The 72089-nt window shown below is 30.9% G+C and overlaps 1 protein-coding gene, 1 non-coding gene and 1 pseudogene across 5 annotated transcripts; all 3 read left to right on the forward strand.

Moving 5' to 3' along the window:
- Positions 1-7337: 7337 nt before the first annotated feature.
- Positions 7338-13179, forward strand: LOC108346275 (uncharacterized). 2 transcript variants are annotated; one of them, XR_008247263.1, is made up of 7 exons: positions 7344-8138; positions 8244-8358; positions 8787-9207; positions 9316-9411; positions 9495-9616; positions 11011-11187; positions 12845-13179. It is a non-coding gene; the product is annotated as an uncharacterized LOC108346275 (transcript). The 2 variants fall into 2 exon arrangements; XR_008247262.1 differs by lacking the exon at positions 9495-9616 and having other exon boundaries at positions 7338-8138.
- A 37-nt stretch (positions 13180-13216) lies between these two features.
- LOC108346444 (uncharacterized) lies at positions 13217-14168 on the forward strand (annotated as a pseudogene).
- Positions 14169-33550: 19382 nt separating this feature from the next.
- On the forward strand, positions 33551-37420 carry LOC108347614 (uncharacterized). 3 transcript variants are annotated; one of them, XR_001833909.2, is made up of 3 exons: positions 33554-35618; positions 36040-36136; positions 36948-37420. XR_001833909.2 is itself a non-coding variant. In XM_052872250.1 (2 exons), exons 1-2 carry the CDS (start codon positions 34075-34077, stop codon positions 35599-35601), a joined length of 1449 nt encoding a protein of 482 aa, XP_052728210.1. In that variant the 5' UTR covers positions 33551-34074; the 3' UTR covers positions 35602-35793. The 3 variants fall into 3 exon arrangements, 2 of the variants coding, with proteins under 2 accessions (XP_052728210.1, XP_017442472.1); XM_052872250.1 differs by lacking the exons at positions 36040-36136; positions 36948-37420 and having other exon boundaries at positions 33551-34649; positions 34728-35793; XM_017586983.2 differs by lacking the exon at positions 36948-37420 and having other exon boundaries at positions 36040-36188.
- The last annotated feature ends 34669 nt before the right edge of the window (positions 37421-72089 follow it).

Below are 72089 nucleotides of genomic sequence, written 5' to 3' on the forward strand. Positions count from 1 at the left end.
CTGCAAACTAACCACTTGAACAAGTTCTAATTGGCTCAATAACAGATCACAAATCAGCACCTACAACCCAGAACATCTAATTCAAAATATCACTTGTCAAAACCCCTAAAACTAGCCCAAAATCAATCTAAATTAGACATATCAACTACCAAAGAACCTAACTTCAGTTTTCTACCATTTTCAATGTTCAAACCAGTTTTGAATCACTCAACATCAAGCTTAAAATGTCAGGTTTATATCAGATTTACATTCTTTAGGTTTGCACCTATCAATACCCCTAAAATACCTTTGAATCCACATGGAAAACACACTATGACAACTACCAATTAATCCTTCACCACATATTAACTATCTTCCATCATAAATAAGTCATTAAACATTCAACCAATTGATACTCATTTCCGATTCTCACTTAAAACCAATACTTTATTAAGTCAATTCTTAAACCCCCATAACTTTTATCTCAAAAATCAACTCAAAACACCATCAAAACAATACCATTCCACGTTATTTTGGGTTTCAATAAATTAGTCATTCACACCACACCACTCTTTCCATAACATCAATTTATCCATTCAAATTTCATCAATCATCCAAAACAAACCACTTTTGCACTTGATGAAAAAGTGTAAACTATCATGTTTTCCATCTCATTTCACATCCAAATCCACCAAAAACTTCATATACATATAGATCAACATGCTAGAACGAACATCCAGCATCAATCCATCATATATATTCAACAATTTTGCATCATAAAGTTCATACCAAAATTTTATAGATCAAAACCATGGTAACAACCTACTTGAATCATTTTCCTAAAATCATACTACCCATTTGACCAAAATCAATTTCCATACAGCTCCCCAATTCAAAATCAAGCAACTGGACTCATACTCACATCCAAAGAAATTCAAGAAATCAAGTTGAGTTAGCTCCCCTTACCTCTTGAAGACCTCCTTGGAACACCTTGAATCTTTCACCACAAATCTGGACAGCACCTTGCTCCAAGGACCTCTAAAACACTCTCTTACGGATCACTCTCTTCTCTAACACTCAGCACCTCACGCCCAACTGCAGAACCCCATCCCCTCTCTTAAGTCAAACTGCTCAAGGGACAACCATGGTCCCTCTACACACAAAAAATTCACTCAAAACTGAAAAGGAGGGTCACTCATGCTCCTTTCTGACCCAAGGGACCGAAATGTTGGATCTAGAACAGATTCCCCAACTTTCCACACAAGTCCCACATGTTTTAGATCTAAAATGTAAAGTCTGACACCACTCGTGCTGGGGCGCCCCTTAGAAAGGGCACTAAGGCGCAACTGGATTTATCTTCGCGCGCTTGGATGCCCTTGAGATGGGGCACTGGAGCGCCATCCCCCAACAACTCAACGAACACAACTTCGATAGTCTGGTTGAACCCCTTCCTAAAGTTTAAAATAGGCGTATGAGTACTCGAATCGAAGCTATTTGAGTCTACTTTCTAATGGAAAAAGAATCAACCCAAAATCTTAAATTTACAAAAAGTTATAAGTAAAATACTAAACCATGTCAAAGTTGACACCACTATATTTTACACTATAACTTGAAATTTTTACAACTTGGTAAAATTTGAGTTTACAAGGGTCTTACAGGCGGCCTGTCTACTGTCATCACCAAGCCCAATGGCTATGGCGGCGAGTTCTTCTCCTCCTCCCTCGTCGCCGCCAAAGGATGGCGGATCTGGTTTGCATTCTGACTTTCTAGTGGTGGTGCAACGTCGGAGTTTCTCGTGGGCGAATGTCGTTTAGTTATAGGGGTTTGTCGTTTTGGGGCTTGAGGTATTGGTGGAAAAGGTTGGAGAGGGTGATGCGGATGCGGACGTCGCAGGATTTGCATTGGGGTTCGAAGGAGGTAGAGAAAAGTTCGTTTTTGGAGGCGGAAAAGGACTTTGTGCGGCGTAGCTCCAGGTGAGCGGGTGGGCGGAAGAGGGCTTTAAGAGCGTCGATGGCGGTGGATGGAGATTTGCGGGTAGTGGCGGGGCTGTTGTTGTTGTTGTTGGGATCGAGGAGGGCAAGGCGTTCTAAGAGGTGGAGGTGGAGGTGAATCTTCGTCGGGGTGGCGGGGGTAGGAGGTGGAGGTGAATCTTCATCGGGGCCTACGGCAGCTGAATTTGTCCCGCACCTCAAAACTGAGAGCCTGGTCTCTGAAAATTTTCAGTTAAAGAAAAATAATTATCATGTTTTGTAATTTTAAATCTAAGGAGCTCGTTGAAGCTTGTAGGTTGACTTTTTAATTATTTATTAATTAATTTGTTCACATGCTACTTGGTGATTGTTTTTTTCGTGAAAGGGAGTATCGTAGAGCCATTATAAGAGATTGTGCTAACTTTTTCTCCGTTTTGGTTATGCAGTTGAAAACAATTGCATATTTGTGATTCTGTTATTTCAAAACTTTAGTTTAATAGTTTAATGGGTACTTCAAAAGTTGTTCATTTGGGTGGAGAGGTGATGACTCTCTCGTCATTCTTTTTTTAATCTTTTTTCTTGATGGACAACACACCTATAAACAAGCATTGCAATACTACAAGATGATTCCAAAACAGAACATGACTTCTTGAGGTTCAGTAATGTTGAACCGATGTTCATCTCCAAATTCTTGCAATGGATCAATAATCAATGAGGATGAGGTAAATTGGTGTTAGCGTTTCTTTGGTCAATGATGGTTGAGGTTGATTTGATGTTAACTTGTAAGGTTTTGCAAGTTCAGGTTTTTATATAGTGTTTTTCTTTTTCTCTCTTTAACAGGTGAAGTTCAAAATTGCATCATCTCACTATTTTTTGAATGAGAATAAAGCAGCTCTAGTTGACAAAGCTAGTTATTGTCAAATGTCGAAGACCACACACCTTTAACAAAAATTTTCTCATGTTTATTTCATTTTTTGTCTCGTTACTGTTTTAGGTTACCAAAGAGCAATTGATAATTGGTTGTTGTTTGATTGCAATTCTAGCAAGTTTGCAGAAAAGGGCAAAAAAGCTGGAAAGTGCAAGCCCGAAATAAATAGCCTTCAAATTTCAGCCAAAAAATTGCATGGAGCGCTTAGTACAGTTAGTTTATCCATCCGTTTAATTTTGTTTATAAAAATGTAGTCATAGTCTCTTTTTCCCTTTTCCACTATAATTCTACGTCTTCTACCTAAATTATCAAGAGTAATGCTTTGGCTAGCTTCCTCTTTCTTAGCATTCTAGAACTGTTGAGTCTTTATTCTCATAGAGTATGGATAATTCACGGTCATTTTTCTTCCTACCTTGTTTTTTTAATATAAGTAAAATTCATACTCTAGATTTAACAAAACATTAGAAACTATTAGAATATTTCAACAGAACAGACTCATAAGAGTGCATGCTCGTTGATGTCTTTTTAACGTGTTGGTGTAAATTAAAAAAATAAACCCTTCTACTGCCTCGGTATCACATTGTGTTGTGCTTGTTAACCTTGATCTGTACCAAAACCTTCAATGAAGATGTATGTCATACAATGACTATGTAAAATAATCAGAAAGTAAAAGATATGTAAACTGAGAGTGGCAAACCTTGGAGGAATAGCTATCAAGTGTCGAAAAGCGCCTTGGTTCACCTCTTTGATACTTCTCATCTCCTTCTCCCATTTCTGTGGGTAGGTTGTTGTAGCTGCCCTCAACATAAGCTTCTTAAGATTCTTTCCAGGGAATTTCTTCCTGAAGTTGGCATATAAATGGCTTACACAAAATCTGTGTGCAACTCTAGGAACAACATCTTGTACAGCTGGTAACAGACCTTGTGAATCAATGAGCAATAAGTTAGCTAATATTGATTTAAAATCATTTGTATAAGATAAAAGACAATGAATATAATGTAATTTACCTTCTGCTGATCTGATGGCATAACTTTTGATGGCATCCAAGATGTCTTCTTTATGCACAAAATATGTTCTCACTTCCCAGTTGAAATCAAGCATATTTTTTGGCATACTAAATGTAGCAAACTTTCTCATAACCCTCTTCACCATCACTTTCTTCATCACTTATGTCAGGAGAAGTTAAGTCCTCAGATTGTCATTCATCATTGAACAAACTGGCATCACTAATCTCATCTTCTTCCATATCTGACTCAAACCCAAGTAAAACAGATTCAACCTCAACCATCATATTACTAGAACTTTCACTAAAGTCACACTGCACATTTATGTTTACTAACACATCCTTACTATTCACCTCACCATAATCATCATCATTTGATGTACTCCAAGCACAGACTTCTACTTTTATATCCTCCAAGTCTTCTACTTTTAACCTATCACCCTCACCATCTTGTACTTCTAACCTATCACCCTCACCATCATGTGCTTCTATCCTCTTAGCCTCACCATCACCTATCTCAACTTGTATCCTCTCAGCCTCAACATGACCTTCATCAACTTCTATCCTTAAACCCCGTTAAGCCAATTTAACGGCAGGGGCCCAATTGACTCAAATTAGCATTCTTTAGGACTCAATTAGGGATTCTTATAAAACGAGGATCGAACTGGGAAAAACCCACAAAAATAGGGACAACTAAAGGGATTTAACCTATATCAAATAAATATAAATGTGTGTAACTAAAACCGTATTAGTGTTTCACTTAGACATTTGATCATTCAAAATAGCCTTTTCTTCTCATAGATGGCATCAAATGGATTTTCTATAGCTTTGTTATGCATTTTTTTTTATAAATTTTTGTGATTTTCTTACCAGCTTCTATTTTGAAAAACCAAATCCACGTAACCATCTTTAACAACTGAGAGTAATTTCATATTTAAAGTTCATATATTTCAGATATTAAATAATTATGGTCAAAAAAAGCATAAACCATATATAAATATAAACATATATTATAGACTCTTTAGTTAGTCTTTCATAAGAAGTCAGTGTTAAACAACTTGACACTAAAATCGAGACTATTACTACACTATGTAAGATACATTTATACATCAAGCAACTATTGAAGTCTTCCTCTTAAACCCACACCTATCATCTAGCCTCATTCCTACTTATAGGTTCATTTCCTCATGTCATAATAGTGATTAAAAAAGAAACGCAATAACTATAAAAAGTTTCAACATTCTTAAATCCAATTCTACAATACAATTTTATGATCCACAATCACTTAAACTAGACATAGATTGATCATCGCATCCAAACTACTTGTAATAAAAAAAATTAATTTAAATATATTTTGGTTTCCATTTTTGTGAGAAAATTTCAAATGGTTCATTTAATTGTTTCTTTTTTTTCGATTAGGTTTCGATTTTTGAAAAATTGATAGTTTGTTAATACTATATCAATAACGTTAAAGATATGTCACATGTCAATACGTGTTTTTTTTTGTTCTTACAGAACCGAGTGTGTATCCTACAAAGATTTGACGCTTCAAACACTTACAACCTCCAATCTCTAGGGTACTTGTCCTTATCTTAAGTACTTGTTTTTCTTGAATTAGGTAAGCGATTGTGTCTGCATTCAATTCATCTTAATGTTTCGATAAACAATAAATACAATAATTAATAAAAGTTATTAGCATACCTCGTAAGATGTGTTATGTATACTTTATATTTATGAGCTTTTTATTGTGTGGACTTGGGTCCCAAATACCTATTAGCTTCGGGGGTTTCACCCTACACCTGTAACCCCTTCATCCTATACATCCAAATTTTTAAACAATTCCCAAATCACCCCTATTTAAAACTATTTAATATTTAATAAAACAAAGAATAGCAATGGTCAAAGATTCCTTTGAAAACAACTTTTTTCGTGTGTAAGTGCACACATCTTTCTTTTTATATCTATTGTTTTCTTCATTCTCGCTTCACTCTTCCTCTCCTCTTGCATTTCTAGCATACAAGAACTTTCATATAAATTTAAATTCCAAACTTGTTTTTAATATACCGTTATCTATTATATAATTTTGATATTAAAACAACTCTTTTTGACTTAGAAGCTTGCTTGAACTCATGTTTTCAGCTTATTTGTGTGAATAAGAGAGTTTAGGGTATACTTAAGGATTTTATCACTAAATTCCCTTGATTTTGTAGGAAATTTGAATGAATTTGAAGAGGATTAAAATATCAAGGAGTTGGAACTTAGAAAGGACAGAAAGAGCACCAGAAGAGAAGGTTGCAAAAGTCGTAGGACGCCTGAGCGCCAGTTCTCGAGAATCGTGCCATGCCTGGGCGCCCTTCTTGGGGCGCTGAGCTTCATTTCTCTCGCAAGCTCGCCTAGGCACCCTAAGTGGGGGCACTGAGCGCTGACGACGTTGGCCCATGATCCAATTCAGCTGTATATAAGGACTTGGACGTCTTAGAGGGAGTATCTTTTGACAGAACGGACGCAAACTCAGACTCTCTCAGCTCTCTAGAGGTAGAATTGGATGCGGAACTCTCCTTTTCGGTTTTTAGGGTTTATCTTTCATTCTGATTCCATTTTTCATCTAGTTTCTCCATGACAAGGGGGAACTAAATTCAATTTGTTGTTGGGGAAGATGTAACTTCTAAACTCTCATGTATTTGATTGATTCCAATTTATTTATGCTTCTTTCATTAATTTTTAGGATTATTCTCCTTTGCTCTATGCTTGTTATGTTTAACTCATTCATGGCATGATTATTGGTTTTCTTTGATATGTTCACATACGGAGAAACCTAGAAGTGGGGAATTTCTCACATGGGAATTATTGCCTAGACATAGGGATAGAACGCTTGGTCGCTTGGTTGTCTTAAGCTTCTGTTCGTAATGCAAAATTAATTATTATGGAGACAAGACATTGTAAACTAGTAATTAAGGATAGGCTTTATTCGCCGAGACATCGGATTTTAAGTACTTTAGAAAGTGACATTAACAATTAATAAAAAAGAAGAATTCATATATGCATGAGAGTGATTAGGTGAAATCTAAACCCCAACAACATATTCATCTCATAGTTTAAACATCATTCACTTTTGCATTTCTCTTCAATTGATCAAAATTGCATTCATATTTACTTTCTTGTTTTTGCATTCAAAACCCTAAATTGTTCTTCAAAGTTTTAATTAGTTGAGTAATCCCATGATTGTCTAGTGTCGTAAGTCTCTTAAAAAACGATACTTGGTCTTACCATTTATTATTATTTGATACGATTCGGTACACTTACCAAGGTCTTAACACTCTCCCACTAGTACAAAATCCACTTTTTATAACGATTTTTTATACCGGTTGAAATCTATCAGGTATAAAAAGGCATGCAGTGATAATATCGTAGATAAATTAAGTTTTTTTATACCTGTTATATTTAAAATAGGTATAGAAAATGATAGGATGGTAAAATTGTAATAAATGACAAAAAATTTACACCAATTATATTAAAAATAGGTGTAGAAATATTTTTTTTATACCAATTAAACTTTTAACCGTTGTAGAAGAAAAATGTAAAATTAAAGAAATATTTCTTAATTGCTAAAAACCATCACAAATATTTTCCCTTCTTCCCTTCTTCTCGCCTCCCCCACCACCGTGCTATTTACATCTTGCCAACTCGGTTCAACCTCCACAAATAGCCACCGACTCAACCACTCCAGGTTAGTACCGAGTCGACATGCTCTCTGAAACGCTCCCCTTCCTCCAGAAATTTTGCGGCAAAACCATAGTTGTCCAGTATGGTGGCGCCGCCATGAACAAGGTCGGGGCCACTGTCGTAGGTCTCTCCGGCCTCGATGGCTGCATCCTCACCGCCCGTCCCAACCCCAAGGCCGCTGATCTAGGCTTCGTCGGCGAGGTCGCCAGAGTCGACACCGCAGTCCTGCTCTCCTTCATCGCAGCAGCCACATCTCGGTCGTCACCTTCGTTGCTGCCGACGAGTCCGGACATCCTACAACATTAACGCCGACACTGTTTCTGGAGAACTGTTGTAGTGCTTGGGGCGGAGAAGCAGATTCTGCTGAACGACGTGGCGGGGATTCTGGAGGATGGAAACGATTCAAACAGCTTGGTGAAGAAGAGTGACATAAAAAGAGTGAAGAAAATGGTCGAAGAGAGAAAAGTTGGAAATGGAATGATACCTAGAGTTAATTGTTGCGTGAGATCGTTGGCACAAGGGGTTACTACAGCGAGTATTATTATCTGCTTGTATTTAGTTATGATCTTGTAGCTTTCACACTATAATTTTGTGGCTTATTGATATTTCTGATGTACTTTGTTTGTGGCATCTCTTCCAGGAAAATCTTCAACTCTAACTCATTGATGCAAAGGCCAGGGAAATCACTGATGTAAATCAAGTTTCATGAGGATCACTGATGTAAATCAAGTTTCATGAGGAGTTCTCCAATCTAGGTACATCTAATATAATGTTATTCCTATGTATATCTTCCACTTAGAGTTTTCTCTCATCGTTTTGGATTGGGGTTTGGATTTCCTACAAATAAAATTATCTTAGATTTGCAAGCTTTTGTGTGTTATAAAGCCTATTGTTAGCATTTTTCGATATTCAATTTTACTTGTGCAGACACTATTTTCTTCCTGTCACTCATCTTAATTACACTGTGATGTACAGTCCAGATATTTGAACGATTCACTCACTCTTGTTGTATAAATTTTTGCAAGTCTCTAGATATTGCAATAATACAATCATTATTTGCCTCATTATAATTCAAAACAGCATCCTAACCATAAGATCTTTCATTTTTTTTTAGAGAGTGAATTTCTTTTTGTTTCTCTGATCTCTTACTGAGCATGGATACTCCTTCATTATTTGTTTGTAGGTTGGTGAAGATGTGGTGGGAGAGCTAACCAAGTCCATGGAAAAAATTGGGATGGATATCCTAATTGTTGCTCTATTTAGTCTCACTCTTCTCTCTTTTTTTATTTATATTTTATGGCTAGGATTTGAGTATGACGATTTCCAATGTGTCTGACTGAGTTTTTTGAGTTACAAGATTTTATTATGTCATTTTTATTTTATTTTAAATCATTCTTGGTGGTTTAATATATAAACTGTAAATGAAACTTAACTTGCTGATTTGATGTAGGTTAATGATACCATTGGAACATTAGCTGGAGGCAGATTCTACAATCAGGATGTAATTGCTGTTGTGATTCTTGGTATTGGGACAAATGCAGCATATGTAGAACGTGCACATGCTATTCCAAAATGGCACACTTATACCAAAATCTGGAGATATGGTATGTGGGTTATGAATGTGAGATTTAATTTCTTGTGAAAGAGTTGCTTTACCGTGTTTCTATCTGGTGTCGAAGCATGCTCTGATTATTTATTTCTAAATGTTATAGGTTATAAACATGGAGTGGGGTAATTTCCGATCAAATCTTTCTCTTACAGAATATGATCTGGCTCTTGATGTTGAGAGTTTAAACCCAAGAGAACAGGTAATAATCATCTATAGTATCCATTTATTTAATTAACTAATGCAACTCTAACATTATTCCACTGTTGTTCACATATTTTTGAGAAATTGATTTCGGGCATGTATTTGGGGGAGATTATTAGAAGAGTTTTGTTGAAGATGGCTGAAGAAGCTGACTTTTTTTGAGATATTGTTCCACCCAAATTGAAAGTTCCTTTCATACTTAGGTATGCTAATTCATACTGGCAAACGTAGTTGTTAATACTGCACTGGTGTAGAAGTGGCCAGTGGCTGCTATTTGGCATTTTTGTGTTGTGGGAGTCATGACTGTGAATAGGAATCATCGGCTCTCTCGATTTTTGATAGAGAGAGAGATACAGAGAGACCCACCATTTTTTCTGTCACTAGAAGTTCAAAATGAACATGTGATCAAACAACAATGCTGGTAAAGTGCAACTCTGTTTCTGGCGAATCCGCTGCACATGTCAGTTCTGGTGTTGTTTCCAACTTTCCAGTGAACCCTTATCTTGTTCTTTCCTTCTGCTCTGTACTCTCCTATGGGGCTCTCTATGTTCTGTATAACAGACCAACATGGGGTCCTTCATTTCACTGCTCTATCCCTTCTTTTCCGTGGTCTTCTTAGGTCTGTTTGGTTAACATGATAGGATAGGAGTCTGTGAATTACGTAATTAAGAACTTAGTGAATAATTGCTTCTGTTTAAGTTATTTTGATAACCAAAGAGAAAAATTAAGGTTAAATTGTTTTCATATTAGTAAGTTATTTTGAAGAGCTCCTTGGAATAAACAAAAATTAGCTTATGGATAAGCCGTAAACCATTTTCATCTGCTCTTCCAAACACTTGCATAAGGGCTTATGTCATAAGATAAACCTAAAGTTCTAAATAAGTTTTTCCAAATACACCATGATATGAATTCAGTAAGCTCTTGTCCTATCCTGTCTTTGGTAGACACAGAATAATGCCATGTGATGCAAGTCATAGTAAATGGCAAAATTACCCTTGTGGCACAATTGCATATCATTTTTTGTAAGTTAACTTTGATAGTTTTATGTCAAACTTTCTATTATTTAAATTATAAAAAACATTAAAGTAACAAAATAATTACATAATTTTAATAAAGTTATTTAAATCTATAAATATCTAACTTTAATATGGATGCATTGAATTTTAGAGCTTTTATTTCTAAATCTTGTATTGAACTCAATTAAATTTTAAATTGTAATTAAATTATGTAAAGTAGAAAAATAATTTTAACTAAAAGAGTGTAACACGTAATGTACATGTTGTATATGCTTAAAAAAATTCATTCCCATTTAAAAATAACACGGAGAATGTGAATGTGATGATAACTTGATTCGTGAGCTGCCACTGATAAAAAAGAGCACAAGTGATGCAGTGAGAGTGCAAATGAAACATTGCTGGTGTAAGTTTTCAATTTGATATGTTATTTATTGCCAATCATATCTTCTTCCATTTGCTGAAGAAGTTGGTTTTCTATTAAGATGAAATATGTTTATTGGTGTCTGAGAAGGCTTATTTAATTTCTTGATCTCACAAAAATTATGACTAATATGATAACTTCCCATTTGTTTTTTATGCAGCATGCTTTGAAACATTACTCCCTAGTTTTTTATGTTGTGTACACACCCAAGATGACTAGACTGTTGAAAGAAGCAGAAGAAGGAGTCACCATTGTGACAGGATTTGAGATGTTTATAGGGCAAGCATATGGGCAGTTTGACAATTGTTGTTAAAGTAATAATGAGATTAACAATCAGGTTAGGCAATTGCTTCCTACCCTCATCAATCTCTTCCTACATCTCATTATTTCTTTTACTAGTGTCAGAAAGGGCTTTGAAAGGCTGTGTCAGAACTTAAAAAGCCTTTTCTCTCATAAACAAGGCTAGCTATGAAGGATGAATTTTGGCTTATTATTGATAATACATAAACTTGCTCTGCCAGTACACTTTATCACATTATTTTCTTTAATTATTGTAGACAGTAGCAATTATTCTTGTGCTTCCTCAACGGGTTGTTCAATTTGGTTCTTTATTGCCAATAACACTAGTGCAACGAAGGGCTATTGCTTCGGTTGTTTTGGGTTTATGACCGTGGTTCCTGAACCGAAGTATATATAGGCGAGGCAAAAAGGGGTAACATTTTTGTCTCGGTTCTGAACCGAGGCAGTATGTGAGTTTTTTGCCTCGGTTGGTTTCGAACCGAGGCGGTAGATGCCTTTTTTTTATTTTTTATTTTTTTTCAGAAAATGGGGACTTTTGCTTTTCAAAATATTTTCTTTTTCTTTTTTATTTGGGACAACGGAGGCGGCGGCGAAACAGCTAAAGGCAGCAACGAACGGCTGAAGGCGATGATGAACGACCGAAGACGGTGACGAATAGCCGGTGTCGACGACGTACAGCCAAAGGCGACAACGAACAACGTAGTTCGCGTGAGAGAAGTAGAGACAGTGGCGACGATCGATGGTGGAGGCAGTGGCGACGACCAACGGTGGAGGCAGCGGCAACGATCAACGGTGACGACAAACAGTGGAGGCAACGGCGACGACCAATGGTGGAGGCAGCGGCGGCGGAGCGAGTTGAGGATGGTGAGTCTGAGGTTAAGTTTGTTTGGTGGGAGTTGAGGATGGTGGTGGTGAGAAGGTTGTGGAAGGGAAGAATGAAAGGTCTTAAATTTAAAAATCGAAGAAGTTATTACCTCGGTTAAGTAGACAACCGAGGTAATAAGACTCTATTGCCTCGGTTCTAAAGACAATCGATGCCTAAACCTATCATAAAAAATTCAAAAAAAAATTATAAATGACAAAAAAAAACTATAGGCATCGGTTTGCGGTTAAACCGAGGCATAAAGGTCTTATGACATCGGTTCAAATGGAACCGAGGCAGTAAAGGTTAACAAAATTGATTTGAAACGTTCAGATACAGAGGTTGTCAGCTTTTGGCAGGATATACTGCCTCGGTTCTGCACAGAATCGAGGCAGTAAGCCTATTTTGAAAAAGCTGGCAGGTGAAAAAACTAATTTGCAGAAGGAAAGCAGAGTTTTTTGCCTCGGTTGGTCGGAGAACCGAGGCAGTATACCCTTTAGGCATCAGTTCTAATTGAACCGAGGCATATAGTTTCGCAAAAATTACGAAATTGCCACCGTGTTTTGATACGCTTCAGTTTTTTTGAAACCGAAGCGTAATGTGCGAGTTAAAAACCTCTTTTTTTACTAGTGTAAGCCTTTCTCAAGCTTTATGAAATTTTAAAGAAACTTAAAATCATGTCTAAAATGATATTTTGATGGGAAATGGGATTATGATGACACATTACATTATTTGGATCCTTAATAAGTGCTTCAGGTCAACTTAAAAGCCATATACAAACATAGAAAACTATTGCTTTAATCTTATTCCAATTTCCTTTTCTGTTTATTAGGAATTTAATCATTTTCAAAGCTGAGGGATTCTATCTATTTTGAAGAGGGGGATTCAGTACATATCAAGCTCATTTAATTGGAGAACTTATATGTGAAGATTGTTCCATTCGTTGCTCAAAATAGCATTGAGGAGATCTACCTTTTCAAACAGAACATTGTGGTCTCTTATTTCATGTGATATTTATGTAGCTTTTATTTCAACTTTTAGTATTTTCACATGCACTTTTCATGTATCCAGTTTGTAGTTTACTGTGTCTGTAGATTATAATTGAAATTTTTGTTTGAAATTTTATTTATTATATAATTTATATTTATATCATTTCTTTACTTATAACTTTTAACTTGTACTTGAAAATTTTGAAAATTTTGGAATGTTTAGAAGTTGTGGATTGAATACCAGTTAGTGCTTCCAAAGGAATAAAAAAATAACATTTTTATACCAAATTTTTTTTAAAAATCTAACTTTTATATACCAGTTAGAGTTCTAACATGTAACAGCAGGTATAAAAGTAAAATAGTTATACCTATTCTAAAATATTGGTATAAAAGGTGAAAAACTTCTTATACCTTCTGCTTTTTTACCTACTCAAAAAACGGTTCAAAAAATCCTTTTCAATAGATATAAAAAGTCTATTTTAACACAGTGTCCTCTTACATTTTCTAGCACACAAGAACATTCATATAAATTTAAATTCCAAACTTTTTTTAATAAATTAAACAAAAATTAAAAATTTATTTTATACAAATATTTTAACAAAATAAAAAATTAATACAATAAATTAAACATTTATAATTAAATTATAAAATCATAAATTAATATTCTAATGAGAAAAGCAGAAGTTTTGCTGACAAACCTTTGCACATGTCTCTTAGTATGGTTCCAAGTAATCCTGAGCCAGCTCCTCAAGCTACCATGAAGAGATCTTTAATCATGGAAAAAAATGGGAGATAAGGACATAGTCAAACGAGCATTTAAGCCATTCCAGAACAGCTTCAACCAGCTAAAAGCTTCTTATGAAGATAAATCTTCGATAAAGAAGCAAGTAACTGAAAATCTTTATGCACTACTGTTCATCATTAACAAAAAAATTATACAGTGCAAACAGTACTGCACAATTGAAGAAAATGATATTGATTTAAAAATGTTTCTCTTTAATTCCTGTGCAGGTTCCTTCAAGAGGGACCGTGTCAAAGGTTCCAACATCTACGGCTTTGAGGAAAGAAAATGGACGGTAAAAATTTTAATCTGCACTGATAATGAGTTTTCATTGCACAAGTTTCTTTTTCTTTTGTATATTTCACTGTCCTTTTCTCTTTGCATTGACATCCACAACATAAATATATCGGATTTTCATATCCGATTTTTCATTTATCGGATATTAATATTTGATAAATTCTTCAACTAATTTTCATATTCGATATACATTTTTAAAATTTTATTTATATTTTTATTAAATTTAATAAATTCATACTAATTATTTTTTACAATTAAAAATTATTTAATTAAATTGTAAATTGATACAAATTGATCTATAAATTTAAAAATAAATATAAACTAATAAAATAATCAAATAAGTAATATAAAAAAAAAATTGTAAAACAAAATTGAACCTTCATATCCGTTGAATATCAACATCTGATAAACTCTCTCGAATTTTCATATTTGATACACATCTTTATAATTTTAATTTTTTAAAATATTTTTATTAAATATAATAAATTCATATTATTTTTTAACAATTAAAAATTATCTAATTAAATTATAAATTCATACAGATTAAAATATAAATTTAAAAATAATTATAAACAAATAAAATAATTAAATAACTAATATAATTAAACATTTATATAACAAATAAAATGAGTGCAAGTTGGGGAAATAAGATTTTTGAAATAAATGGGGTGCAGGTTTAGTAAGGGGGGAAAGGGGTTAGTCAATGCTTCATTCAATACACAAAAATCCTCAACAAGGTAAAATTAATTAATGATAAATACTTCATTAATTAGAGAGTATTTCAGGAAATTAGAGATACAGAACGAAGCTTGGAGGTACAGGATGAAACACTTCGTAACTTCTAAGTTATCTTTCAATCTACAATTAAAAGGTGTTTCACCCTACACTTTCAAGGGTTTCACTTTGCACCTCCAAATTTATTTGCCCTCTAATTAATGAGATTTGGTGGATATTATCATAATAATTGTATTATTGATTATCATTATTACTCATTTATGACTTTATTATCATATATTAAAGTTAACATTTGTGTTGTGATTGTTATTTTGATTTGTGCTAAAAAATTAAAAAAAAATAATGACAAATAAAACTAATAAAACGTGTACTTAATGTTCATAAATGAAAGACATATAGAAGCTATTATTATCAAAAATATTGTATCGGATATGGAAATCCGAAAGGAGAAACATCCGATCTCAAAGTTCAATTCTCCTTGAATTGGATTTCTAAGATATGATGTTTTTTCTTTCGGATTTTCATACTTGATACAGTGTTTTTTATAATTATTTTTTAATTATATTATTTGTAAATGTTTATTAGATTATTTTACAATGTTTTATTATATTATTTCTAAATGTTTAATTAGGTAATTTGTATGAATTAATTTAATTTATGAAAAAAAAATTATTTAAAATTGATAAATTTATTTAAAATTGATATTAAATATTTTAAATATTTTTTAGGTAATGTTAAGTATTATTAATTCATTAAAATAATGTACGTTTAATGTCTCGGTAGGTTCCTATTTTGGTTCGAAATCTCAAATAGGTCCCCTTTCTTTTGGGCGTCTCAATTGGGTCCTTGTTTTTGTAAAATTGAAGCAATTAGAGGTCTGTCGTCAAATTGGATAAACGGTAGTTTAGTATGGGATACGTGGCATGGTTAGTGTATTCACCAAGCACATGTGGCATTAAACATCCTTGACACATCATCATCTCCTCCAAACAGTAGACCCTAATTTCATCATCTCACCATGTTGCGTCGCCGCAAGGCCGCCACTACCGAAAAGCTGTCGCCGCAGAGTCGCGCAGCCACACTCCATGGCCAGTTCCCATGGAGGCGCGAGAGGAGATCGCGATGAAGATGACCGAACTGCGATGGAGGTTGAAGCTTTGTGCGTCTATGGAGTTCGCAATTTCTGGTGAAATTGATTTAGGGTTCCCTGCTGTTTCTAGTTTTTCTAAGTTTGAGATTGACGATGAAGACACGAGAATGGAGATGCTTCCATGGTTGACGTCCTACCCTCGCGGTGGTAATTTAAACGGCGTTATTGCGGCGTGAAAAGGAACTTTGGGTGGCGGTGCAAAGAAGATGGAACTCGCGAGATTATGGGTTTTCCTTGTATTTCTATTTTGGAATTCTTCTTCTCTGCGGGTTGCGCGAAGGAGATGCGCGAGGATGATGGTGGCAGGCCGTGGAGTGTGGCTGCGATGAGATTGTGGGTTTTCCCTATTTCTGTTTTGGAATTCTTCTTCTCTACAGGTTGCACGAAGGAGATACGCGAGGATGATGGTGGCAGGTCGTGGAGTGTGGCTACGATGAAGATGACTCAAATGGTGACTTCTCTACATCCTCCTTAACGACTTCTTCTCAATTTGATGAAAAACGTTTATTTGATTCAGTTTTACAAAAGTAAGGACTCAATTGAAACCCAAAAAAAATGGACCTATTTGAGATTCTGAATAAAAATAAAAACTTATAGAGACATTAAACCAATAATGTAAAATAAATATTAAATATCTACAGACAAATTAATTTAATTAATTCAAATATTTATATATTTATAAAATCCTAATATTTCATTAAAAAATAACTATATATATCTTAAAACTATAAAAATAAGATATTTTAATAGAGATTGAGAATCTTAGGTCAAAAGATTTTTCTACTTTTACTAAAAATTAATCATGTCTTAATGGAAAGCATTACAAGTATTTTAGAAAATTTTAGAAGTACAAAATGAACCCTTAAAGATCCAGGTGAAACGCCCACAAATAAAATCTATAAACAAAAAATACAACTATGTCTTAAATGTTTTTAATAATTAGAATTTGTTTCTCTAAAATATTTGTATAAAACTCATGTATAATTTAGTAATGCATGAATACATCATCCTCATTTAATCCAATAAATTTTTTAAACAAAAGTTTAATTAAAAATATTTAAATTTAGGAAATAATTAAAATTTTATTAAATTTCAACGTAATCCATGTTCAAATATTTTAATATAAATTATAAAACTTATATTTGATAATATTAAAAGAAAACTTTTAGAATGGGTGCTTCAAAAAGTATTTACCTTGTAGAACACTTATTCTGGTATATAATTTTTTTTCCAAATTATGTGATTTAGAAAATATTTCTAAATTTAAAAATATCTTTCAAAATATACGTTTCAAAAAGAAAAAATTGGAAGTGGGTGTTTAGTATATAAAAAAGAATTCTGAACATATGTTCTAAAGACATTTTCGGTTCCTAAAATATTTTTCAAAACACCCAGATAAAAAAAATTATATTTTGAAATACATGTTCCGAATGATATTTTCTAATCTAAAAGTATCTTCCAAAACCTCTATTTTGAAAAACATTAAAATTAAGGAGGTGTAGGGATTACATCTATTCTGAAAAACTTTAGAATTAAAGAGGTGTAGGGACTTTGATTATAATTTTTATGAGGTATAATTTAGGAATTATCACTTTTATGTTGGTGCAGAAAGAAAAAAGTCGGGTGCAGGAAGTAGCAGCCTTAAGTTTCATGATCATAGCATTTCCCGATTGTCAGGGCTTTGGTGATTCAAATTGCAATGTTCTGTATGTGTTTCATACTTTTTTATCTTCACTCCCATAATTTCTAATAGAACTCCCATAATTTTTATCAATATAAACCAGAATATAAACAACTTGTAAATTATGTTGACAAACAAATAAAGAAGGATCACACTTGATGGACTAAAACCCATGTTGCTACAGATTTAACTTTAGTTTATCAAACTATTGTCTAAAAGCTTCTTTAATATCATGGATTTGTTGGATAAACTTAAAATTCAGAAGAATTTGATTGTAATTCTCTTTATTTCATGCCTTTTGTTTAATGAGCTGTGTTTTGTTTTTTTATGTACCATAATAGCTGACATATTGGTGTGGCGGTTGATAATTCTTTTCTTTTCATGTATGTAAAATGATCCTTGGTCTATTACGTGGCTATTTAAAGCTATTACCATAAATGTGAAATATTTCTTCAGTTTTACAGATAATCTAATGAGTGAGTGCAGCGGTTCTCAATTCAACAAAAGAAGGTGCTATCAGAGTTTTATGAATGTCGAGTGAGAGAAAAAGAAGAGGAAGAGAGAGTGAAACAGTGAGTGCTTAAGTGTTTGGAAAAATAAAATGAGAAAGATAATAAAAGTTGTTAACAAAATGAGTGTGTCATAATTGACGAAGAAAATTATACAAGCTCTCAAGGAGAGTTTGAACATCTGAAGATGGAGCAAAAGGAATGGATAACTGAGTCATAACTCGAGTGAAGAAGGTGGTCAACTAACTCGGCTGGAACAGAGAACAAATATCAGGTAGCGAGGTTGTAGGAAAAATCTTGAGGTCACTTAAAAAGATTTTGAGAATATTATGTACGTCATCAAAAAATCGAAAGACTTGTCAGTTCTCACAATAGATGAATTTACTAAATCATTAAAAGCCCATGAGAAAAGGAGAAGGAATTGGGATGAAAGGCATGAGTCTTTCAACCAAGCACTATAGGCATAACTTGAATGGAACTTGGAACACTTAGGGTCGAGGTCCTAGAGACATAGGATGAGGATGAGGCGGATGTGGGTGACCGTAGCCAGGACAGTGGTTGAGGAGGTCTGTCTAAGTTAGAATTGGTATGTTTCAAGTGTGGCATACACAATCATTATGCAAATGAGTACATAATGGGAAAATGCTACAACTATGGCAAGGTTGGCCACATTTGCAAAGTATTGCGAGGTTAAAGACAAAGGGGAAGACAAATCTCCTTACGGAGGATGCGGAGAAAGACAAAGAGGAGATAGGGATCCTGTTGATGTCTAGGAGATCGGATGCTAATTTGCATCCGGGTTTTGTGAAGAACTAGAGACTACATGCCGATTTACGTCTGAGGTGTGTAGAATCGTGGAGACTGGATGTCAAGTTGCATTCGAATTGTGCAAAGTCATGGAGACCAGATATCAAGTTGGATTCGGGTTTTGTGATGGCATGGAGATCACGAGCCAAACACAATGAGAGCTTGGTGGAGACCTCGGAAGAACGAGTAAAGAGTTTGCTAGAGAGCTCGGAGGAGCAAGTGGAAAGTTCGGAAAGCCTAGTAGAGTAGGTGCGAAACTCGGACATCTTATTGTGGAGGTAAAGTAGCTCATTGTTGAAGGTTCCTGGATAGCTCATTGCTGAAGGAAGTGGAGAGCTTGATGTTAGATGTGGTCAGCTTACATAGCTTAGAGAAGCATGTAGAAAACATAGACAATGCAATGCATAACTCGGTAAGTGATGAAAACAGCTTGGTGAGTAGCAAGGAGAGGTCGACGTTGATGGTGGAAATATTGTACAAAGAATGAAGGTGTTTTGATAGTCCGATAAAGAGCTCGACAGAGAGCACAGACAATCCTGTGAAGAGGTTGACCAAGCTTACTGAGAAGTCAGACAAAGTAAAAAAGAAGTCATCCAAAATTATTAAGAAGTTAGTCAAGATGAAGAAAGAGAACGACCAAAATGAAAGTAAAGAATCTAACTATTTATAGAAGGAGTAAACTCAATAAAGGATGAAGGAAGGAAAATTTTTAGTTTATAGAAGAGTTTTGTTAGATAAACTTAAAATTTATAAGGGTTTGATTGTAATTCTCTTCATTTCATGCTTTTTGTTGAGTTGTCTTGTGCACAGTTGTTGGTGAGTGAGTTGTTAGTGTATTATTCCTATTGTTTTGTTTTTTATGTACCATAACAGCTGGCAGATTAGTGTGGCTGTTGGCATTTCTTTTCTTTACAAGTATGTAGAATGACCCTTGGTCTATTACGTGGCTATTTAAAGCCATTATCATGAACGCAAAATATGTCCTCAGTTTTACAAAGAATCCAGTGAGTAGGTGCAGTGGTTCTTAATTCAATAGGATTGCTTTATTAAGTTTGCAAACCAAAGACTTACCTGATACTTCAATCCACGAGATTGAGTCATCTACAAAATGTGATCAAGAATGCCATCAAGAATGCCATTAAGAAAGACATTAATGATTAAGGTTAAGAAGTGAACTTTAAGTTTAACTAAATCTTTTACATATATACTCTAAATTGATTTTATCTTTAGTTGATGTAGGACTTTCAATGTACCCTCTTACGTTGAGGTATATCATCTCGAGCATATGACTAGACATTAATGGATGATCTAATATTTGTCCGATAACGAGTGAAACAATATGTCTAACAAACAACAAATCTCACTATGATAGATTCTAACAATAGCTTTGATATCATGATAAAAAGTGGACTGTAAGTCTAATTCAACCACACAAAACTAGTTTATAAGGTGAGGTTTGTACCCACATATATTCTAATTTGTCTTATCTCTAGTCAATATGAAAGTTTCAACACATCCCCTTCACGTCGAGATATACATGTCTCTTGCATGAGACTAAACATTAATAAGTGGTCTGATAACAATCCGATAATGAATGTAATGATACGCACACAAACACAGTTCTCGTTAAGATAAACTTTAACAATGACTTTGATATCACGTTAAGAAATAGATTTTAAATTAATTTTTTAAAATTAAATTAAACTTAAAATTATTTTTTAGCCGTTAACGTATAAATGAAATAGTTCCCATCCATTAATCAAAGCAACAATAAAGATTATTTTGATGATAACTAGTTTAATAACAGGAGAAAATGTTTCATGATTAAATCCTTTATAACCAGTTGCTTTATATTTATTCACAGTTCCATCAACATTTTCTTTTACACTAGAAACCCACTTACAGCTAATATTGAGGAAAAAAACTCAAAATAGACACAATTATCAAGGGCAAATTTACTAATACTGAGAAAAATTAAAGAAAATGATGGAACATGCAACAAATCATATAAGTAAAATAAAGTCGTGAGATTAGTGAAATGCTTAAAACAAGAACAACCGGAACCAAGGACGCAAACCTTCCCATTGCCAATATAGATTTGATCAGATCCTTCAAAATGATCAAATTGTTGAATGGTCTAAGAATGTCTTGTCACATGAAAACATGTGCTAGAATCTGATATCCAAGTAGATATGTATATCCTTTTAATATTAAATATTTCAAAATATTAAGTTTTTAATCATAATTTTTCTTTTTTATAAAAGTAATAAATAATTAATATTTGAAATAATAAGAGATCTAAACACGAGTGGGTATACCTATTTTCTAATAAGATAAAGGTGAACTTTTTATTTCTTGTCATTCTAATGACACTAGTGGTATACAACAGTGAAAAGGATATTTTAGTCTTTTAATTACTACAGAGATGCACTTAGTAATACAAGAAGTGCTGAAAAGAAAATAAAGTTTGTTTCATGTATATATTCTCAACCTTCTCCATTCAACTTAGGGTGTTCCTTCCTCCACCACTATATCTTTCTCCCTCCACCTCTCCTTTACTATTTTGCCCCTCCTTTACTATTTTGCCCTTCAGTAAAATTTTATTTTTAGGGTTATTATTTTTAATTTTATCCATTCATAACCTATTTCACTAATAACCTATTCTAGTCCCGTACATGAGTAAAATACTTTTTTTTTCATTTTAACATTATATTTCTTCCTCTCTTTCTTTCGTTGTGAGATACTACAAGTTGCAAAGGTTGGTGGTGGTGAAAAGAATTATCAAGCAGTCTCCCTCTCGTGGTGCAGTATCGCTCTCGTGGTGCAGTGCGTGTCGTGCTTTCTCGTATTCGAATAAACCTTGAAATAAAACCCTAAAATAAAAAACGTAACATTTAAACGGAGGTGACATCCTTCAAGGGATGTCAACATCCTTCAAGGGATGTCAACATCCTTCAAGGGATGTCAACATCCTTCAACGGATGTCAACATCCTTCAACAGATGTCAACATCCTTCAACAGATGTCAACATCCGTTGAAGATGTCACCTCCGTTTAAAGGTTACTTTTTTTATTTTAGAGTTTGTTTTATTAGGGTTGACGTATACTTCCTCACGCTGGTTAATCTCTGGACACTCCTCGATGTTCCTCCACACCACGGCGGCGACGCTCCTTCACACCACGGCGACAATGGAAGCTTTCAAACCAAAAGAAAAAACTGGGAAGAAAAAGGAATGGAAGTGCGGGAGGTGAGGAGGTGAAACGAAAATGGGGAAAGGGGAAGAGAGTTCCGTGGGTGGGTGTTGGGAAGTAAAATTAGGGTTTCAAATTATTTAAAATAGAGTAAAAATAAAAATCTTTTAACTTAAGGATATAATTGTATTTAAAATAATATGGAGAGGTGAAGAAAGTATAGGGTGGTGGTGGAGGGAGCAACATCCTTCAACTTATTAGGTGAATCTTCACATGAAGCTTTTTCTTTTTGGTTGGTGTGCCATGATCAAAATGTTTGAAAAACAATATTAGAAAGTTTTTATAAATTAATTTTTTTAAATATAATACAACTTTTAGTTTATAAATAAATTATTTTAATTTTTTTCTTATAAAAACATTATTTAATTTCATCCAAATATTTATTAGTCTTTATTTTCAAGCTTCGTATCAATTGTTATTGGCAAAATTTATCCAACAATAATCTCTTGACGATTTTCTCTTATATGCATCTTAAATCTTATCAAACTCAATGCCTAAAAGCATATTAGTGTTTCACTTTAAGGTCATTCAAAATAGCCTTTCTCTCATTGATATTCAAATGAATTTTCTATAGCTTTATTATGCATATTTTTTATAAAATTTGTGATTTTCTTACCAGATTTTTCTTTTCGAAAAACAAAATGCATAAAACTATTCAGGATATTTTTATTCTAACCCATTTTATTTTTTATATTATTCAATTAAATTCAGTTTTAATTTTACTCACTTCACATATTTTTTAATAACAGTAGTTTCTAAGCATGTTTTTCATGATTGCTAGTATACTCTCGCGGTCAGAAGTACTTTCTGAAATCAAATTAACTAAATCATCTAAATTTCAAGTGAACGAAATTTGGTTTACACATATAAGAACTGTTAGGTTTTTTATTCTATTTTTAAAATCCATTCATATTTAACCCGACCAGATGTTGCCATTATAGCAAGAATTCAGTAAAAAAAATGTATGAATTTTTAATTTTTAATTCTCATGTGATCATTGTTTTCTTTGCAAAAAATTAATAATAAACTTTACAAAATCATAGTTCATTATAAAAGTAATTATTAAAAATCATATACAAAATGTTTTCTACAAAAATTCAATATATTTCATTTTATCGAAATTAAAGTTATATTTTAAAATAAAATTTTTAATTTAATTTAAATTAAATCTATCAGATATAATTAAAATGTTATATTCACTTTAGGATGAGTTATTATTGATATCGAATAGTGTAACATCCCCAATTATATAACAACTTATATACTATAAGGACGTCATTATTACAATAAAGAGAACAGTCAGAGTGGAATAATGGTTTCGTAGTTGACTTTACAGTCATCCACATAAGGCAAGGAATTTAAAACTTTAACAGTTTTAGAGTAAACTAACAAACAACAGTAAAAACTTGAAATCCTAAAAAGACTAAACAGCAGCATCAGCATCTTCCAACTCCTGCTCCAAGGAAACCTCCTCGACAACGCCTGCTCCCATCCAAGTGGATGATCATCGCAAAGGAAAAGCATACCCAAACAGCACACAACAAAAACAATGCAAGGGTGAGCTAGATATAAAAAGCATGTTATACATACAACACAGTTAATTCATGTCATCATACGTAGTTATATATATATATATATATATATATATATATATATATATATATATATATATATATATATATATATATATATATATATATATATATATATATATACACATATATATATATATATAAAAATAATTAAAGCATACTCATTAAACCACAACTCACACTCACACGACTCATCCGGATTTGTATAACTGTCGAACTATTGGTCGTCTTTGCACTTGCATAGTTTAGCTGGCCATCCCTAACACTAGCAAGGTAAATCCCCAAATCTGTCTATGTCTACCATCAAAGACTATAGACGAGGACCTCCCTCTACTCTCACCACTTACATTGTTCTTCTCTACTTGAGCGTGAACAATGCTTTGAGTGTAGAGATAGACATACCAGTTCAAAGCATCCTACAGTTATACAGAACAACCACTATACACCACACCACCACTTTCGATCATCTCACCCTGAGATGTCCAATCCATACTCAAATTCATCCTTTAAATTTCCAGTCATTTTATCACAATAAAATTAATGTATCTCATGCATTCACATTCTTTCCACATAAATCACATTACAATATATATTTCAAACATTGTGCACATTCAATTCAATCTGCAACAAGAACAAATGAACTTAAAACCGAACACTATTTGCCGAGAACTATTTGGCCGAACGCTATTTGGACGAACACTGTTTGACCGAACACTATTTACCGAGCACTATTTGGCCGAACGCTATTTAGACGAACACTATTTGGCCGAACACTATTCACCGAACACTATTTACCGAACGCCATATGTCGAACACTATGTTATTTGGACGAACGCCAAAACCGAACACTCCACTGGATTAAACACTATTCGACCGAACGCTAAAACCGAACACTTCACTGGATTAAACACTATTCGGCCGAACGCTAAGATCGAGTACGCTAAACCATCTAACATCGTACTGAAATCAATATTGTTTGGACGATCACTCAAAGATCCAACCTTATCAAGACCGAACGCTGCCTACGACGAGTACTACCTGAGGACAAACATCATCGAGAACGATCGTTCCATATGAACGATCACTAACAGAAACATCATCAAGATCGAACGCTCACTATGGACGATCACTAACTGAAAACGTTCTCAAGAACGAACGCTTACTAACACATAATATGACCGAACACTTCAGATTGAAGCCTGAGACTAACTGACCCAGAACGACCGCTGACAATCACTGATACACAAAGACCGAACGCTTACCATCTAAACCTCAGAATACCTGATCCAGGTCGAACACTATAAATCACTAATCATATAATAATACCGAACGCTCAAGATCCAAACTTACGACTATCAAATTAAGACCGAACGCTTACTAATACCCCAAAATCGAACGTTCAAGATTCCAACCTGAGAATCCAAATTAAGACCGAACGCCTACAACCACTATTACATCAAAATCGAACGCTCGAGGTTGAAACCTAAAATACCAATTTGAGAATGAACGCTCACAATCACAATTAAACCAAGGCCGAACGCTTCAAATGGAAATCTAAGAATACTAACTTAAGGCCGAACACTCACAATTAGAATTAAACCAAGCTCGAACGCTAAAGATTCAAACCTAAGAATTCAAATTAATACCGAACACTCATAATCACTTATACACCAAGAACGAACGATTAAGATCCAAACCTAAGAATCCAAATTAAGACCGAACGCTAAAATCAACAATTCACCAAAACCGAACGTTCATGATTTAAACCTAAGAACATCAGATTTAAGGCCGAACGCTACAATAACTAATTCACCAAAACGAACGCTCAAGATCACTTCCTGAGAATACCAATTTAGGACGAACGCTTATAATCAATATGACACCAAAACCGAACGCTCGAGATGGAAACTTAAGAATATTAACTTAAGGCCGAACGCTCACAATCAGAATTAAACCAAGGCCGAAACGTTTTGGTTCTTGGTCGAACCCCTAGATCAATTTGTCGAACGCCTAAAGTACTGGACGATCGTCTAGAATCCTGACCGAATGATCACCACTTAATCCAGTACTTCATGAACACTTAACCGAACAGTATTAAATCAAAGCTTGACCGAACGGTACTAAATCCAATTGTAACCGAACGGTACCAAAAATCAAGGTTTAACCCAGCGGTAACGACTAACGACCGGACACTACACTCACTAAGATGGACGAACGCTAACACTCGCCGAACACAAGACCGAACGCTCAACATATTTTGGCCGACCGCGCATTCTGCAAAATTCTACAGAATCGCACCAGATTTCCAGAAACCCAGAGACCCCATTTTTTTATCCCTTCTTTCTCAGATTTGCATCAAACACAGTATATTTCAACAATAAAAGAAATAAATCTAACTCTCCTTACCTCTTGAAGACTTCCTTAGTGAATCTTGAATCTAGAAATGCAGTGTTTGTATCTCCTTCCAACTCCAAAAGCTCTCCACTTCTCCTCTCCCAGATTTTTGCAGCAACTCTTCCAATCTGCAGAACCCCCAAAAATCTCTTTGAATCCACGAACCCTTCCCTTTAAGAGGAAGAAAATTGCGCACTCCTCAGCTTCTCCCTTCCCCTCTTAGTGTTGTGCCCACTTTGAAGAGCTAATGATGAAGATTCCTGGTGGCTGGAGCACTTCCAGGTGAAGAGACCCACCACTCACAGCTGCTGCCCACTTGAAGCCTCTCCCCCACCACTTCAACCGAACGTGCAGCCGCCCACGTGAAGCTCTTCCCCACCACATCAATTAACAAAGGACGCTCGGTCCTTACAAATATCACTTAGACCATTAATAAAGACTAATATCAATATCATGAAAATCAATAATATTTACATAATATCATTAAAAAGCTACAACCTAATTTATAAAGAAATTACATTTAAGCATCATGATTGAATTATTTTGATCTTCCCTACATAATTATATACCTAAATAATGAAATTAGTTAACAAAATAGGTGAGAGAATATTGTTAGGTCGTTGAATGAGTTTGGAAAATTGTTAAAGGTTTCAATGATTTTCGAAATTTGGTGAACAATTTTTTTTAAATTATTGAAAATATTAAGTCGTTGAGTAGGTTTGGAAAATTCTTGAAGGTTTCAATGTTTTGAAAATTCGGTGAACAATTTTTCTTTTTAATTATTTAAAATTCGGTTTAAAATTTTTATTAATTTATGATGTTTATTTATTTATTTTGTTGTTTTTGAAGATTATGTTTAAGAAGATTGTTTTGTTGTATTTGAAAAAGATAGTGACTTAATTTTTTTTAAAATTTAATTTTCTAAAAAGAAAAATTGGAAAACAATATACTAAAAATAATGTAGAAGATCATATAAATATTTTCTCATAAAGATTATATTTGTAATAATCTAATATTATAAAAAGGTCTAAAATTCTAAAAAGAAAAATAAGCAAACAATATATTTTGCAAAATAAATTATTAGATCCTACAAATATTTTGTCTAATTAGGAAGATTCTATAGATATTTTTTTGTAATTAAAAAGATTTTATAGATATTTCCTCTAATTACAACAAATTTGTATTAATTTTATATGAAATATTTATTTTAAATTTGTATTAATTTTATTTTAAATGTTGATTTTAAATTTGTACTAATTTTATTTGAAATATTTATTTTAAGTTTGTATTAATTTTTATTTTATCACTTTTAAGATCATAATAAGGAGCGGCTGCTAGGTCAAAGAAAAAAGAGAAAAGAAAGAGTGAGAAAGATTTGAAAGTAAAAAGTAAAAATAAATTCTAGAAAATTAAAACCATTCACATAATTGCTTTCTTGGTAAACGAATTTTGAATTTTAATTTTTATAAAAACATTTCAAATTATATAAGTAAATATAACAAAAAGTATACTATATGTGAAATTAAAAACGTAATAGGTGTGATTAATGAAAAAAACTAAAGTTTGAGTACCAAAATAACCCGTTATATCAACCTCTCTCATCATAAGTGCCACATAGTGTTTGAGAATGATGACAATAAGAAAATACATACTTTGCCTTTTGATTTCCTTCACAAAGCATCTCCTGAATACGAATGAATGCTTTGGTCTTGTACATATTTAGTTGATGAAGGAGTATATATGTATGTGATGACTTCAATTATGGAATGGATTCTCTGCATCAGTCAAGGAATTCTTTGTTCATGTCATGAAACAATCATACAGATAGTCCATGGCTTCATTTTTAGACCTTTCCCATTCCGACAAATGCAGAGGGATCAACTCTATTCTGAAGCAATCAGCAACTTTAAACTTGTCAATATCAGAAACCAACCTTGGTAAGGCTCATGCTTCCTAATACAATGTAGCTTGAGTTGTAAAATTAAAGCCTTGGAAAATGCCTAATTTTGCTGCATACTTTGATATGTGATGAGGGAATATAAATAGCTGTATGAGAGAGACAGGCTTCTCATCCATGCCATGTGAGGCCTTTTAATTGAAAAACTGCCAAAAACAATTATGAGACAACGTCTTTTCCCAAATTCGGCAACTTGGCTACTCAGTTTTGTTCTTAACTAATGGTATACATAATTCAATTCAACAAAAACACTCAAATCCAAGTAGTTGGCCATATAATGAAAAGATAAAATCTTGAGGTGGAACCTCAATATACAAAAGGAAATAATACAACTATGTGTGGAAAGCACGTGTTGATATGCCTTATTTGTGGATGAGTTGAACTCAAGCATTATCTTATCCTTTGATGTAAACGATGGACCCTTTGACGTGATCTAAAAGTCTAACATGGTATGTTCTTCAAGTGAGAGAATGTTGATGGAAACATACAATTTTCCTTCGTTTGGCTCCCACTCCGCATTTCAGTGTTAACCGTTAAATTTATGATGTTTTTCACAATGTTTCTTAACCAATTAAGCCAACTTTCCCTTCACTCAGCCTTTATTAATGCAACGGATAAATACGATCAACTTTATCCAAATTATAATGGATTAGGTCAATATTAACAAATAATTTTAAAAAATTGTTCATCCTTCTCATCATAAAACTTAGTTTAATAAGTCTATATATATAATTTATTCTTTTATTGATGAATATCTAACTCAATCTCCAATTACTATATTTTTTATCAAAGTTAATTCTAATCACACTCGATCAATCGAATTAAGTCTTACTTAAAGATGTCTCAATCAAACTAATTGAAAGACTATTGATCAAAACATGTTCCATTGATATTAGTAAAAAAATAATTTAATTAATTAAGGTTTTAGTTAAAGATTCTCTAACTTGGATACAAAATTTTGGATTAAGGTAAATCTAAGATGTATAGGCATAAACTAATGTTGAGCCAATAGTCTTACCTAATTAAGGTTGGGTCAACATTGCTAGTTGGAACTTACACAAAGATGTCTTTAGTCAAAGTCAAGTTATAATTAACACCTTAAAAGTTTTAACTCAATAATTAAATAAATATTAGAGTTTAATGTATACGTTGGCAATTACATGTGTGCATTATGAGCAAATACCGAGTCAGTTTGTCTCTTACGTTTATCTATGATAGTTGCTTTGTGAAAAGTTTAGGACTTAACAGAAATGGTAGTGAATTTGGAAAATCCATCATATTGTGTAACCTAATTACACTATGTGATCCTACACTGCATTGTACCAGATTATGCACACTGAAAAATTATACTATATGGAGCTAATTAAGATTTTTCACAAGATTCTAGGTATTTAACATGAATGTATAGGTTAATTGATAACATATTTACCATTTATGTAGAGGAAGAGAGGATTTTGTTGCTTCTTTTGTAATCAACACTTGCAATAATAAATAGATCAAAGTAAGGGGGAAGAAGAGTTTGAATCATTCTCTTTTTCCATTTTTCAAATCTATTTTTTTTAAATGTCTTTAAATTAAATCATTTTCTCCATTTCAGTGTTTTCATGAAAAGTTTTATGCATTTTCAAATATATGAATATACACTTCTGTAGACCTAAGTTAATATGTGATAAAGTATTCAACTTAACCAAAAAGAAAAGGAAAACTCTCGCGTACCAGGAATTAATTATTTATGTTTGAGTATGTTCTATAGAAATGCATAAATATGTTGGGTGATTTATCTTCTAAGAAAAATATTAGTGAAAGTCTCAAAGAACAAATTAATCAATTATATTCTATAAAAATTCAATTATTTTGTGCTTCGGAGACTTATTTTAAGTTATGGACATGGAAATAATCAATTATCCAAAATAAAGGATTATATCAAGTAAGTTTAATACATATATATGCATTTAATTGATTATTTCTAACAAAAGTTATTAAATGTGGCAATTAGAATAATTCAATATGAGGGTGAATCAATCATGACTGACTAAATTGATTATGTGAATTTGTTTAATATATGTCATCTATTTATGTTTAGAAGTTTATGAAATCATTTTAATGTTTATATATTGAATTATGTTTAGAAGTTTATGAAATCATTTTAATGTTTATATATTGTTATGAATGTTTAAAATCTTTTATGAATAATATATTATGTTATTGAATTGAGTGTTTGTTACTAAGCCAAAAATCATAGCTAATAGTTATCGTGTAAATTTTTTTACCATTTGGTTTTCATCGTAGGATAATTGACATCACTCAAACATAATAATAATGCATGAAATATATTGTTTATCCAACTTTGATTTTGAAATAAATTGAACTCCTAAAATATATTTGAATGTTAAAATGAATAGACTCAACACTCGAGTGTACTGTGCCTAAAAAAACAAATTCTTAACTGTTAATAAATGGTAATAGAAACAATCATATGAGTAAATGTTTCAATTGTGTGATTATTACTGATAGATAATGTCACTTTATCAAAAGATCATGTAAGTTGAGAAATGTCTACATATATTAAAATAATTTCATTAAACATTTATATCATATACTATTTGACTAAAGAACCTACATAAATTTTATGAGACTGATCTTAGTAGAATTATGTCATTAATGAAGAGAGGTTATAAGGTGGCTTGGTGGTAAAGTTAGAAAGGAGGGTGAAAGAGGTTGTCCCACTAATACTTGAGAGTTATAATACTTAAGAGTTATAAGATTAGCTTAATGAATTTGGAAATAAGTATGGGAGAGATTGTGGATTCAATTTCTATCCTAACAATTAAAAAATGATAATAATAAAAAAAATACTCATATCAAAGAATGACCATAATTAATACTTAGAAGATAATTTTATGATTTTTTAACTTTTCTCAAGAGGAGAAACTAGATAAACTCAAAAGTGCTTATTAAAATCTTAAATGATTAAAGAGAAAAAGACTCTTACGGGATCTAAGAAGAGAATGGCATTTATTCATGAATTTTATTAAAAAAAAACTCTCTTACATATATTTTAAGTTTGATGTATATAAGTTTGTTTATATTATTGTTCTAAATTTCTTTTTCTTTTTCGGTGTTTGAACATATCTAAAATTCAAAAGTTTTGAATGTAATTGATTTTTTTTAATTACTTATGACTTATTATGTGTTAATTTGATATATGTATAAATACATAATTTTTATTTTGATTAATATTTAATATTATGAATGAAAATCAATCTTAATATTGAAAGTATAAATATAATATGTTCGATATTATATGAACGTCCAGTACATGTCATTATTCAACCACAAAATAAAAGAAAAATGGTTATTAATACGAAACAAAATCTTCATTCAGTAATTTCAGTAGAATATGCTTTAAACTTTTTCTATTCCAAATATTTAAACTCAAGAATTTATTTAAAAAAAAAACAATCATATTTAAAATGTTATATTATTCAACAATTCACAAAATTCCTTTTATCAAATAAGTTTTTCATTTTTTACTAAATATCTATGAAAAGTGTGAATTTCTAAACCTAACTTATCCAAATGCATTGGAATTGAGGTACATCAACCAACTTTCCAACGTCCAAAACGAGCGAAACGCACGTGACTGGTGTGCCGTCGCTCTCTTCATCTGCACACCGTTTCGTTCAACCACTCCCATCCAACGGAGGTCTCAAAGGACGTGCCGGCGGATCACGGAAGTAAGGGTAATTCAGTCATTAACACTCTTTAACGGCTATATAATAATATTCTTTCCTTGTTCAACGTTGATTGGTTCTATTCATGTGTACAGTGTACTCAAAAAGTGATTCACCGCTCAAATATAATGCCAACAATGCCCTCTCACTTCGTCACGAGAATTGTAAATGTTAATAGGTAGTAACAGTTTTGAGTTTTCCAAAATTTACTGAGTAAATATTATAAAAATTTAATTACGTATTTTAAATATGTAAATTATATTATGATAAATAATTTTAGATATATTCGTTGTTTTCTTTAATTTCTAATAATACTAATTTAAGTTGTGATACTTAATAACTGGTAATTTAATATAAACTATTGCAACTTGATTTAAAAATAGATTTGAAAGAGACAAAATTATTGAAACTTGATATTTTAATCAAGAGTGGTACTTTTAACAAGTTTGAGATGGTTATTATAAAATCAAACTTATTTAGAAAATACACCAAGGGAAGATGGAAACTTTACATCAAAGATTTATTATATGTATACATAAATTATTTTCTCTATATATATTTTATTCTACTTGATGTGTAATAATAAATATTAATCCAACAATTAATTTTAAATATTTTATTATATAAATTATATATACAAAAATTGCAGAATTTAAAAAATCAGTTGATGCTTTAATATTATTCTATTTATTTTGATATACAATTTCCTTAATTTGCATAGATTTTAAAATGCATATCCAAGTGTAAGATTACAAATTTCATATTTAACAGTGAGTGAATTATAAATTTATTTCAACTTTTATTTATTTTACATATTAAATATATATTATTTTAAGTATGTTAACAAAAAGTTATTATATTCATTCTAGAAATATAAAATTCGTCCAGTCACCTACAAAATAAAATTATAGTAAATTTTCATAAAATTAACAAATGAAAATACGAGTTATCAAATAAAAGGTAATTATACATAAATTAATATCATAAGCAAGTTATATTCAAAAGATTATAAATAAAAGTTATAATAAATTATTTAATAAATTTCTTTGAGCGCAAATCAACACATAAATTTATGTATGAAATAAATATGTATTAAGAAATACTAATAGATACCTTCCATAGTAAGTATATATATTTTATTAGATATCAACATTTGAGTCTTTCTATAGTAAGCATTTCAAGTATCCAAACATCAACTACTTAGTCAAGATAAATTTAAAACATTTAATATTTGACCATGTGCATATTTTCTGGATCTGTAATAAATACAAGTGTTTGTACTTAACATTGATGTATTTTTCATTCATAAGATTATTAATAACATCTCAATCAAGACAATGTCACTTTAAACCATAACATCATCTTATGTCTGCTTCCTTTGCTTGCAATCTTTGACATTAGATGCTTCACGAAAATTGATTTAAACACGAAAATATTTGCAATATTTTTTAAATAATCTATCTTATGCAACACGAATATTGGCAGTGTGAACAATAATATCAAACATTTTATAGATTTTGATGAACACGGTTCATGAAAGATGGACCCAGCAGCAGGAAGCAAAAGAAAACAGCACACAGCACACAGCACATCACAAAGAAAAAATATCAAACAGTTTCCCATTGCCTGCGTGGACATGACTAACCCTCCAAAACCACATTACATTTGTCTCTGTCACGGTAAGAAAAGAGGAAAAAGAAGAGTGACGTGGCAGGGGCATTCTTGTAATTTTAAAAAGTCTCCGAGCCATTTGCGGAAAAGAGAATATTAGATTCCTTGCTCTTCTTCCTTTATCCACGCAGAACAATCCGGTTTGCTTTTTCATACGCGTTTCCTTTTTCTCTGCAAAAACCACCCCCACCGCCACCGAGTCACACTCTCCGAGTCATGAACTCGCTCTTCGTTTTTCCATAGCAAGCACTCTCTGACAACGTAGAAAAGAAAGCCACCGCATATTCATTTGCGAATTATGTTTTCCCGTTTTGCCCCTCGCTCACCTTTCTATTTCCCAATTTCTGCCACCCAACCTAAAACCCTAGTCGGCGCCAACCACACTTCGGCTCGGTTCTGCTCTAGATAAAAGGAAAAGCCATAATCCATCTTCTTCCTTTTTAATTGCGCCAAATTTTTTGTTATTGATTATTCTGTAAGAAATAAAGGGAAAAGAGAAGTGCGCTTTTTTAGCATGGAACAGTCCGTAGGCAAGCCCAGTTCTCTCCGGAACTTCCTCGTAAGGTTTCTCCTTTTCGGCGTTTTGATCATCGGCGTTCGTTTCGCTTACATCATCGCTGTTGCTGGTGAGTCTTGCAACATCGGCGACTTCTGTTTTTTCTCTCTGCCGCAGACTCTCAGCCTCGTCATCGCCGGCACCGGTCCTCTCGCCGTCGAGTCTGTCTCCGGTGGCGGATCGCTGCAGCCCGAGCTTTACACCAGTAAGGACTGGATCAAAGGCGTTCGGTTCTACTCGTCAGCTTTTCAGGACCTGATTGCCGGCGGTTACCTTTCGCTGCAGTCCAAGTCGCTGTGCGTGGAAACCCCGACCGGACGCGATGTCTCCGCGCTGAGAGAGATCGGCGTGAAAGACGCCGTCGGAATTGCGCGGAAGGGGGTGAAGCCGCTTGTGAAGTTTGGCCGAGGTGAACGGATTCCGTTCGGCAATAGGACCTTCGATTTTGTGTTCTCCGGCGAGGATTCGTTCTTGCAGTCGGCGAAGCCGGCGGATTTCGCGGCGGAGATCGACCGGACGCTGAAACCTGGAGGGTTCGCAGTGTTCCATTTTTCAAACCCTAAAGATACGTATAGTTTTAATTCGTTCCTTGATTTGTTTCATTGTTTCAGAGTAGTGAAGTTGCATGGCTTAGAAGGCTTTGATTCTTCAATACCGTATATACGTGAAATTGTTTTGAAAAAAGAGTGTGGTGATGGTGCTGGTAAATTTGATTTTGGTGATTCAAATGGAAAATGTTACGTTCCTGGTTATAAGCATGATTTGGTTAAGATTGCTGAGCCTTTGATTTCGGAGGAGCCTTTAAAGCCTTGGATTACTTTGAAAAGGAATGTGAAGAACATAAAGTACCTTCCTTCAATGGCGGATATAAGCTTTAAGAACAGGTATTTGTATGTTGATGTTGGAGCTAGAAGCTATGGCTCTAGCATAGGGTCTTGGTTTAGGAAACAGTATCCTAAGCAGAACAAGACCTTCCATGTGTATGCTATTGAAGCAGACAAGACTTTTCATCAGGAGTATGCGTTGAAGAAGGGGATCACTTTGGTTCCTTACGCTGCATGGGTGAAGAACGAAACATTGACGTTTGAGATTCATCGTGATCCTGGGGAGCATGTCGATGTTAAAGGCAGGGGGATGGGTAGGATTCGGCCTGTGCAGTCTTTGGGGAAGGAGGAGTTTGAGGGCGAAGTGGAGAAGATTCAGGGATTTGATTTTGCTGAATGGTTGAAGAAGACTGTTACAAAGAACGATTTTGTTGTGATGAAGATGGATGTTGAGGGTACTGAATTTGATCTGATTCCGAGGTTGTTTAAAACTGGAGCTATATGTTTGATAGATGAAATTTTCCTCGAATGTCATTACAATAGATGGCAGAGATGTTGTCCTGGGCAGAGGAGTGCTAAGTATGAGAAAACATATGCTCAATGCTTGCAGCTCTTCAATTCCCTCAGACAAAGTGGAGTTCTTGTTCATCAGTGGTGGTAATTGCCCTAATACGATAGGTGAAATTCCATACTCCTTCTGTAACGTTATTTTTTTAACCTTCTACATGTTTCTTTTTAAACATTTTTTCTTCCCTCACCTGTTACCCCAGATAATAGAGAAGTTTACTATGTTGTTTCAAACTCCTTCATGTTACAATTGCAACTAAAAAATGAAATCATTTCTTTAAATCAATGGTATTTGTTGCCGGACTCTTCTTTTTATTGCCCCTTGTATGGATATGGAAATGGATAATTGGATTCTGTTGTCTCTTTTTGTCAGTGCTTTAAATTATAAATTGAAATTTATAATTGTTGTGTATCATAAGTCAAGATGGTTCTTATTTTTTCTTTAAGTTCCAATTCCCTGTATTGGATGACGTTGTTCATTCCGTAGTTTGAGAATATTGGTGATTTATGACATTTGATATGTCAATGTCAGTGATCTGTACTCCTATATCCATATTGCTGAAAACTCAATCAATTGAAAAAATATCTGGAGTCTGGAGGCAAATATGATCAACTTTCCTATATATCAGGTAGTTCTTTCCTTTGTAACTTTGAATTATCGTACAAAATATTCCTAATCCACGAACCAATGAATAAAATATTGAATGTTTCTTAAGTTTTAAAGATATTAGATATATTTACTTGTCCAACAATATTTTCCTCAAATTACTAGGAAGATTTGTACGAGGATGTAGACGGTAGTTTATGTACACCCATTTAGTTTCTTTTTCCAGGTAATTTTTGAGACATAAATTAGTAAAGAGACCATATTTTTACTTTTGTTTTATGTTCTTTGACTATGGGTGGGATTTGATACGTTACGACATCATTATCATATCCAAGTCTGAACTTTATTATTCTTTAAATGGTTCTTTATTGGGGTTTCATGATGTGTTTATTGGGTATGCCATTGATTAACGCCGTTATGTGAGACTCAACCAGTGCGTTTTATGAGACTTCCCTTGCAGTCACTGATTAAAAGGGCCATTTTCATTTATATCAATAAATAAGGTAGTAATCATATTTTTCATGGGACACACCCACCCCTTCATCAACATTACAAAAACAAATTATTATTAACATGCTATTTACGACACAATAAAAGTGATTAGAAATATAAACTTGTTTATTGAAAAGAAGAGAGAAGAAAAGAAAGTTGTGTTATCTTGCATTGAACAGCCCTGCAACTGCGAAAACTTAAGTAGTATATTTCTTGCAAAGATTCCTGTTTAGAATTATTAGTTGAACAGAGAAGGTAAGAATGGGTTTGATATCATAGTGGTGGTGGCGGAATGCTACAATGATTTACTTATACTTCATTACTTCTTTTTATGTCCCAAGTTCCTAGACACGTTACTTTCCCGGTGGGTGTGAAGATAAGTTCAATTGGCTTTCGATCGTGTATGTGGGGTTGTCGCAAAGGCTCATGGTAGTTGAAGAGAGACTAAATGCACAGGAAAAAAAAAATCTCAATGTGTGACTCCATTATTAGTGACAGCTAAAATATGACCTAAATTCTTAAGTGTGAGTTGCAACTTAGCTGGATATTGATTACAATCAATATTCCACATGGATGTGAACCACATGTTAAGTGAAGAAAAGAACACAAAAAGACAAAACATAACCGAAAAGGACCATTATTGGGATTAAACCAATAAAACTGGTTCGATTTTTTTTTCTTTGATCACTCGGCTTCAGCTAAAGTAATAAGACTTTATCCTTTATTAATTATTGTATCTTAGTTTCACAACATGATCACTCTTTACTTGACATGGTGTGTGTTTGTTTTATAGTTATGTTGTACGGCACTCCCATCCAATAATACATTTACTTCTTTTTTTGGTATTCAAATTGTAAATTGTTTATTTAATGTAGTTTCAATATTTTCGTAGCACTTTTAATCAATCAATTTTTTTTCACAAGCTCTAAACTTGTGTTTAAAATAAATTTAGTTTGAGATCGGATGTAAATAGTAACACTCATTTTAATCACTTTTCACAATCAGTTTAAAAATGATTTACAATCAACTTCATTCAATAATACTAAATAGTGCGTATAATTCCTCTTTAAAATATGGCAAGAGCCAATGGATATAGCTCATACACAAAGGGTAAAATCTATGAATTAAGCAAGTTTTAGCAATAGCTGTTTTAACAGTTTGGGCCATCTATGTTGGACGTAATGGGTGATATATGAATAGTTATATTTGAGAATTCCCCGATTTCTCCCATGTGTCCCTTTGAATTGAAGGGTGCACCTATAGAATTTCCTTGTACTCACTTCAAATGCCATGTAAAATATCAACCAAAACTTTCCTTCTTTGGTACGATGTGGTTTTCAATTCATTTATTTGGAGTTTCGAATTCATGAACTGACCAAACAGTATCAATCATTTGGAAAGTTATTTACGATTGAGTTATGTTTTTTCTTTTTTCCTTCTTGTGGTAATGAAGTGGAGATGTCACGGGTAATAACATGTTACGGTAGATTTTCTTTTTTGGTGATTGGTGGTGTTATAGTTAGCATCATGAATGAAGAAGTGTGACTTGTGATCAAATTTTTGGTTAAATGTCCACCAATGTAAGTGGTGGGTTTTGTTTCAACATCACTATCATGAAAACATGACACCCTCCACTTTCCATTATCTTCCATTGGTTGGCTACTGCGACCTTCACGGACTATGCTTGTAGATGTTGGTTTTTTATCAAAATTAAATTTGTAATTATTGTCATCCATTGATAATGATCTTTCTTCCAATCAAAAGTTGTGTGTGTGCATGCGGTGAAGCAATTCACAGGCCGAATGAAGAAAAGCAAAATTTGATCAAGAAGCTTCGAATCTCAATCACTAAGTGTATAAACACAAGTGTTGGATGATACAAGTGAGAACCAAATATTCTTAATACTCTTCAATTAAACCATTATCATTTATTAGTGGGACATGTCATTTGTAAAACACTGTACAATAATAATATGTACAATGAAAAGAGAGAAAATTAAGATTTTATTTTTGTTGTTGGCTCAATTAACTTATATACTAAATTTGAATATTTTTAATCTCCTTCTCTTAAGTTACATTGTAAATTTAAATATTATCCATTGAATTTATATTAATTTTTATATTTTTTAAATGAGTTTCAACTTTTTAATTGAGTGATTTAGCTGTTATTTTGTATGTTATCTTACTAAAACTTATTTACGTATTAAGATTTGTGAAGTTCTCTAATAATATTATGTTTAGTATAAAATGAAAAAATAATTTTACTTTTTTATTGAAAATATATTAGATGAGACTTTTATGTTTCATAGTGAAAAAGAAACTTCTTGTAGGTGTCATTGGTGAGATTTATTTTGTTATTCCATCACTACAAGAAAATACTATATTACTGACAAAATTTTATCAATAGAAAAATTTATCAAAAAATTATCATTGATGAAAAAATCATCAAAAAAATAGAATTTATCAAAAAAATTTATCAAAAATTTAGGATTTTAATTATCAAAAGAAATATCTAACGATAAAATTCATTAGTAATTCTAAAATTTATTATCAATGAATATTTTTCTTGATAAATTTTGTCAAATGAATGTCAAAATTTTTGCTTTAGCTTTGACCATGTTATAGTAATGTTTGGTAGTAATGATTTTTTAAAATTCATTAATAAATCTACCGATAATTAAATATTTTGAAAATTTGTTAACAATTAAATTTTTGAAATTCGTCATTATATTATTTAAAATTTGTCGTTAATTTCATCAGTAAATTCATCGCTAAAATAAATGTTAATTTGCTCACCAAATTTGGTAAACTATGTATTATAAATTAAATGGTTAAATATATTTTTATTCTCTTAATTTTCAATGAAATTAGAATTAATCACAACTCAAATGGTATAATGAAACATGGTCAAATAAACTAAACAAAATTTAGTTAAAATAATTAAATCTATGCATTTTTTAAGTTGAGAGATTCAAAATTAGACTAAAATTTAGAAGATAGACTATTTTTCAATTTTAACTAAAAAGTTAAGGGATCAAAATATTCAACCTTATATTAAATAAAAATGAGTGAGAAGAAGAATATAAAAAAACAAGGAAAAAATAAAGATGAAAAAGAAGGAAGAAGATGGTATGATAAGAATGATGACGGTAATAACAACATTAGAGGAAAAAAAATGAGAGAAAAACAAAAATTACATACATAACTATCATGACGATAATAAACATACCTTGTTATATTTTTCATCTTGAAGGTATCAAGTATTAATATTTTACATTGTAATTTTTTTAAAACTTGAAATATGAGATTTGTCATAGTCTATTTTTTTAATTTTTATTTTTTACCATACATTTTATAAACCATTTTTTTCATTGGTAGAAATAATTCTATCTAACTACGTCAAATTACATATACTTTACTTTTATGTGTATATTTGGTTTTTAACTGTTTGGACTTTTCAATCTATTGTTTCATATTTGTATTTCTAAATTAAGTTTTAAAAGTATTTGCTTAATATTATATAATAATCTTATATTGTTATTTAAGTTACACGTTGTAAATTTAAAATATAAATTTTTTATATTTAAAGATATTTATCTATCATAAATTTTAATTAATATATTCAAAAATATTTTTTTATGAGTTTTAATTATTTAAACAAAAACATTTGTCATGTGTATTACTAACTCACGCTAAAATATTATTGAGATCTAATATTTATACAATAAAATATAGACCTTTACCTTTTAAGACAACTATCATAAAAATGTTTGTTTTCATTATTATTTAACATTTTATATATTCAAAAGTATAAATTATCGATTACTTTCGATTTTTTTTAGTTTTTTTTTTTGTGTCAAATCTCAATAATTCATAATCTGAATGACTTCCCCTAAACTTCAACTACTTATCTTTTCTAATTGTTTAAATTAATTATTTGTATCTATATGTGACTTTGGTTTTAGTCATCTTAAATATTTGATTAAATTTATATTCCTGAAATTTTATCTTAACTATAAAAAATGTCATAGTGACAGATGAAAAGCTTACTAGTACTCTAAAACTTTTATATTCTAAAATGGAATTTGATTATCCTACTCTGAACACCCAATTTCGTCCGGATAAGTAAATAAAAAAAAATAATTAATAGTAGATAAAAAGAATAAAATAATATCTATAATATTAGACACAATATTTTTGAAATGTTAGTTTAATATGGTAATAATTTGAATCAATATTATGCTAATAATTATAAACAATAATTAAAATAGTATATAAGAAGAAAATATGATTTTAAAAATGAACAAATTTTCTGACAATAATTATAATCAATGTCTTGAATATTATTTGATTTCTTTTTCTTGGAACCAAGACATTTTCTTTCCCTATTTTGTTCATTGTCAATTAATTCACAATTAAGGGCAAGATTACCATAAAAAGAGAGAAAGAGAGTATAGAGAAAAGTAGGTTCTCACCTCTACACCATTCTTTTTTCTTTTTTGATTGTACTCTGAATTTTTTCCTAAAGATATTATTTTTCTTACACACAAATAATGTTTTTTATTAAATCATAAATTTTTTTATAAGTATGTGTTGGCCAATGGCCGATTTCTTTCTCTAAAACAAAACAAATGTCAATCTTGTTAAACCAAATATTTGTCGAGTTCGCTTTTCAAAAATCTAAATCAATCCATAATGATTTTCAAACAAACTCACAAACCTTTTTCTACATAAAGAACTACATGATCCCTGATTGTCCATAAATGGATCCACGTAGAACGAAGGTCAATTTTTGTCGGCTTCATAAAACAAAAAATATTTTTTTTTTCTTTCTTAATAGTTTTTTTTATGGGAAAATTAAACATTTTGAAAATCCACGTCAACTTTATACATTTAATTAAAGGTACTGCCTTTGAGCAGCGATAGGGTGGTAATACCTTCCTTATTTTATGGTTTTCCATAGTTTTTCCATAATAAATTATGGTGGCGACTTCCAAAACCTTTTTCTCAAACCCGTTTTACCTTTTTCTCAAACCCGTTTGTTTTCGGCTCGTCGTCTCATCGCGATCCCGGTTGCGACTATTGCAACCGAAATTGACGGGACGGCGAGCCGAAAAAACAAACGGGTTTGAGAAAATATTTTGGGAGTCGTCACCTTAATTTATCATGGAAAAACTATGGAAAACCAAAAAATAAAGTTGATGTGGTTTTGATAAATGTTTAATTTTCCCTTGAAAAAAATAAAGAAACTATTAAGAAACAAAAATATTTTTTTTTTGTTTTATGAACCCGACAAGGATTGACCTTGCTCCTAAGTATATCCATTTATGATGGACAATCAGAGATCACGTAGTTCTTTATGTAGAAAAATGTTTATGAGTTTGTTTTAAAAATTATTATATATTGAAAAATTTATGATTTAAAGAAAAAACATTATTTAAATACCTTTAGTAAAAAGTTCAAAGTACAATAAAAACGGGATGGTGTAGAGGTGACAAACCTTTTTAGCTTTCAATACTCTATTTCTTCTTTTGGTGATTGCCGTTGACAGAACCCTTATGAATGAGAACCCATTTTTTTTCTCTATACTATTTTTCTCTCTTTTTATTATTTCTGCCTGTTTCTCCTTCTCTCTATTCTTTTCTCCTTTTTTTTTTCTATTAGAGGATGCGTATTTATATACACTCACTGTGTAATATTATGGCAATCTTGCTTTAAAAAAAATCATATTTTCCTCTTTAAAAGCAACTGACGCAGCAAATTATATTAATATACTATTTTAATTATTGTTTATAATTATTAGGATAATATTAATTCAAATAATTACCATATTAAACTAACATTTCAAAAATATTGTGTCCGGTATTATAGTTATTGTTTTATCCCTTTTTACCCACCATTAATTATTATTCTCTTATTCTTTATTTTTAATTATTTCATACGAAATTGGGTGTTGACACCTAGTATTGGAACTAATGAAAATTTCAAACAACATATGCTTTATACTTACTTTCCAAAGTGCACCCCTTTATTTTTCTATAAATTTTAAATACAATATAATTAAATTATAGGTACAGATGAATTTTTTGTTGTAAGAATATTTTTCATAAATTTTAAAATTAGAAATATGATGCCTGAATTTATATTATTATTTTGTGTGCTATACCTTAGTGACCAGCGTAGGAAAGGTTCGTAGCCAAAACAGTTAACCCACTGGCTATCAGACAAACGCAAACTAGATAAGATAGATTATATTGTCTAAAAATGTATTGTATTAATAGATAATTAGTAGGTTAATTATGAGGCCTATAAATACGAGATTAATGTCCAGGTAAAGATATCTTTTTCCAAATTAACACTAAAACACATTTAAGCAGTATTTCTGACTTGAGCGTTGGAGTAGTTTTTACAGGTCAACCACTGACTAAGAGAACAACTTACTGACTAGGTGACCGGATTGGCAGATTGAAGGTTAAATCATTAAGCAGGAGAGGCTAGGAGAGAAAACGATCAACCTAGGAACCAAACCATTTTGTTTTAACTTTAACATCACACTCTTCGTCTCTCTACATTTGTAAATTTTTTGCAAGTTTCTACAAAAACATTTCCTTAATGTTGCCGAAATAATATTCTTAATGATCCGTATATTATTACTTTGACGATTTTTAAGTAATTAAAAAATAAGTTATATAAATAGTATATCAGTTAGTATATTAAAAATAATGTAATATTCTAAAAATATTTCTACAATATGGATATTTTTTGTATTTCTTATTCTATTAAATTTAAGGTTTGATTACACTTTTTAATTTTTTTAAGGTATTGTAATGGTGTGATTCTAATATGTGAATAATTGTTCTTTACGTATATTAGTGAAATTTTAGTTTTTTAAATGTATAATATATAAATGAGTGTAGATTTTATATTATAAATTAGTTTTATAAGATTGAATTAAATTTATAATTTATTTATTGATAAAAATAATAGAGTGAATGTGAGAGTGACTGATATAGGAATATGTGTTGACCAAAGAGATAGAGAAATTATGTTTCATATTTGAGTTTAAGAGATGATTTTTTGAAATATAAGTGAATTGTAAATTATTTCAAAATAATCTGACTTAAACTCATATAACTGTGGAATTAAGTAAGATAAATTCTTTTTAACATTAATTAATAAAAAAATAATTTTTTAACTTGGTTTATTTGAATTTATAATAATAAAAAAGTTGACTTATGAGTTTTGACTAATAGTGTTAGAGTGATGTTAATGAGATTAATACGCAGAAACATGTATAATGGTAAATAAATATGGTTTGTATATAATTTGTGGAAATGATAACTATTTTGTAAGAAATGAATTATAGATGTAGAAATTTAATATTTTGTTGATGAATGAATTGAGTTTACATCCAATTAAATTAAGAAATGAATATTTTAAATTATATCAAAAAAGAAATATTTAGAATTAAAAGGAAGTTTGTTTTAATTCAATTGACAATCAAAACTAAGTTATGATTTTCAGTATGTTTCTCTAACCACAAGCCACAAGAATGCAACTTAAACGAGTTTAAAAGTGGTGCCATTTAATGTTATAGAAGAATTTTATCACTTAAATGTCCATCTAATCACTCAAGCAATAGAGTTTTTTTATTTTTTTTCAAGTCATATTTATAGTTTGGTTGTTTTAAACATATGCTTTGAGATAATATTGATTGAGTAATATGTTTTATATCTATTTTTTATGAGAAATTGTTATTCACATGAATGAGTATAAATTAATATATGTTAAGATTCTGTTGGTTATGAAGTGATAGATATTTGTGATGGTTTGATTTGTGTGTTGTTAGGATAAGTACTGAAATCCATTAACGAAAAAAAAATATTTTATCTAAATCATATAATTATAATATTAATTAAGTAGTCATAAACTAAATGAAACACATCAAACTTTGTTGAGTTAACGAAATGCATTACCCTGACTGCGTTTAATTTCTGTGAATATGGTGATACGTGTTTATATTCTTTTTTGTTTTTTTTTACTGTGAAACTTGATTATTGATGTATTCCCGATAATGTCATATTTGATCATTTATTAAAACCATGAATAACTCTGATGAGATATTTTATTGATCATTTCCTCTGGTAAGAAAAATTATTTATGATATTTTAAACATTTTACTATTATATTTTGTAAACCTACTCCACCAGATGGGTCGGACGATCATAATGATACAAGATGGTTATCTGGTCGGACCATATAATTATCTTCACTTTTACCGAACGGTCAAAGATGAACGACCGTAAAAATTCTGTAATCAATTACGCAAAGATTAAGGTAAACAACGATTAAAGCTATTGGGCCGAAATTGGGCCATGATTAACATCTCACTAATCTCAGATCCATGGTAAAAACTATAAATACAGGTCAAAGGTAAGAGGTCAAAGGTAAGAGATCAAAGGTAAGAGATCAAAGGTAAGAGATAGGTGGTTTGCATTTACTGTACATTTATTAATGTTATATTGAATTGCCGAACGGTCCACCTACTAACTTTGACATCGAAAAATCTTTAACAAATAAACTTCTGGACAGAAGAGCGAAACAGAAACCAAGAAACAAAACTAAACAGTGAAAAAGAACAAATTATAAAAGTGTTTAATGACTCGAACTCACAGTCGAAACACCTACTATATTTCAGTAATATAAATGTATTTATAACTAACAATACTATGTAGATAAATATGGGAGGTCAACATCCCGATTTCGGACTTTTATTTACATATTAATATTACAATCCTGAAAAAAATAACAATCTTAAAAAAAATTCTACTACATATTTTATTGTAATTTAATATACCTTAAAATAGAGATAACTTAAAACTTTTCTCCTATCAAAAGTTCTCTTAATGGAATAAATTTGTCCATGTTACAGTGGCAGATACATTGACATTAACTTGTTCTATTCCTCTTTTTTAACCTATAATACCCCAAATATGGCAAAAGAGAAAAAAGAAAGAAAGTAATGTTAGGTTTTTGCAATTATGAGAATTATATATTTATTTATTTATTTCATTTTCTTGCCCACCCCACTAGAAGAAATTATTGAATTGTTTAAATTGGTGAGTAAGTGGGATTAATGGACCTTGTGTGATGAACCCACTATTGTGTTGTTGGACCATTATTCATTAAGACCACAAATGGTCTAAGCCGTTTTTCAAAATTCCTTCCACACTACACTTTTCAGTATTTTTCTTGGTCATTCATCCATCAATACATCAAAAAGTAATCAATCTCATCATTACAATTAAAATCTAAATTTAACCAAACTTTTATTCCTATTATTTTAACTAAATGTCCTATACTTGGAATTTTTATTACATCTCTGGTGCATACAATATTACTTGTTTCATAAGTAATACAATCATCAAATTAAAATTTATAAACAGTTAAGACTAAAATACTTAGGAATTTTAATTAAAACTTTATATAACCATTAAGTTTTAAGAGTTTACAAGATATAAATAAAATTAATAAAAAGATCACAATCTTCCTATTCTGAAATATATTTTAATTATTGCATAATGTTAAATTAAGATTGTGTTGTGTTAAATAAAAGCAACACCATTATTATTGTAGTTATGAGAATTATAATAATTTTCATTATGAGGTTTTCATCCTCATTACATAACTTTTTGTTTTCATATTTATCATTGTCATCTTGATATGGGTGAAAGTAACAATGGTCGCAATGATAATCATGACATAATAATAATAATAATAAGATATCTAAATTATAATAGCAATAAATTAATGATGTTCTTAAAGAAAAGTAATATAATCCATAGTTTATTTTACGATTAATAATTAATATTTCGTATATATTTAATTTTTATTTAGTAAATCTCTTCAAATATCAATAATTATGTCATATTTTAATTAATTGGGATTATATCATAATTTAATTTGAATCCTTAAGTATTTTAAGTTTATTATTATATTATATTAGATTTTAATATGATAATTATGATTAGTTATTATGGTATCCTCTCTCTCAGTGTTAGAGTTATTTACAATCCTCGTATAATAATCTAAAGGAATATATCTCCTTTTTTTTTCACTTTAGAATTTTTTTTATCAAAGTTAATTTTCAAATTCAAAATCAAAGCTATCAATTTATAATTCATTCTCAATTTCAAATTTAATATTTCCTTTGCCTCTTCTTCTGGTAGAGATTGAAGTTTCAAGTGAGTCTTTGTTATAAGTGCTAGAATAATCAATAATAATACCACCATTTGATGATTGTTTTTTATTTTTGTATAAATTCTTGATTGTTCAATATAAACTAATCAATATTTGAGTGAGTTCAATTGTCTTGGATCAATTGATCAAGATTTTGAATTTCTTTTTTGTTAAAAGTTGTCATTTTCAAGTATTAAGTTAACTAAAAAAATGTCATAATTTTTACAAAAATCAATTCAAGACTTCACTTTCAACAAATTTAAAAGGAAATGCATTAATTAGTAGTGTAAGAAGAGTTTTCTCTTGTTGAATTCAATAAATTTCAAATTCATGTCATTAGAGTCGTCTTCACATCCTTTTCAAATACCTAACATCCTTTGTTTCTTATCAACATGTGAAATAAAGTTAGTGATTCCATATATATTTTTATTAGCTTAATATGACTTGCTACAATATTTACAAAAATTGCATTGTAATCCTAAGCTTTGAAAGAGATTTTGTAGCCTATGACATGGTTCAAATGACTCTGCCTAAGTAGGAACATTTAGTATTGATGGTGATCGAACTTCAAATAGAACAAGTTGACTCACATCTTATTTTTTTCATCTGTGTGAACACTAGAACCATTACAAATTATCAAAACCATTTTGAACACTTTGTTTCATATAAGAATAATCAGTAATGATTAAGGAAATAACAATTACAAATTAACATTATAATTATCCATTCATCACGTCCACTAAATCAAGTACAAGAAAACAATATAATCACTTGTTGGTGGTTTTTTTTACTTCAGAGGAAGAGCTTGTGCTATTGCAAATTATCAATAAGGTAAATAATAAGAAGATTTAACATGGTAAAGAAGAAATATAATGCTTTTTATCTAAAAGAATAAAAAACTAAAATATAAAACATAATTTACACTTTAAAATTAAAACATTTATAAATTTTATATTTATCGAATATCAACAGAGAAGATAAATATCTCAAGAATAGAAGATATATAATAAAAAAAATTAAAGAATTTACAATTAAAGAAGATATCCTTTTTATCTTTTTCATCCAAAAAAAATATATAAAAAAAGAGAAAACTAATATCTTCTAAGACATTGATACCAAAATATCGTAGAATAAGAAGATATTAAGTGAAAACTATATTCTATACCAAGGTATCTTAGAATAAGAAGATATTGGAATATAAGAAACTCTAAGAAACTAAAATAGTTATTTCCTCCCACCAACCATTTTGCTGAAACCCTAACTTCCTTGAACTCCATGGAGACAACGAAGTCCGCGTTGACTTTAATGTCAAACATGTCAGAGATAGATACAACATGCAAGCAAAACAATGTGATGTGTACTATCATATTATTTAATGTGAAGACGCGGTCTTTCCATTGCATTAATGTTTCTGTCTTCTTATTTTTTGGTATTCAATGCTAAAATTTATTATTCTGTTAGGAGGCCACTTAAGTTGGGTATAGCAACTGTGTGGCTAGGTTTGTAAGAAAATATATTTTTTAATGAAAACTATTTTCTTGTAAAAATTTAAAGATTTCTCAATAAGTTTTTTTTTTAATAAGTACGATAGAAAAAAAAAGATATTAAATCGTGTTAAGTATATATACTTAAATATATTCTTAATTTATGTAAAATTTGTTTTGAAACATGGTCTTGTGCAAATGTAAGAAACATGGGACGAGGATGAGAAGAGGATAGCATTGCATGAGCATTGAAGCCAAATGCAAGATGTCCCCAATTTACTTGGGAAGGATTCATGTTGTACTTTGTCTTATATATACTTAAATAATTCTTTATTTATTTTATTTTTATTATTGATAAAAAATCAATTAATGTCAATGAAAAGTAACAACTATATATACTTCAACTGAACAGAAATGGTTGATATCCATTTGAAAATAGTCTCACTAAACATAGTCAAAGAAGCCTTAACAAATTTAATGAAGAAATAAATTTGATCAATATTGCCAAATAAAGTCTCAATAATATCAATGTTGACTACAAAATCAAAATCATGACTTACATTAGTAGAAAAATATAGTATCATTGACTTTAATAAATAATTATGGTTTCATAAATTGAAAACTAATTTTAGTTATACTAGTAAAGAAATAACTTCGACCTATGTTATAATCAACATTGGTTGAATAATAATGCTAACATATATCGTTTTAAATGTAACACCCCTTATAGGATATATTAATAATAATAATAATAATAATTTTGAAGCATGAATCTTATGAAAGTGTTTATTTTTTTTTTTAAAGTATACCACACATAAACAAACCATACACACATCATAAGTTCATACATTACAACAAACCAAATCTTAATTGTTTCTTAAAATAACAAAATCAAACGAACATAAATAAGAAAACATTTAAAAATCCCAACAAGTTTTATTTCCCGTCTCTCTCGAAGAGCTATTCCAATCCAACTTTATCTGCAATATCATCTACTCCCGTATAAGTACGATCATCGCAGGTGGAAACCACAACCACAACATGCAAGGGTGAGTAACCAGAAGTATCACATCATAAACCCATTTCATATAAACTATAACAATTTCCATGATTTAATATAAATCGACACACATGACATTGCAGACTAGTCTTTCATAAACTAATGTCGTTTACTTGTAATTCGTCGTCATAACCTGTTCTCAATAACAGGCGACTCGAGTCGTCTTCCATCGCGACTTCAAACCTATCTCCCCGACTCCTCAAGGACTAACGAGTAAAAACATCGATACTACGCGTAACGATGCACTATACTCAACACGAGCCGAAGTCATTGGGCGAGACATTCACCTCCTCGCGCAGAAGAAGGTGACACTCGAATCTCAGTCTCACGCGAGACTAGCAAAAATGCTCAAAAGACAGACGAAGTTACAAGTAAATAACATAGTGTATGTACCACCTCCAACAGAATAAACGTGCTCAATCACGAATTCATACATATTCTCAATAACATGTATAAATAAACCAATATTAGATCAAGAAAATAACCAACAATTCTCAATAATTATTTTAAAATACTACCAAAGAAATTACGGATTCATACATTATCGCCGAACGCTATTTGGACGAACACTATTTACCAAATGCTATTTGGTCGAACACTATTCACCGAATGCCACTTGGACGGACGCTATAAGATCAAGCATAATCAGGCCGAATGCAACAAACCGAGCACCATAATAGATTGAACACTATTAGGCCGAACGCTAAACCAAACATCACAGATTAAGCACTATTCGGACGAACACTAAACCGAATACCTTACTAGACTCACTATCAGGCCGAACGTTAAAACCGAGCACTATTCGGACGAACGCTCAAAGATTAAACCTAGTTCGAACACTACCTTTAACGAGTACCTCCTGAGGATTAACATCATCGAGAACGAACGCTCACAATCACAATTAAACCAAGGTCGAACGTTCAAGATCCAAACCTAAGAATACCAACTTAAAGCCGAACGCTCAAGATTGCTACCCAAGAATTCCAAGTTAAGAACGAACGCTTATACTCACTAATATCTCAATACCGAACACTCAAAATCAAAAACTATTAGTCCGGACACCATTAGGACGAACGTTTTGATACTTAGTCGAACCCCTAGGTCACTTTGCCGAACACCTAAAGTACTGGACGATCGTCTAGAATCCTGGCCGAATGATCACAACTTAATCCAACAGTATTAAATTCACACTTAACCGGACACTATTAATTCAGGTATCAACCGAACGGTATTAAAAAGAATCCCTGACCGAACGACATAAATCAGCAACTAACCGAACGGTGCTAAAATCAAGACTTAACCGATCAGCAGAAACTAACGATCGAACGCTCATTAGTCACTAATACCCTAAAGCCGATCGTTCAAGATTCAAAACTTAAGAATAAGCAACTTAAAACCGAACGCTCACTTATACCCAAAAACCGAACGTTTAGGATTCAAACCTAAAAATATCAAATTTAGATCGAACGCTTAAATCACTAAAACATCAAAACCGAACGCTCACCGAAACAAGCCCAGAACGAACGCTAGCGCTCGTTACTAGAGGATACAAGACCGAACGATTATTTGGCCGACCATTATTGTCGAGCACTGTTGGGACGAACGTCTAATATGTTACTAACTTTAATCCAAGGACGAACGCTAACGCTGGTACATCAGAAACTAAAACCGAACGCTCATAGTATTTTGGCCGACCACTAATTGGTCGAGCCATTTGGACGAACGCGCGTTCTGCAGAATTCTGCAGAATCGCACCAGATTTCCAGAAACCCCAATTTCATCCCCTTCTTCCCAGATTTGCATCAAATACAGATTATTTCAACAATCAAAGAAATAAATCTAGCTTCCCTTACCTTCTACCCATCATACAATATACATGCACCATCAAACATACATATATAGTCTAGTTTTTAACTACCCCAACATGCATACAGTTATATAAATCCTAGTTTCCCCCCTTACCTCTAGTTCCAGTGAGTTTCCACAACCCCTTGAGGTTCAAAGCAAAGACCAAAGATGGCTTTCTTTCCTTGCGTAGCAACAGTGCTTCCCACAATTCAAAACCACACTCCCAACCTATGATTTAGCATAGTATCTGTATATTTCTCCACTCTCTCACATAGATTAGAGTTTATATAAGAAAAATGGTAGGGTTCTCATCTAAGTCACAACTCACGTTTTTAATATGCCTATACTAAACTTAACCATAGGTTTCTTTTACTTAATAACTCTACAATCTCTCCAAAACCAAGCACAACAAAACAAAACAAATCATAGAAAATCTTGCAGCACCTTTTGTCAACTACTGTCACGTTCACAACCTCAAATCATGCAAAAAAGAGGAAACACAATGTTAAATACATCCAAACTTAAGTATTAAACTATGTTTCCTTTCTTATCATAAATATAAAAAGCCAAAACGCATAAAAACTTTAGAAAATTAAAATAAAATTAGTACTCATTAATTTTTTTTTTGTAACACAAAATATAGTAAAATAAAAGTATATTTTTATTTTACACAGGTCTTACATTCTCCCCAACATTTAAAATTTTCGTCCTCGAAAATTAAGGTATTACTTAAATAAGTGTGGGTACTCTTTTCTCATAAAATCTTCTAGCTCCCAAGTTATCTCTTGAGTTTTCTCATTCCAGAGTACTTTCACCGTGCGAATCTCTTTTCCCCGCAACTCCTTCGTTTGTACTTCTAACACTCTTACTGGTCCGACTTCAAAAGTAAGATCTTCACGAACTTGAATGTTATCTTCCTCCAATACATGAGTTGGATCATAAACGTACTTCCTTAGCTGCGATACGTGAAACACTAATTTTGTCTAACATAGTTTTATTTTTAAAAGACATATCGAATAGTGATGAAGGAGTATTTAAACTCTTTTAAAGTTTAATTCTTAAACAATATAAAATTATTGAATATGATAGGAAGAGAAAGGAAAATTAGTTTTGTTATATTTTATTCATTTAAATCTTATGCACTATTCTAATAACTAACAATATATTGGATATGTATCAAAAGGATGACTCGTCTTGTTAGTTAGCCATTCAACCACCGAACATACGTACTTTTGGTACAAAAAATAGCAGTATTCAGAAAGTTGGTAACCCATTCAAGAATATTTGATATAAACAACTAATAGTGTCTTGTTTATTTGGAACACACTAATTTACATTTACGTATGTTAGAAATCAAAATTAAATTAACGGGTATATGAAAGTATAATCTATTATGTATGATTATATAACTAATTAAATTAAATTGAAGTTCACCAATTATATCAAAAAGTTAATATACTTATAATACATAAAAAAGAGTCACAACTTGCACATATGTGCCTAACATATGTCACCTTTTTTATAGTTAAATTTGAGTCATGTTTTTATTGTAATGTGGAAAATATATGAAAATAAATTATTGGAAATGGTAGAATTTTGGTTGAGTTGTGAAATCTTTATAATTGAGTTATGCATGTGATATTTAGTTGTCGAATGAGATCAATCTATAAAGAAATCAAAGCGATAATAATGTGAGATTGAACAAGAAATACCAAAATTAATTTAAATTTGTTAGTCAACCTGCCAACCTTTCACAATTTAATGGGCCAGATTAATATTTCAACATCTCCATTTCATTTTGACCTGATAAATCTTAAAAGTAAGAAAATAAAATGTTGTTTAAAAGATTAACATTTTTGTAATACAAATAAGTAATATAATAGTATTATAACTTAATTCGTTAATACTTACAGATTAAATTCAAATTATTAATTATAATGAATAATTTAATATATAAAAAAATAGTAATTTTAATTTACCAATTAGAGATTAATTAATCAATTAAAATTTAAAATAAATATAATTAAATGTGTTTATATATATATATATATATATATATATATATATATATATATATATATATATATATATATATATATATATATATATATATATATAAAGATTTTTAGCTCGTCTACCCATACTGAGTCATTGTACCCCATTTCTGACAAGGCAATAAATATTAATAAGATAATAAAAATATTTTAAAAAGTATTATGAGATTCACTGCTTTGCTCTATGTACAAGCATATCAGTATACCTTTATTAATGATTATTTTATCGAGATTCGAGTAGTTGGGAAGTATATAAGCTTTCGACCTTGAATTCCAAATGACTTCTGTTGAGCAATGAATAATTTTGTTGGCTCCTCATTTTTTAGAATGGAAAAGTTTTATTATTTTATAAGATTAATGAATACATAGATCACAATTTTTAGTACATATTTTTCTTTTTCTTTTTTTGTCAAGAGACTTATGAGCGCATATATATATATATATATATATATATATATATATATATATATATATATATATATATGCATGTATGTATTATAGTATTTATTTATAAACATAGAAACACAATTTTAGTATTGTTTATAAATATTAAGTATAATGATTTTGAAGATGGAATTGCAAGAGAATGATTGAGTTTGAAAGTATTGGAAAGTAAAATTTGTGTTGTTTAAAATTAAAGAGATTTAAAAGTACATTTGTCAAGTGAAAGATTTCATATGATAAAATAAAAAAAATGTTTTAATATATTAAAATATATGATTATTATTATTTATTTATTATTATTATAATCATATTAGTTATGAAATCATTTAGGAAAAAAAAATATATTAATGACATTTAATCCTAACTATACAAAAGATTCACACTACTCTTTATTTAAATATTAGGTATCTAAAACTTAAGATAACAAGTTAATAGATTTTCAATCTTATATGATGTTTTATGTAAGACCTGAAAAATATAATTAATAAGCTTATATAAATAAAACGTGATAAGTTAAACAAAAATTTACATAGCTCAGATGGTAAACACCTTGTAAAACTTGGGACATGAGTTCAAACCTAGTAAAATACATTTCTCCAAAAATATATTTTTACATGTAAATTTTTGTGTTAATATTATATGTTCCTGGAAGTCTACTCGACGAGTTTTCAGCTTAATTCTTATTGAACAAATTATATACAGTTAAGTTATCTCGTAATATATTTAATTAGTGGGGAGATTTTATAGTAGCATGGTATGAGTTAAGGAATATGAACATGATATGAGTCTCATGGAGAGATTCTATAATGACATGGTATTAATGTATATGTTGATGTTGAGGGTCCTGTTGTTGGAGGTTATCTTGATACTCTAATAATCATCCGGCGGTCTATGTGCCGATTTTGGACATAGTGTTCAAGACTAACCTTGTGGATGGTATGAAGTATTTTGGAAATGTATTTGTAAGGAGAAGTAGAGGTCATCACAAGTGCATAACCTCCCGTGACTGCTCATCAACGTATCATTCGGATGAGTGTCTATTGGGGATTGTGGTATGATGGGATGAGTTTCTATTGGGGATTGTGGTATGATGGGATGAGTGTCTATGGTGCGATTGTTGTATGATGGTATGAGGGTGTCTGACATAATTATTATATGATGTTTGTTGAATGTATCAAAGTAATTATGCATGTTTTATAAATGATTTGTTGCATGTTAGCTCACCCTACTTGTTTGTGTTTGTGTGATGATCGTATAATTCGTTATACGGGAGCAGATGAAAGAATGTCGTCCGATTCAGTGCCAATGAAGAAAGATATAGAAGAATAAATTAGAAGAGTTCGAGTTATATTTATGAGTTTGTAGTTGAAATATGAGTTTAAAACATATATATATATATATATATATATATATATATATATATATATATATATATATATATATATATATATATATATATATATATATATCATGTATGCAATCCTTTATATTCATTGTGAATTGTGGTGTAATGCTACAATATATCAAATATGAATTATCAAGTGTGAGATTATGGGATGTTACATTAAATGTAATGCTAAAATATATCAACTATGAATTATCAAGTGTGAGATTATGGGATGTTACATTAATGGTATCAGAGCAATGATTTTGGGGCTTTGGGGGGTGAGCTCATCTAGTTTCTAGTATGTGTATCGAATGAACAAGTTGAAATTAATTACTTTGGCATTACGATGCGTATATGTTTGACTGTTTGTTGAAATGAATTATAAATTAATTAGGTAAATGAAGTCAATCTTTTGCTATTTATTTTCATATGATATTATCTTTGGTTATTAGTCTATGTGGAATTTACATACATTATGTCTAGTATAGGGCTGATCATGATTTCATAATTCACATGATGAACAAATACTACTTGTCATTGTTTTATGGTATCAGTGTAGTGATTCATGGTTGTTTTGAGTGAACTTCAATTCTATAAACATGTTTGATACAGTCTCAACTATTATTGGTCATTAATTTGTTGAATTTATAATTTTTATGGTGTGGATACATGATAGGATTAGGGTTATTAACGTAAGGTACTGCTGGATAGTGTACTAAATTATATTAGAGTAGGTCTTAATATTATAAGTGTAGGTACTAATTAAGTGAATTAATTAATGTATAACTAGCATTACACGTTAAACTGGCTAGACACATATATATAGTTTAATTAAGGTAAGTAGGATATGTTTAAACACTATCAAATGAATGAATCAAAGAAAAACATAAGATTTAATTAATTTCATCATCAGAGTAAAAATTTACAATAATAGATTTTCATTCGTAAGCCTTTGAAAATTTCACTTTTGGCTTGACTCTTGTAAACACCCAAAATTAATACAACTCTTCAAGTGTCAAATTTTACCTTAGTATAAACCGAGGAAGGAAGATTGAGCAACTATAGAATTATTGAGGAAGAAACACCAATATGAATAGAGTTATTGAAAAACCAAATGTCTTAACCGTTACACGAAAGATGGTCTTACCCTTGTGATAAATAAAATCTATCTTACACTACTTAAACAAAATAAATAAATAATAATTAAACAAATAAATGCTCGTAGATAAAAACAAACCGACAGATTTGACAGTAAGGACGCAAAGTTACTTTACCGTGAATCAAGGAATCAACTTTAAACTGTGCTAAAAAAATGATGGTTAGCTAGTTTACGTTAGATTTAAGTCTATAAATACATAATAATAATACTACTACTACTACTACTAATAATAATAATAATAATAATAATAATAATAATAATAATAATAATAATAATAATAATAAAGATGTTCAAAAGTCTATCACAAGTGGCCGTTAAAGATTACAGTCCATAATAATAAAAATAAATAAAGACAATTGTAGTCTCCTCGAGGAGACTATTCTTCGGCGGAAGGCAATCGTAAGGAAAACTCAATGGAAGGAGCTTTCACCTGGAACAGTAGGGGAGGAGAAATCTCTCTTTCATCATGAATGGAAGGGATTGGAAAAAGATCCAACATCATCTGATATGGAACCGACAACGCTATCCATATTTCCAAATAAATAAGAATTAGAAATGTTAAAAAAAAATAGTAATAATAAATAAATAAAAATAAAAATCCAACAGATCTTACCATCCATAAAAGGTGGCAAGAGGGGTAGTGGAGAGTAAGATGTGGTGGTGGTGCTCTGCTTCAAGCATCGTTGCTTTTCACGATACCCATAATTTTGAAACCAACAATAAACGCTATACTCTCCAATTTCCCCATAAATTTTAAGTTTCGTTGCAATCTCGTGCACTTGCTCTCTATTTGGATTTCGTATCCCATATGCAAAAAGGGCCTCTAGTAGGGTAACTTGTTCTTTAGTAGGACTCCATCGTTTATATCCCAGCTTGTCTTGAACTTCCAAATTTTTTAAATTTTTGTTCATTTTCCTAAGAGACAAAAGTGAAGGAATATTATGTTTGTGTCAAAGAGTGTTGATACAATTAGTTTTCTTTTAACTCAATTTTGTCCATAGTCTAGTTTGAAGTCCAGTCTAGATGTATTCTCCGGTCTTTGCAAAGGATCTTACTAGATCTAAGTCCAACAAGTTTATATCCATGATGTGCTTAAATTAAAATAATTTTTAGGGTATGTAGCATTGTTCTACCTGAATTCCTCTATCATACCTTCAAACGATGAGAGGTTAACAACGGTTTTCCAGCTTATATACCCCATTATTAGTTTATTAGTATTAAAAAAAAAGTGAAGAGTGGTGAAATAACATAAGGCAATAACAAAACAAATAAACAAGTATAACAAGAACAAAGAATGAACGTAAATGAAAAGAACATGGATTAAAAGAAAGCTTAAAGGAAAGAAGAAACAAAACGAAAGATTGAGAGGATGAAACACTTACAAGAATGCAAAAACAAAAGGCACACTTAGAAAGAGAGGCTCCTCACAAAATTAGAACACTCTCGAAGGACACTCAAGGAGAGCAAACTCACGCTCCATTATGAGACTCAAGTGTCGCTCAACGCGGAGGAATACTCTAGTTAGCAACAATTTCGGTTGTTACTATCGGTTGTTTCACAGTGTCGGTTATTTAAATAATAATAATAATAATAATAGTAATAATAATAAGAATATTCGTATACGTGAGAAGTATGGGAAATTATTGGATAAATTTCCTGTGTATGATATTCTGATTTATTAAAGGACTAGATGTTTGTTATATATTTTACTCAAGTTTTTAGATTAAAAATTAAATAAGAATGCTTTGGTATTTGTGAATTATCATATGTAGAGTAATTAGTATAAATTGAATTGACTAGTAACCCATAAAGGAAGTTAACGATGATATATAGTACATTTGATATATATAACTCATAGTATGACTTATGTGAATACATTTATCTCAATAATAGATGTTATCTGAAATGCATGATCTGTCTAATATTGTTACGCTCTTTTAAGGTGCAAGGTTAATTATATATATACTTTGTTGGTATGATTTTGGTTGTCCGTAAGGAGGAAATTGAATATGACTAGGTCATGATTGATGACAATCTTGTGAATTGATATTGGAAATGTTATACGCTAAAATCATGTGTATGAAAGTACTATTAGTGCATATTGATTTTCAATTCAAAATTTAATCTTTAGTTGGTTGAAATGTAAAAATGAACTGGGTACTAAATTGTTTATGCCTAGTATAATATTGTAAACATTTATGTGTGGATTGAATGTTGTCCTGTGAAGTCTAAATGCCTTACTTAATTTGCTGAAGTGAAATGGTTGGTATTAAATTCCTATAAAATTCGGTCATACATAGTAGGTATGAGCTTTGAAAGGGTTGTGGTTTGAATAATGCGGAATATGTAATATAACTGTTTAGGGAAAATATAATGTTATTCGGATCATATTATACAATTGTACCTTGCACCAATACAAATGTTTCGTCTTTAATTTAATAGAATCTAATAAATAGTGATGTGTTACCCAATGGGAACCACTCTCATCTGCATAAAAGTGTTGTATTTCTAAATTTTAATTATGATGTTGAAATGCACAATGTAGAAGAGGTAATTACATATTTATTAAAATCTTATTTAAATTAGTTGTGAATAATTATTTGAGGAATCAAAATATATTACCACAATCATTATGTACTAACACTTAACTATTAGAAGTTGTAATTGACTTGAAATTAAATAAATAAATTAATTAAAAAAACAAATAAATAAATTGCTGACATATTCAAATTTTAATTTGGACTTAGCATAAAATAATTAAGGCTCTTTAGAATTATGATTTGTGGTTCTGCGATTATGGTTAACTTGGGAATGTGTTTACAATTGAATTAAACTTTAATTGAGTTGATAACGAACCATTAGAATTATGAATTACTATTGTTCATTTTGGTAATTTCCATTTAACTGATTCTGCCATTTTATAATTATTATCATCACTATTAATTGTTGTTGGGTTGATAATTCACTAACATTGAAACAATCTAAATTGAGAAATTGATGATTGGAATTCAGGATGTCAAATAAACAATTACTGTTATATAGATTTCAAAGTAAGTAAGTTATGATCATTGCGTGTTATACTACACTAAGATTTAAATACATGGTTACTACATGATCAAAGTGGTTGAAGGGAGCCTTATTTAAAAAAAAAAATGATGTGAAACAATCGTACTATCATATGTTTTTCTTGAAGTATAGAATTTTCGAGGTCGAAAATTTTTTGTTGTTGGGGGAATGTAAGACCTATGAAAAATATTCACCTTAATAGTAACAATTTTATTATTAGTAGTAATAAATTTCTTTGTGAATGGAAAATATAATTAATAAGCTTATATAAATAAAACGTGATAAGTTAAAGAAAAATTTACAGTAGCTCAGCTGGTAAACACCTTGTAAAACTTGGGACATGGGTTCAATCAAACCTAGTAAAATACATTTCTCCAAAAATATATTTTTATAAAATAAATAAATAAATTAAAGAAAAATATATATATATATATATATATATATATATATAAACAAAGGACAAAACAACTTTCGGTAGTGCAAAGCTTTCGGTAGTTGATTGAAAACATAGGGGAGAGAGAGAGAGAGAGAGAGAGAGAGAGAGAGAGAGAGAGAGAGAGAGAGAGAGAGAGAGAGAGAGAGAGAGAGAGAGAGAGAGAGAGAGAGAGAGAGAGAGAGAGAGAGAGAGAGAGAGAGAGAGAGAGAGAGAGAGAGAGAGAGAGAGAGAGAGAGAGAGAGAGAGAGAGAGAGAGAGAGAGAGAGAGAGAGAGAGAGAGAGATTTTGCACAGAAAGAAAGATTACGAAGAATTTAGAGTAGGAAGGATTTTAGTGTGGAGATTCTGGAAGTTTTCCGGGAACAACCTTTGATCAAGAAACCAAGTCTGGAATAAAGGTAGGGGGAGCTAACCTTTCTAAGCTTTTATATTATGATTTAATATTGTTGTATTACTATTCATGTCTTGAAATTCTTTGTGAATACTATTAATTAAAAACATATGTGCTTGTTGTATATCTATTTATATTGAATTTTTGTGTTAATATTATATGCAGTTGTTTTGAATATGTAAATAAGAAATTTGTTAGGAACTAGTTGAGGAACACTTCGACTAGGAAAGACCTGGTACTTAAGATGTCCATTGTGACACACCTCTCTTTCTTGGAAGTCTACTCGACGAGTTTTCAACTTAATTCTTATTGAACAGATTATATATTGTTAAGTTATCTCGTAATATATTTAATTAGTATTAAATCTGTGATGAATGTATTTTATTATGTTGAATTTGAATTTATGCATTTGAACATGATATGAGTATTATGGAGAGATTTTATAGTAGCATGGTATGAGTTAAGGAATATGAATATGATATGAGTCTCGTGGAGAGATTCTGTAATGACATGGTATTAGTGTATATGTTGATGTTGAGGGTCCTGTTGTTGGAGGATATCCTGATACTCTAATAATCATCCGGCCTCAAGTAGAGAAGGATGAGTTATGTGGTGAGAGGGGTAGGAGGTCCTGGTCTATGTGCCGGTTTTGGACATAGTGTTGAGGACTAACCTTGTGGATGGTATGGAGTATTTTGGAAGTGTATTTGTAAGGAGAATTAGAGGTCATCACAAGTGTATTTGTAAGGAGAATTAGAGGCCATCACAATTAGGGGGAGAAAATGTTTAAAGCTTATTTGCTTATTTGTGTTTATTCACTAATGCACTCTTTCTTCCATAAGTTGTGTTTTATCCAGATTATTACTAAAAGCTTTAAATCAAAGGAGTTTTTTATCATCATAAAAAAGGGGGAGAATGTTAGCAAAATGATGAAGATGAAGTTTTGATGATGTCCAAATCAAGTCAAGAGAAATCAAGATTCAAGATGTTATGAAGACTTGTATTGCTATGGAAAGCTTTTGTAATAATTGTAGTTTAGTGTCTAGGACTTAGATTTTTAGTGGTTTTGATTCCATGTAATTTTATATTATATAATTAATGTCGAGAGTCAAAATCGCACTGTTTTAATCGATTAAAACAAGTATTAATCGATTAAAACGAGTAAAAGCTGAAAACTCAACCTTTTCTGTTTTAATAGATTAAAACCTTTTTTAATCTATTAGCTAATCGATTAAAATACATTTTAATCGATTAAAGCTGACCGTTGGAGTTTTCAAGCTTTTGAAAACTAGCCGTTGTACTGTAATAATCGATTAAAGCCTATAATAATCGATTAGTTAATCGATTATGCCTGAGAATAATCGATTAACAATAGCCGTTGGGAGTTTCAGATTTGAAGAACTAGCCGTTGTACTCATTTTAATCGATTAAGACTTGTGTTAATCGATTAAATACGTTAGATGGCTCATTTTCGAAGAATGGAACGGTATGAGGCTGAGTTTATAAAATGGCTCACTCTCCATCTCAAACATAACTCTTCCCTTGTGCTGTAGTACTCAGAAATCATTGAGACTTGTGTGTTCTTGTTCGGCGTGTGAAACTCGTGTCTGTGGAGCTGGTGAAGTGCTGCTACGGTGACAGAGGAAATAGCCGGTTCATCCTTGGTGTGTCTGAGGAGGTGTTCGGAAGAGGAAGTTCATCCTTCGTGAAGTATTCGGAGGAGGTGTTCATCCTTTGTGAAGACTCAAAGGAGGTGTAGGTTCATCTCTTGTGGTATCAAGAGAGGTGGTAATTCTAAACTCTTACAAATTGGTTCTGTGTGATTGTAATTTGTAATTGTTTTGTTAGTGAAAACTGTTTATCTTGTTTTGAGATAAACGACTGGACGTAGGATTGGTAAGATCCGAACCAGGATAAAATCATCTGTGCAAATTTCTCTCAACCTTACTCTCTTTATTTGTCTTTATTATTTGCTTGGTAAGTTTAATTGGGTAGAAATTAAAAGGCACACGTTCGTAATAAAAACCCTCTTGGTTTGTTATTCCACGCTAACAATTCCGTTGCAGCGATTCTAACATCATGTTTTATAAATGATTTGTTGCATGTTAGCTCACCCTACTTGTTTGTGTTTGTGCGATGATAATATAATTTGTTATACGGGAGAATATGAAGGAATGTCGTTCGATTCAGTGCCAATGAAGAAAGAGATAGAAGAATAAATTAGAAGAGTTCGAGTTATATTTCTGAGTTTGTAGTTGAAATTTGAGTTTAAAACATATATATATATATATATATATATATATATATATATATATATATATATATATATATATATATATATATATATATCATGCATGCAATCTTTTATATTCATTGTGAATGGTGGTGTAATGCTACAATATATCAACTATGAATTATCAAATGTGAGATTATGGGATGTTACATTAAATGTAATGCATCAATATATCAACTATGAATTATCAAGTGTGAGATTATGAGATGTTACATTTTACTTTCTCATTTCTATGCAATGTGGGATTTAGACGCATTTGAAATTCTAACAAATTCATGTATTTGTAATGCTATTTGACTACGAAACAAGGAGTTAAACTTGTCACAAGTGGAGCTAGCAAAGATTTTCATGAACAACAAATCGACAATAGCTTTAGCAAAAAACCCAGTCTTTCATGATCGAAGTAAGCACCTCCATCCTGTTACCATTACATTAGAGAATGCATCAACAACAAGGATATGCAAATGGAATATGTGAAGATGCATGATCAGGTAAATATCTTCACCAAACCGCTAAAGAAGGAAGTATTTATAAAGTTGAGAAAATCAGGTTTAACAAGGGTGTTAGAATGTAAATTGATTTTATATTTTGGACCTATAAGATAAAAGTCCAAGATTAAAAAGGATTCAAATAGAATTATTGAAAATTCTATCTAAAAAAATTCTAGAATGAAGTGGAAAAGTATATAGAGATGTTTATTTATAAGATGTTTCTAAATAACTTTAGAATTATAAAAATATTTTAGAAATCTTTTAAAAAAATAATAATTATCCTTAAATAAATAAATGTTGTGATAGCAAAATTTTAACCATTGAAGAAGTGTCAGTAATATAAATAAAGGTGATTCATTTATATTTAAGAAAAAAATTTAAAAACATTCAATAAAACAAACATTTTCTGCTCTCAAAATCTTTCTCAATCTTTTAAACACTTCCTCCCAACAAAACCTGCATGTTGAAGATGAAAATGAAGATTGAAGAGTGTTGGTGGCACCTGTGCGGGAGATGCTTTTCGATGGTGACAGTGGATGGCAGCATAGCTTCTTTGATCTTCGGAGAGCCAAGATCTCAATTTCACAGCACAAAGAAGAGACCAACACTGAATACCATAAGAAAAGAGAGAGAATGGTAAAATTAAAAACATTATAACTATAATAAGAGGGAAAACACGAAAAGTTAAGTGGGAATTAAAGTGAAAAATTTGAAATCTGTGAATTTTACTGGGATTTCTTCAAAAACCCTTAACACGTACGAGGATTTTTAAAACCTCCATTATGTTTATTTTTTTTAATGAAATTTCTCCAAAAAAAAACCCTTAACACTTACGAGGTTTTTAAAATCTCCATTATATATTTTTTTTATTGAGGTTATTATAACCTTCGCTAATAAATCTATGTTAAAATCAAATATTTTTATAGTAAATACAAATATCTTATATAGTGTTTCACAAGGAGAAGTTCATGACTTAATAAATTTGTTACCCACTTTTGTCTAATTTATCTCCTATTTCTTTTATGAAAAATTGTGAAAAATGGTAGTAAAAATTTAGAAAAAGTTCAATTAAAAAAATTTAAACTAGCAATCTACAAAGTCATATAGATATATTTTTTAGTTGTTATGAGTTATTTTTCTTGTATTGAAACTTATAATACTTTTGTTTGTCATAATCTATTATTTGTCTTTTTGTGGAGAAACATCCATTAAGTTTTTTCAACTTCTTCACATTTTCGGTCTCGTTATTCAATAATAAATTTGTATCCCTCTTTCTAATAATATATCGTCTCCGCGTTCTTTATAATTTCAATTAAACTTAAATCAACTTACACATTAAGACTGTGTTTGTTTGTGGGTATGATATTATTGATAACGAGTGCTGAAAGGATTTATAAGTGACTAAGATGTACAAATTCGCAGATTTAAGAGCGAGAAGGATAGGTTTTGCAGTATGGAGAGATTTTTGAATCTTGCTTAACTCAGGTGATTTGAGAGTGATAAGTATGAAAATGCATTTTTACTCCTGAATTAAATCATCATTTCTTCACGTTTTTCTCCATGTACGTGGTGTTGGCATTTGAGTTATAGAACATGGAGTTCGCGATTGAAGATGAAGGAGAGGGAAACGATTCCCATTGAAGTGGAACTTGAAGCTGTGAGAAAACACTAGAACAAGGGTTGAATAGTGTTTTCATAACTCTTTTTTCTTTTTCTAGTGAACTAAGCATGATGTACGTAACACTTATGAGTTAGTTATACTTTATTTATAAATGCAATTCCGTAAAGATCGTTTACAAAACTAACTCAATATTTTCTAAACGTTATCTAGGTAGTAACTTGTTGAAGATGTAAATGCTAGCTGAGAATACAATCTAACTTGAGATCATACTATGATCACCTTCACTAAGATCCAATCGTTTACTAAAGGACTACATCACACAAACAATTTTTATACTGGTTCACTTGTTAGAGCTACATCCAGTTCTCCTCTAAGTTAACATAGAGGGTTCCATTAAATATTCAATGAAATACACTTGAGTGTTTTAAAGCACTCCTAGTGTTCATAGTTGTATTGAGTAACCATTGTTACTTTTGACTAGTTGAGTCTGAATCACTCATGATTGCGTAGTATTATTCACCACTCCTGGTATCCATATATGTTTCTAGTATCATTGTGATTCATCGTCTAGTTGAGTATCATCCACTCTTGGTTGTGAAGTATTCTTCACCACTCTTGGTATCCCTGATCAGTGAATAACCTCCAATTACCCTAGACTAGTTGAGTATTCTCACCACTCCTGATTTTTCAGTCAACAAGTCATTTTTAGTTACCCTTGAATGGATGAGTATTCACACCACTCCTGGTATCCTCAGTCAACGAATAACCTCTTGTTACCCTAGATTGGATGAGTATTCACACCACTCTTGGTGTCCTTAGTCAACGAATAACCTTTGGTTACCCCAGAGTAGTTGAGTATTCGCACCACTCCTGGTACTAGACAATTCTGGTATCCTTTGATACGCTGCCTAGATTTCCTTAACTCTCTAGAGTCAAGTTGCAAGTGTTTTGATTCTCTCCAGAATTGCAATCAACGATTTCTTACAAGTTGTTTAGACTATTACTCTCATAGAGAGAATATGAATACAATACAATACAGTCTAAACACTCGCAGGTGTTTCTCTCTTCACTCTTTTCTCTCATCTTACAAATGTAAGCAAATAACACAATAAAGCTTATAAGTGTTGCTTGACTTCTCTTTTTCTCTCTTCTATCTTCTTACAAAGATAAGTAGATATTACAATAACGCTTGAGAGAATTTCTCAGTGTTTTACTCTACTACTCTCTCTTCTTTCTTTAAGCTAGTGTTTTGATGAAGCTTAAGTGAATTTCCTTTTCTTGAGCTCTTCTCTTTCTCCTTTTTTCTTGGGTAGAGGAAATTTTGCTTTAATAGCTCAAAGATATTTTCTTGCTCAATTAATGATGGTATATCTTCATATTCATATTTTCTTCATCATCATCTTCTTCTTCTTTTTGTCTCTTATTTATACATCTTGATGATATATCCATTTTGACGATGGTTGCCTTGAGATTTAATGATCGTTTTGACGTAGCTTGTCTCGAGATCTGATCTCTTTTGGCTATTGGTGTAGATGTCTTATCATAAGGTGGAGTCTTTTTGTCAGAGCTGGCGTGCTTTTCAGACCTTTATCAAAAGCATATTTGACTTCTCATTTGGCACAACTTTTGATGAACGGATCATTCTTCTTTTATCTTTTTCTTTCCAACGTTCATTTTAATTCTTATAAGATGAGGCAGATGAATGTTTGTAGTAATCTTCCTGAACAAGATAGAGTAGAAGTATGTATTGCATGTATGTCCTAATTCATCATTTGTTCAAGATTTTATGTTTTTTATTGTTTTCTTTGTGGGTGCAGTTGATACTGTTTATTTTGTAAGAGACTCTTTTTTTCATTAGTTGTGTTGTACTTGTTGTTTTCATGATTTGTTTAGACATAGGTACTGTGTTACAATTTCCTAAGACAAGAACATTTTGTGGATGTCTTCCTTGTGACAGACACCTACTACTGATCTATTTAGGGCTTTGGTGTGTAGTCCATTCATCATACATCACTTTTGTTGTTTTTGAACATTGGACATTTATTGTCATTTAATGCTTGCTCAAAACAACAAAATGTTTTTAATTTTCCACCGTTGCGGTAAAGTTAACAATTACGCTTTTCTTCTAAAGATACCAAGCGTTGAATCAAAACTTCATCGTTAAATGAAGTAACAATTTAGCTTATTGTATGGTTTAGGCTGATGCAAACATTTTTTTGATTTTGTCTTTTTAGAGCAATAACATTTAGCATGTTATGTTTTCTTTTGTGTTTTAGATTTAGTCTTTTAGAATGTTTTTGTCAGAGACATTGTTGGTGAATTAGACACGTTGGTGAATTAGACACGTTGTTGACATTTGTTCTTTCTAACTTAGGTTTTCTCTCCTAGTATTTGATGTTTGTTTTCTATTCTACAAGACTTTTTCGTTTCATGTTGTTTAGTTAAACTTCAAAATCAAGGGTTCTATAAACGAGCTTGTCTTGTTTTAACAAAACTGATTCCACCTAAAATCATAGGAAAACTTTAGAAAGTGGGGAGGTTTGAATAAAGTTTAGAAATCTTTTCATAATTTAGTGTTAGACACTGTTTGCAGGGGTTAGATGGTCTGTAGATAGTTGAACACTTAAGGATTTTCAGAAAGAATATAGAAAGCCAGTAAAAAGATAATATAAAGAATATTTATTTTCATACTGGTTCACTCCAACTGAGCTACGTCCAATTTTCATTTAAGCACTCTTAAAGGGTTCGATTATCTTTGAAAATATACAACGAGTTTTACACTCTTGGTTTACAATGAGTATAATCATGTCTGGTATAAAATAGTCCAACTGATTATAACGTTTAACTCCCTTGAGTTAAACAATCAAGTGTTTTAAATCACTTCTGACTATCCAAAGACAACAAAGTGTTTTAAAATAAGTACATGCTGAGAAGCTCTCTTAGAGAGGAATTAAATCAATACAAAGTATATCTAGAAAACTTGTTACAAAGAGTTTTCTTTTTCAAAGAGTTAGACAATGCAAGAGAATGACAATGTAAGAGTATATGTAATTAGTTGTTCTTCATCTCTTCATGCGGTCTTCCTTATATATGTAACTTCAAAAAAGATTCGTTAGTCAGAAGCATTGACTTTGATGTAGGTGTTGTAACATTTTGTACTAGGTCAGATGCTATTTTGCTTTTGCAAAGGGAACTGTGCTGCTTGTACGGATTGAGCAAACAAAAGACATTGAAGAAACATTCTTATAATGTTTTCGTATCCATTAAAGTTTTTCTGAACCAACACAAAAATATTTGAATAAAACATTTGTCCTTATATGATCTACGCAGATAAAGAGAAACAACACAATAGACAAAAGAATATTATTCGTACATTTGAATTTAAAATGTTAGACGTTCATTATAGCGTTTAACATGGTCCTTGTACTATAGAACTTATGCTAGTTTATTTATCAAATCATTGCGTTTAGAGTAATATATTGCATTAATGCTAGACTCTTCCTTTTAGCTTTTAGGATATTATTTAATCATATATAGGGTTTAGCTCGTTATTCTAGACGGTCATTTTTATAAACACTATTTCGTAGATGTTTTCGTTAAATTTTAAAATAAAGAGTTCCTAGACTATCTTGCCTTAACACCACCATGGAGCGAACACAATATAAGGAAATCGATTCCCATGAACATTGTAACCGATTCTAGTCAGATGCATATATGAGAAGGGAATCGATTCCCATGACTTAAAACCGATTCCCAATGAGATGCATTGATAAGGGAGTTAGTTCCAACATGCATGAAATCAAGTATGATGTCCCAATTCCACTTCATCAAACATAATTTTTAGTGTTTTTTATAATTTTAGTTTTCCAAATAATTTTTACAAAAGAAATATAACTCATATAAATGTTATTTTATATTACTTTTAATATTAAAAACAATTTGATAATCTTAATTTTCTATCTATTTAAATATTTTTTAATATATTATTTAAGTCAAATCACTCATGTACTTTTATAAATTTTATTTTCAAATCCATTTACTATCATTTTTAAATTCTTTTAAAAAAATAACATATATTTTATTTTCAAATCCACTCAAATTCATAAATTCACATATTCACGTTAGAATTATTTTTGTAAATAAACACACCCTAAAGCAGTGATATTCATTGACTTGTAAAATAGATTTAACTGTTTATTTTTATCAACATGCAACTTAAATAGTTTATCCATAGTTAATATTCAAGTAAGTAAAAAGCATAATTATTATGAGATGAGATAAAGTGAATATGAGTATGAGATAGATGTCGCTGACTTTGGTGATGACATTCCAATTATAGGATTTCTTATTTAACGTCACAGAAATTGTATTGTATATATTATATACAAATTAAAATTTAAAATGACGACAAGTGGAACAATGTTTATATTCTTCATCATCAACCTTTTATAGATTTTATTATTACAAGTTTATTTTCAATCCAAGATAATTTATCTTTCTTGATATTTATTTTTAGAATTTTATTTAAATCTCTTACAAATTATTTAGAATTTAATTATTATTTGTACTGAACCTTTTTTAAAAAAGCTTTAGAATTCAAGTTTGATTGTTGTCGTAGTGTGTAAGTTTAGTAGATTCTTATCCTTTCTAATATAATTAATAGACTTCATATTATTATGCGTTTTTAAGATTATATATGTTTTATAAAAGTTATCGTAAAAATGTCTTCAATATCATATTTAAATAAATTTAAATTATTTTTAGTTTTCCAAATAAAGTAATATTATGTATAACTATAAATTTTGACATCTCATTTGTGATACTTTCAAAATCTATTAATATTTTCCATCACATAAATATTTATTAAATAAATAAATAAATAAAATAATATATAGTATTGAAGATCATATCGAACTCATGATAAAAATTATATTGGACAAACCTAAATTAGTTAACTTAAAAACATAATAATTTACTTCATAAAAAACACAAAAAAAACTTTGAACTATGTAGTACAAAGATATAAGCAATGGTGTTATATTTCTTTAAAACTCCAAGGAACCATTCCTAGATTCAAAAAACTATGACATACTAAAGAAGAATAATTTTCCCATCAAAGTCATTGAACCTCCTCAAAGCATGCACTAAAATATAAATAGCATAATATATACAGTATAAATAGAATTATGTACTTCTAAAAAAACTTAAAAACTATCCCATATTCACTTCAATTTGTTTTAAATATACTAACACATAAAATCAAACCAGAACAACTTTATTTACCATAAACCAATTAGATAAAACTTGTCATTCCATAAATGAAATCATTGTACTCTCTTTAATTTGAATATTAAAAAAATTCATCATTAAATAAAGTTCATACAGTATTACTCATATTTTTTAAAGTTATTTTCAACCATTGACTCCTTAATTTAAAACATAATAAAAAAAATAATTAAATTAAAAAGATTATTATAATTCATATCTCTAAATCATCCAAATAGTTACAATAATCATATTATATGTTTGTTTATTTTAGTTTGTATAATTTTGTTCATTTTTTAAAATTGAAAATAACTTTTTTACTCCAACAATATGTGATCCCATTTAACTATTTACAAGAATGAAAAGACTTATTAAAAAAAATATAATGCGATTATGGTAAAACTTAGAGATCGGTTAACCTTATCATAATATCTCAATAACGCGAACAAATATAAAATTAGGGTGATTTTTTCTTTTATGAAAGTTTATGAAAATGTTTTATTTTTTATTTTACAACTTCTTAATAAATATTTTATCTATTTCAAATTACCTATAGCTAAGAAAATTTTAATTCATTTTCAAATATTTTTCATTTTAAAAATATAGAAAATGTTAGCCTTATACAGAAGAGAGGTTACATTTTTAATATTATATTATTTAATATTATATCTTTCCCATTTATTTTATTTTTTTAGTTAATATTATAAAGCAGTTAATATTCTGGAAGTGGTCCATTTTAAAAACGTTTTCAAACGTGTGAGTGTGTCATTATTCCCACAATAATCTCTTTTAATGTTAAAATACTCTGTGATGGTTTTTGGAATAATATAGACTACAGAAAATTTCATATCAGGTCACTGAGCCTACTCTTTCCTTCATATACATCACCATCGTGTTTTAAGAGCAAGGGTTCAGAAACCAAAAATTAGGCAAGCGTACAACAATGGCTGGAGGTTGGTCTTTCTGCTTCCGCTTTTATTCTTGTAAATCTGAATATGATTAAATGTGCTTGTTTGATATAATTTAATAGTTTTATCATAAGGTTAAATGAGTCTAATTGAGTAAGACTTTAGCCCACAGGCAAGTTTTATGTTAATAGACTTATTGGTAAAGACATGTTTTGCATTGGTAAAACATGACATTTATTTTAGTCTCAAATTTTGATAATGAACATGAAAATTTTGAATTTGCAGTTTCTCAATCTGTGAATATTTCTGATATCAAGTGTGGTATTCCCGAATTGAAAGGAGATAATTATAAGATTTGGAAGGAGAGAGTTCTTCATTTAGGCTGGATGGACATAGACTATGCTATTAGAAAACCTGAACCACCTGGTATTACTGAAACTAGCACTTCAGATGCCATTGAACTTTATGAAAAATGGGAGAGGTCAAATCGTCTCTCCGTAACGTTCATAAAAACCAATATTTTCGCTGGAATCCGGGGTTCGATTGATCAGTATGAGAATGTCAAGGATTTACTGAAGGCTATTGATGAGCAGTTTACGACATCTGATAAATCTCTTGCCAGCACTCTTATAATGCAGTTTTCATCCTTAAAGCTCACTGGAATTAGAGGAGTGCGTGATCATATCATGCGCATAAGGGACATTGTGGCTAAACTGAAAGCTTTGGAAGTTACCATGTCTGATTCTTTCCTAGTGCACTATATTTTGTGCACTTTGCCTCACCATTATGCTCCCTTTAAAATCTCTTACAACACACATAAGGACAAATGGTCTATTAATGAATTATTGACTATGTGTGTTCAAGAAGAAGAAAGGCTATTGATTGAAGAAGGGGAGAAGGTGAACTTGACTACTTCATTTAAGAATAAGAAGAACCAAGTTAATAAGAAGGGAAAGATTCCTGCTCAGCCAGTTATTAAGAAGGAGTCCAGATGTTTCTTTTGTAAAAAGAAGGGACACATGAAGAAGGAATGTCAAAAGTTTAAGGATTGGCTTGAAAAGAAAGGTAATTTGTTTGCTTTTGTCTGTTATGAATCTAATTTGACAAGTTTTAATCATAACACATGGTGGATTGATTCTGGTTCTTCAATCCATGTTTCTAATACCTTATAGGGTATGGAAAACCTAAGGAAACCGATGGGAAGTGAGCAACACATCTATTCAGGAAGCAAGATGAGTTCACATGTTGAAGCCATTGGGATGTGCAATTTAGTTTTAAGCAGTGATTTTGTTTTATGTTTAGAAAAGACCTTTTATGTTCCTAGTTTTAGCAAGAACTT

The sequence above is a fragment of the Vigna angularis genome, chromosome 2, assembly GCF_016808095.1.
Source record: "Vigna angularis cultivar LongXiaoDou No.4 chromosome 2, ASM1680809v1, whole genome shotgun sequence".
Classification (NCBI taxonomy): Eukaryota; Viridiplantae; Streptophyta; class Magnoliopsida; order Fabales; family Fabaceae; genus Vigna; species Vigna angularis.

Bases quoted from the DNA above. Each gene is read 5' to 3' on its own strand.
- LOC108347614 (XM_017586983.2), top strand. From the start codon at position 34,075: ATGGAACAGTCCGTAGGCAAGCCCAGTTCTCTCCGGAACTTCCTCGTA.